This window comes from Siphateles boraxobius, unplaced genomic scaffold (assembly GCF_051911475.1).
Source record: "Siphateles boraxobius isolate OS27281-9 unplaced genomic scaffold, OSU_SipBor_1 8, whole genome shotgun sequence".
In the NCBI taxonomy this organism is placed as follows: Eukaryota; Metazoa; Chordata; class Actinopteri; order Cypriniformes; family Leuciscidae; genus Siphateles; species Siphateles boraxobius.
The window spans coordinates 40,405,950-40,478,038 of record NW_027509208.1 but is presented as its reverse complement, the minus strand read 5'-3'; positions in this window follow the sequence as shown (position 1 = coordinate 40,478,038).

Sequence of the window (72,089 nt, the reverse complement as noted above, 5' to 3'; positions counted from 1 at the left end):
CAAACACACAAACACACACACACATACATTTTAAATGTAAAACATTTATCATTATTTATCATTCTATGGTCAAACATGACAGGATCAGATGTCTCTCCATTCATGTGTGGACTTAAATGAATCCAGCTTGACATTTCTCTCTCCGTACTTCAGCCGAAAAATAAATGAAAAAGATTGGAGATGACAGATGTTATATGAGGTAAAAGGTATTCGAGAGAAGTGTGGATTAGATACAGAACTAACTATCATGCTTTGCTTATACACCACAACATTGTTCACTGTAAAAATATTCCTGTGAAATTTATGGTACAAAAAAAACTATCAGAAATTTACGGTAAAAAATACGGTAGCAACATTTTAGGTTTTACAGATTTAATTTAAATTTACGGTAAAAAAGTATATCATTAACTGATATCTTGATATACCAACTTATACTAATATCTGTTTTGTACCTTTGTAATACACTTACAACCTCCAAAAACACTTAACACCATCACATGACACTAAAGAAATGCAGTAAACGTTAATAGAACATAAAACCCTAATGTACATAACCAATGAGAAAAAACTAAGAAGAAACCGTTATTTCAACGAAAATACATCAAATGTGAAGTGTCATGCAGGGAATTCTGGCAATGTCAATTTATGTATTTTCACTGTATAAATAATACAATTAATATTAAGACTTCCAAAAACAGTAAATTTTAAAGTATTTTACTGTAAAACTACATTAAATGTAAGGTTAGATCTATTACAGTGTTTAACCATTTACAGTAGTATGGTTTAATAATGAACCAATTAACACTTTTTTACTCTTGCATTTTTACAGTCTTTTACTGTTAAAATCATGATCATTTTTTACACTGTAGAGATGCAGCAAGTTTGATTCATTAGTAATTTTTGCTAAAACAAACATCACTATTATAATCAGTGTCTGGAATAACGCCGTTTAAAAGAACGTCGTTAGGTAACGACGTTATTTTTTCATGAACGGGCTAATCTAACTAATTATTTTTCCCCTCGTTACAACGCCGTTAACGCTACTGGACGTTAAATGCGGTGCATCAGCTTGGTTTGAAATGTGCTGGGGACAGAGACGCATTCGGAAGTGCATTTTCAGAAGTGCTGCGTACAAACTTGTCAAACTGTGCAGCCTCTCTGCTCAACCCGTAAATAAATCCATCGATCAGCAAATATTGTTTTAGTTCTTAAATGGTCTAGTGGTAGATCTTTTGCCCAGCGTGTCAGAGGTTACGGGTTCTAATCCGCCCTCGTATAGTTTTTTTCTCTCATCAAAACTCAATATGTTCATCAGTGGTTATAGTCTATGTATCAAACAGGGACACGTTTGTGTGCATTTTATTTAGTGATTTCACTGGAAAGGTAGAGAGAGTCTCCACAACGGCGATAGATTGAAGCACGCGTCCAAGTGAAGACCGCGAGCTACAAGAGAACACTGTATCCATGACAACTGATCGCCGTGGCAACGAGCGCTCAGCTTGAGTTCAAAAACAACACATTTTAGCGCTAGATCTCTTATACATGGGTTTCTTGTATACAAACAATACCGTATCTGTTATGCCGAGTTCTGTAAAAGAACATTGTAATTAACGTAGATATCGCATTGTTTGTAATTTCTTGTTGACTCAATAATAAACTGCAATTTCAGAGTTGGATCTGTTTGTTTGTGTTTCATATTAATATAACATTATTTAAAACGTCCAACTGTTTACGAATCAAAATCCGGACATACTGTGATGCATGTATGAATTATCATGTTAGTCTAAGTTGGTAATGTAATAGCCTCTATAGAGCCCGAATTTACTTTTAAGTTAACCTTGTTTACGTTAGGCCTACTTTACGACCTGCAACATATTATGACTGCACACATATAACCAGTGTTGGGAGTAACGCATTACAAAAGTAATGCATTACAGTAACATATTACGTTTTGCTGTAACGCAGTAGTGTAAGGCATTACTAATCAATTTTCAGTAATATTTTACTCGGTACATGTTCGGTAAGGCTTGCGTTACAACAGACTTTTAGTTTTAATTGTAAAACAAACAAACAAAACAAAAACAGCAAGACCGCCAGGCATTAACGAATTAATGATGCAAGTAGGCTAAATTACCTGTTCGTGGTCAGTCAATAGCCGCGTGTGGTGTCCAAGTCTGTAATTAAAGACTAAATGGCAGCGTCTTATATATTTGTATAGCGATTTATTTTTTACAGGAGTGCCGTGAGGTATGATTTCGGTCTCTGTGCTCGCGCTGGCCAGTGGAAAAGCAGCTAATGGTGAAGATGGCATGAAGAAGATTATACATTCGCGAGATGGACGTATGAGCATTAGGCTATTCGTTCTGTGTTTTCTTTCTAAACAGTTAGGCTATGTTTATGTGGTATTTTTCATGTTTTCATCACGCAATCATGTTTTTGATGCCGTGGTGACGCGTTCATGTAAGGGCGGCGGCGCTGCCGATAAAGCACCTAAAAGCTGTCACAAAGAACCGGCAAAAGCAATGATTATGAATATGTCAAATATAGCAAGGAGACATGTTGATTGTTTATTAATAAAGTCAAGATGAAGTTGACGATGCTGACTCGCGATCTTCGCAGTAGGCTAGTGAATGCACCAGAGAGAAATGCACATTTCAAAGCAGAGAGCAGTCTGTTTTCTTTCGTTTTGAATTGTTCTGTTTACAAGTAGACATTTCAATATAGATATATTTTTCAGGTCCGTAAAATTAATACAAAACGAAATTCACTTTAAAGAAAGGCTTCGTGTCTTCTGTGTAAGGTGTCTGTGAAAGTTTTAAAGCAGTATTTTAGTGCCTTCAGAGCGGTCGCGTCCGTAACGGAGGACTGTCACGTCTGTAACATTGTTTTTTCCTCATAAATGCGAACACGAAAAATAAAATAAAATAAAATCAATATTTTATGTTCTGTGGAGAGCCAACCCTTAATCTTCATTAGATTTGAGCTGTGTAATTCACAGAATTACAACAACAAAAATCGTTGCCTCCTAAAAGTTAAAGATTTTTTTTTGTCACACATGACTGTCGATTTCCCTAATATTAAATATAAAACGCATGTGTAGACTGATATTTTTCTAATGTCTGGACTCCTTTCTGGGAGGAGCCTATGGATAAACAGACGTTTCAATATTTTGGTATTAATGCATTTTCTGAGAATTTATATAATTATATAAGTTTTGACTGCAAGTCTGCAAATGTCATGTCCATAACCCTGGAATTCCCAAATTTTAAATAATTTATCCTCAACTAGTTTTGTGGTGTAGGTCTACATATTTTATAATGTTAAGTAACTTCAAATAATACTAATAGTATACTTATACTTACTTATAATATTTTAGATACATTCCAGTCAGGCTTTAGGACCTGTCATAGTACAGAATCGGCACTGCTCAAGGTCACTAATGATGTATTATTATCGTTGGACTCTGGATCACATGTTGCTCTGGTTTTATTGGATCTGAGCGCTGCCTTCGATACAATAGATCATGAAATTCTTCTCAATCGCCTGGAGTGTTGGGTTGGTGTGCAGGGTATAGCTCTTCAGTGGTTTGCTTCGTATTTAAAAGGCAGGACAGTTGCTGTGAATCTGGGAGACTTTTCTTCCACATTGGCCCCTTTAGTTTGTGGTGTCCCTCAGGGGTCGATTTTGGGACCGTTGCGGTTTTCGCTCTACATGCTTCCTTTAAGCAGTGTTTTTCGAAAGTATAGCATTTCATATCATTGCTATGCAGACGATCTCCAATTTTACTTTCCTGTGAGCTTAGATAAAACCTGTTCGTTGGACAAAGCACAGGAATGTTACAGTGACATTAAACTCTGGCTATCTAGCAACTTTCTCCAATTAAATGAGAGTAAAACTGAGGTTTTGATTTTAGGCTCTCCCATCTCTTCTTGCTTTCCTGATCATTTGGGTTCTTTATCCCTAAAGACTAGGAATCATGTAAAGAGTTTAGGGGTGATTATGGACTCATCACTTAACTTTAAGAAACAGATTGGTGCTGTTGTCAAAGGAAGCTTTTTTAACCTGAGATCAATTGCTAAAGTAAAGCATTTTTTATCTAGTGAGGATTTAGAAATTGTAGTTCATTCTTTTATTACATCTAAGCTTGACTACTGCAATTCTTTATATATCGGTCTCCCCCAGACTCTTCTTGTCCGCCTACAGTTAGTGCAGAATGCAGCGGCAAGGCTTTTAATGGGGGTGCGAAAGAGAGAACATATTACTCCGGTACTGCAATCCCTACATTGGCTACCGGTCAAATTTAGGATTGATTTTAAAATTCTCTTGTTTGTTTACAAGGCATTGTCAGGCCTTGCCCCCCAGTACATCAGTGATCTTATAGTTCCTTACTCTCCTTTTAGAGTTCTCAGGTCCTCCGATCAACGACTTTTAAAGGTACCTCGTTGTAATTTAAAATCAAAAGGAGATCGTGCTTTTTCCGTGGTAGGTCCCAAACTTTGGAATAGTCTCCCATTCCATGTGAGGTCAGCTCCATCGATTACAACTTTTAAGTCTTATTTAAAAACGTATTTATTTTCTTTAGCTTTTGAATAAAGTATGTCTGTTTTGTTGTATGACTTCCATGTTATTATTCTGTAAAGCACTTTGGGGCAACGTCTGTTGTTTAAAAAATGTGCTATATAAATAAAGTTGCTTGCTTGCTTGCTTGCTAGTAACTTAAAGATGTGGTAGCATTGGATCTGGACGGTATGGATAACGCTGGGAGTTGGAAGGGGTGTGTCGCCATTCTGCAGGTTTGTGGATCTGAGTGTCGCGATTTCGGTTTCATATCGCATATCGTTACAGCCCTAGTCATTTTAGAATGTTAAGTTCTACTTCTGTATAGTTATTTTGGTGAAAGTAACTCAAAAGTAATACAGGAGTAATGTAACGCATTACAATTCTGAGACAGTAATATTGTAATGTAATGAATTACTTTTAAATAACAGTAACAAGTAATATATAATGTATTACAGTTTGGAAGTAACTTGCACAACACTGCATATAACGTTACTTTACTGTAAATCAAAGATTTGACGATGGATTATGTGGGAAGTAGTAGCCTACCTCCGACCATGGCGATTATATTAAAAAACTTACCCTCAGCAATGGTGAGATCTTGCCGGATCCCTACGCAATACCTGACGATCTTTGGATTGTGGATGACAAGAAGTGGCCAGCAATTGTATGGCCTGATATATATAATTATCTAATTCAGACACCAAGTGTGTATACGTTTTACGCACCAAGAGAATTTCCATCAGTTTTACTCACTGCAGTATATATATGTGGCGAACAGGACGGCCGAGGGACGTGAGAGAACGGCGCGAGGCCGGTGGTGCAATTGCTAATGAGCAACACCTGTGAAGCACACCGGTCTCGCATCTCTCACGGAGGAGCGGAAGCATAAAGGGGGAGCGACGACGTTGATGATCGAGAGAGGAACAGGCCTGTATTTTAGTTGTGTTTTTGTATTTGTATTTTACTTTAGCCAGCAGTCGTCCACGAGGGGCTGCTGGCGGTATTTTGGTTTGTTTGTTTTATTTTAAATAAAGTTTATTTAATTGTTCGCCGGTTCCCGCCTCCTTCTTCCCTGAACATTGCTACAATATACCTCCCCAAGCCAACGCCAAGGAAGCCCTGGATGAGCTCTGTGACGCTGTCAACAGGTGTGAGAGGCTGCACCCGCAAGCTCTCTCCATAGTAGTCGGCGACTTCAATCATTGTAATTTGAAGTAAGTGCTACCGAAATATTATCAACACGTCAGTTGTGTAACCAGAGGCAACAAAACTCTCGACCACTGTTATTCAACCATCAAGGGAGCCTATATAAATCTGTCCCCCGGCCGCACTTTGGGAAATCAGATCATTTATCTGTACTGCTTCTCCCCGTGTATAAGCAGGAGATAAAGAGAAAGAAACACATTGTGAGGACAGTACAGCGCTGGACTGCAGAAGGTGAGCTTATGTTGCAAGATTGTTTCGATTCTACTGACTGGTCAGTTTTTAGTGATTCTGCTACCTTGCATGAGTACACTGAAGCAGTTACGGATTATGTAAAATTCTGTATGGACTGCTGTATTCCCACACGTACTTTTTGTGTTTACCCTAATGAAAAACCGTGGGTAAACAAAAATGTACGTCCAAAACTGCGTGAGAGGACAGTGGCTTTTAAATCTGGGGATGATGCTCGTTACAAGAGCGCGAGAAACGAGCTTAGGAATGCAATCAAGTCGGCTAAAAAACATCATCGGGACAAGATAGAGCGATATTGTTCAGAAGGGGACTCTAGGTGTGTTTGGCAAGGCCTGCAAGCGGTCACTAGCTATGAGGCCAAACCTAGCCGCGTCATAACAAGCTCTGCTTCATTCCCAGACGACTTGAACAATTTTTATGCTCGTTTTGAATGCGCTGCTGAAGCACTGACGCAGGGAACATCTCCTACTGGGGATGTGTATGTTAAAGTACCTTCATATGGGAACGTACACACAGACATATCATCTCCCGATGGGGATGCATTCGGCAGTCAAGCATATCAGGTCTCAGTTACTGATATATGTTAAGTTTTTAAAGCTGTGAAAATAGGGAAGGCTGCTGGACCTGATGGCAGTACTCCACGAGTCTTAAGGACATGTTATAGACAACTTGCATCTGTTTTTACCAACATTTTAACTTGTCACTCTCTCTTATGGTTCCAAATTGTTTTAAAAAATCAATCATAATTCCTGTGCCTAAGAAAACGACTGCCACCTATGAATGATTTTAGACCTGTAGCCTTGACTTCGGTGGTTATGAAGGGCTTTGAACTGCTTGTGCAATCATATAATAACAACTGCATTCCTGTCTTCACTGATCCACTACATATGGATTTGCATATGGATCAAATAGAGCTGTGGACGATGCTGTATCTTTGGTCCTACATACTGCAATTCAACATCTAGAGGGTAGGGATACGTATGTCAGGATGCTGTTTGTTGACTATAGCAGTGCTGTCAATACCATCATACCTTCCTTTTTAAAGGAACACTCCACCATTTTTTTAAAATAGGGCTTATTCACCACCTCCCCTACATTAAGATAGGTGGGCAAAAGCATTTTTGTCTCAGTGCATGCATTGTCTTAGTTTGGGATTGCCGACGCTAGCTTAGCTTAGCATAATGAATGGAATCCTATGTTGTCAGGTAGCATCTCTTGAGTGATAACCCCCTATACCGGTGTGAATATTAGCTGACTATTTTACCGACAGTAGACATAGTGAATGGCGATGGACATTGGAGATTTTGTGTACGAGACAAAGAGGGTGACTTCTTAGACAGCCATGATACAGAACCATACCATACCGAGTTTTCAGAAGATGAGCTGCGTGCAATGGAAATAGACCGACAGAAGGAGGCTGTGATCGCTCAACAGCCTGAGGACGTGAGGATGAGAGCTAATTTTTTCACAGGTAACGATAACAGCGATTTTTTTTTTCAATCATGTTGTGTGTTTTTACTATTAGCTAGTAGAGATGATCGGTTCACGTGCGCTAGGGATCTGTCGTGTAACGTTAACATTTACAAGCGCCAAAACGGTATTTTTTGTTTGAATTGCGTAATATGGTGTGATGGCGCAATGGATAAGACACATGCCTTTGGTGTGAGAGACCCGGGTTCGAATCCACTGTGAGACACCAATGTGTCCCTGAGCAAGACACTTAACCCCTAGTTGCTCCAGAGGCGTGCGACCTCTTACATATATAGCAATTGTAAGTCGCTTTGGATAAAAGCGTCAGCTAAATTAATAAATGTAAATGGTAATGTAATGTAATAACATTGACAGAATCGGTGACTGTGAATTCGTGAGAGTTGGCAGCTCTGAATGGCGCTAGCTTGGTCAACAGCAGCGAATGCTGTCTGTCAAATTAATGTTATTCAAACTAACAATAAAAATGTAATATGAACAAAACGAATATGAACATTCACTGTTGAAGGGGAGTAGCTTGAAGATGTCATATAAAAATCACTTGACATCAACCAATGTTCCTCTGGAGTCAAAACGTCCTCTATTAGGAGTTGGCTCGGCTATGGCTCTAGGGTCGTTGTGAAGGTAGGGGCGGAGCATAGAGACTATGCTGTTTCTCGTTAGTTACTCTAGAGAAGATCAATTCACTTTCTGGAGGTAGACTGCCCCTATCTGGTATGGAATGTGGAGTATGAATTGATTTTTTTGTGGATATTACACAAGGACCCTTTAATGTCTAAGCTGTTAGACCTGGGCCTCTGTAATTCCATCTACAGGTAGATACAGGACTTTCTAACAGGCCGTCCCCAGACAGTTAGAGTAGGCAATACATACTCAGCCTCTATAGTGTTAAATATTGGAGCACCTCAAGGTTGCTGTCTTAGTCCTCTATTATATAGTCTGTATACCTATGACTCTATTGCAAAACATTCCACAAATAGTACTGTGAAATTTGCAGACGATACTACTGTGGTAGGACTCATTGACAGCAATAATGAAACTGCCTATAGGGATGAGGTGAGTAATTTGATCATGTGGTGCCAAAGAAATAATCTGTCCCTTAATGTGGGGAAAACTAAGGAGGTCATCATAGATTTTAGAAGAAATAAACCCACACATGCACCTGTCTACATTAACAACTCTGCAGTTGAAATTGTTAATATCTTTAAGTTTTTAGGCATCCACATTTCAGACTCCCTTTTATTGTCTCCTCATATCACTTATACCATTAAGAAGGCACATCAGAGGCTTTATTTCTTGAGGTGTCTCAAGAAATATGGTATGTCACTTAACATTTTACAAATTTTTTACCGCTGTACTATTGAGAGTATATTGACAGCTACTATTACAGTGTGGTTTGCCAGGGCTACTTCACGTGAATTGAATCTACTGACAAAGGTGGTTAAAAGTGCATCTAAAATTATTGGGGTTCCACTAGAATCGCTCCAAAACATTTATTGGAAACGCAGCACTAAGAAGGCACTCGGTATTATACAGGATGTTAGTCATCCGGCACATAATCTCTTCTCCCAACTTCCATCAGGGAGACGTTTGCAGAGCATATACACGAGTATATCACGTTTTAGGGACAGTCGTTACCCACAGGTTGTAAGGCTATTGAACGATAGTACAAGAGGAAGGATGGTTGAGGTTTGAGCAAGGATGCTTGAGGTTTGAGCAGATGTTAAATTTTAATTTTATTTTACTTGTTTATTGATTGGTGCTGAGAGAGTGCTAAGGCACTTTGTATTTCATTGCTGTGGTACTCTGTACTAATATGCATATGACAATAAACTTGTACTAACTAAACTAACTAACTAACATAAAGCAACTTTTTTTTAACAGTAACGCAAATAGTTACTTTCCCTGGTAACAAGTTACTTTTAATATAGAGTAATTCAGTTACTAACTCAGTTACTTTTTGGAAAAAGTAGTGAGTAACTATAACTAATTACTTTTTTTAAAGTAACGTTCCCAACACTGATTACAATAGTCCGTATGTAAGGTTTGAACAAACCAATAAGCTAATCAAGAAATCAATTTTGACTTAATTTTTTGTTAACACTTTACAATAATGTACAATTAGTTGCACTGTAAAATATATATTCCCCTAATTTAGCTTAAAACCTACCTGCAGTTGCTGCCTTAAATTAAGTTAAAGTAATGGAAAAACATATGTTGTCATTGTTACATGTCAGTTAGTTTTTGTACTTCTGTGTTCATTGTGGCTGTTTCCCGCCATTCCTTTGTTTCCATGGTCAAAATCATCATCAGTTCTATTGGTTCAGTTATGTGTCTTCAATTATGTTGTTAATCAGTTTAATCACTTCCTCCCTGTCACCCGTGTATATCCCCTGTGATCTCCCTCTGTCTTGGTCGTTCTCGTTTGTATTTGGTCTGAGTTGTGTTGTTCTCTGTGATTTCTCCAAGTGATCATTAAATATTTGTTCCAAGACATTCTCCTTCATCATGCGCTCTCCTTATCACACCAGACCATGACAGTCATGACTTATTGATCGTATCTTTTTTTGCAGTTTAACTAAAATTAACATATTGAGCAATACATTTGAATTTATTAATCTTTGTTTATAGTAGTTAATAAAAACTGGTTAATGCTTCCTTTTACAGTCCTGTTCCCCATGGACATACTATGTATTATAGTAATCAAAGTAACAGGGTATAACTGAACCTAAACTAACCCCTAAACCTTGCCTTAACCCATGTACTTACCTTATATAACCCAGTACTTTCTTAGGTAAGTACACTGTAAGTACACGTAAGTTAACATACTGTAAAAGAAGCGTTACTAAAAACTGTTCAATTTTAGGTCATGTCAGCTCAGGTTCATTAAAATAATATTAAAAGATACAACTTTAGATTTTAATACTGTATTAGTAAACGTTGAAATTAACATGAACTAAGAATAATAAATGCGTTAGAGGTATTTTTCCATTGCTACTCCATTTTAATTAATGTTAACAAACGAAACTTTACTGTAAAGTGTTCGGGGTTTTTTTTCCTGGTCTTATTGTAAATGATTTATCTGTGAATATTTTTAATTATTAGAAATAATTAATATATTTAATATTAGAAAATATTAATATATTATAGAAATTAATATATTTAATTATTAGAAATTTGTATTAATACTAACATTTTCATATAAATATATTCATTAAATATTTTTGTATTTGCAATCAAAATGCAAATTGTTCTTATATAAGAACAGATTATATTACAATCTATATAATGACAATGTATATAGAATTTTAAGCTTTCAGCAGTAGCCGTCTGCAAAGCCCCATAATACAGATTTCAGCTTCCCTTGAGATGTCAACACACATGTAACGGGTTTGGCTTGATTTATTAAGCTTGTCCGGCTCGATAGTTGAGCTAGCAGTTAGTGAGCCATCAATAAAAGTCTGGACAGGCTAGGGACATGCGTAATGTAGCTGCATTGCTTTGGCTCAATGCCTTTTTTGAAGGTTTTCTTAACAAAGTTGCACCCCGATGTGCTGTAAAACGTGCCTGCGATTTTGGGATTGCAGGTGATTAAATTTAAAACACTGATACCGCTTAAACAGTACCAAAGTGTGTGTGAAACACAAAACCTTGTGATTCTGAAACATCTTCCCCCCTCCGATGGCCTATTCTCCTCATCTAAACCTCAACAACTTCTGCCCCAGACGCTCTCGTCTTTCATCCAGCGCAGGCTGGTGACTCCACGAGAGCTTTAAAATAACAGAATGTCGTGTTTGTCTCGGTTTGAAGTATTCCCATCTTCCCCAACACTTCAGGTTAGTGCAAGTCTCACTCAATCCTTTCTCAGGGAATCGCCGTCTGCTTCAAACACATCCAAAGCAAAAAACAAAGATCAGCGTCTGGGTGAGTGAGATCTGCTCTGAATAAGTTCAAAAGTTTTTTTTTTTTTGGTTTTTTTTGCCTTCTTTCATTTACAGCAGCTTTGCTCCGGCGTTGTATGTTTCTCACCGATATTTTGATAAGCATTATGGCCTGAGGAAAGTCAGCCTTTACACAAATTAATTAAACATGCGAAATGTTTTTGAACGAACCAAGGCTGTATTTATTTGAAAAAATAAAAAAATATCTGTTTTGTATGTGAATATATGTTCAAACTTAGGCCTAATTTATTTCAGTGATCAAAACTGTATTTTCAGCATCATTCCTCCAGACTTCAGTGTCACATGATCCTTCAGAAATCATTCTTATATGATGATTTGATGCTCATTTGTGATTATTATCAATTTTGAAAACAGTTGTGCTGCTTCATTTTTTTGTGGAAACAGTAATACAACATTTTTCAGGATTCTTTGATAAATAGAAAGTTCAAAAGAACAGCATTTATTACCTAGTTCTGGCATGAAACTCTAGATGGCGCAGGCTGATAGGTCTAACTCTACATGTACATCGCACAGATGATTGGTTGTTGTTGCGTCAGTGGCCAATGAGCTGCGGCTCAACATTCAAACACTCCCCGGTAGTGTTGCTGTTAGCAGTCTTCAGAAACCCTCCACCTTCCCCAGCTCCACCTGTATAGATCTGCTACAGGGGTTATTTCATGTATGTTACATATGCAGCAGCAGCATGTCTTACAGGCCTTCTGAAGAAAATATCCATATTTATAACTTTATAAACTATAATCACTGGCTTCCAGTAACTGCTGTATGCGAGTCTAGTTTCGACAGAAGAGTGACCTCTGACCCGATGCATTTATATGACACTGTGGGAACGTCTACACCTACGCCACCATAGCGAGAAGTGTCTGTCCTGTGTGAAATCGAGAAGAGTAGCACTAGGACGAGAGCGGTGTAGAGTCCAGTTTCAAGAGTAGAACCTTACAAATGTGTGCGGTGAGGACCACCCTGCAGCATCACAGACATATGCATAGAAAAATAAAATTCACTCATTTCAACTCCACTAGCGTCCATTTTTACAGCACTAATAACTCAAGAACTACTTCTGATTTTTAAAGCTCTTTTAATGACATGTTCTTGCCACACACAAACATCTATTAAAATGTCCAGAATGTGACGCATTTATGGAACATTAGCATTGCCGTATTACTCCTCTCTAAGGTAAGCTGCATGTTTTTATTCCACATCTGAACTACACTAACAGAAAATGTGCCCGTGGTAATACCACTGGCTTGCTTGACATTATTTTATGGATATGATGGTACCATGGTGTAGAGAGACATGCACTGCTCCATTTACTTTAAAATACTTGGAGAACCATGTAAGAACATGTTAATCATTCAGTATCATGGTTTATGTCAAAGTATTATGGTATTGCCATCTGATACCATGGCAATTTTCTATAAGGGCAATACTACTTTTCTAAGTGACCTAAAAAGATCCCAGGACATCAGTGTTATATACCACAGACAACCAGTCAGAAAGCTTTATCAAACACATTTTAAACAGAAAACATTACAATCTGATCATAATGAACTTTTGAGGCTCAAATGCCAATGCTCATCATCTCCATCTGTTTGCAGTGTTTTAGTTTGGGTTTGTTCCCTATACATGAGGCACCACTTAAGTTTTCAAATGTTAAATTTTACCTTTTGAAGTCCCAATAACTTCCGCAGCCATGTGGAGAGTGTGAGCTTATTCAGAGAGTTGAAAGGTCTCACCATGAAGCATCTTATGAAGACCTCAGCAGAGAGAATCAAACGCTGCCATCACGTTCCTCCTGGGAAGGTCGTAAAGGCTACGTATGAGTTTGGACATCACTGGGTGATTTCATATTCTTTTTATTTCATATTCTTTTCTTTCTTTCACTTCAAAGACAGCCTTTTAGCACTGGTACAACAAAAGTAAGAGAAAAGGATGAACATCAGATGGTTTATAGAAGAAAACTGAATATTTAAGACTTCCTCTGAAATACACAAATGTGAATTTGAATTGAATTGGACACACCCCCACAGGAAGTTTAAATGCATGACAGGAAGACGAATTTTCTGAATTGAAATGCAACAGAACAATTTCATGAGTCCAGCACAACAAAATGAGCAGAAACAGAAACGTCTTGGCTGTTTGTTGAATGTTTCCAAGCATTCTGGGAAATTAATTGCTCTTCCTTTAGGGTCCATAAAATGGCAGTGACTAAAGCTGTTCACTTTGTAGTTCTAAAATCTGAAAGATAATTATGTTTGTCAGTATTAATGTGAATTCTAAACAATCGTAGAAAGAGTGTGCATCCAAAAACAAACTTAAATCAGGAGTACAACCAAATAGAGAGAAAACTTTACTGCAACTTTAGTGCACCTTTCAAGACTTTATTTCATGTTCCAGTTTTACCTTATGGTTTTACTGTCTTCTCCATCACCAGTTAAAGGGATAGTTCACACAAAAATGAAAATTCTGTCATTAATTCCTCACCCTCATGTCGTTCCAAACCCGTACGACTTTCGTTCATCTTCAGAGCACCTTTTTTTCTGTCCCTCCATTGACAGCTACACAACTACCACTTTAACGCTTCAAAAAGTTCATAAACAGATTGTAAATCTAATCCAAATGAATCGAGCGATTTAGTCCAAAAAGGGACATGATCGCTTTATATCATGAACAGATTTAATTTAGGCTTTTATTCACATATTAAAAATGTCCTCTGTTAGGACCCCAAGCGAATCCATTGGCTAAAATGACTCTACAAATAGGTACCCTCTTTAGTGCCTGCTTACAATTCCTACAAAATCTTGTTATGATAAATGCAGTTTGAATACTTTAAAATGACCATTAATATCAGTATTAGTTAGCTTATCTATTGGCATAGCATACAGATACCTGATTAGCCTAATAGTTTAGTTTATACATGCATTTGCACTTGTAAGTAACTGTCATTTACAGTTAATCGCTGAAGAAATGTATGTTGAGGTCGATTTATTTGCAAAAGAGGCTGAACTGTAATTTCTTAAGCAATTAAAGCAAAAATAACAGTTACTTACAGTTGAGCATGAAACCAAACGTTTTCCAACAATGACTTTTGTAAGACACAGCCAGCAAGACATGTTGATAGTGGCCGTTTCTCAATATGTGTTCTTGTCTGTACTTGTGTTCTTGTGGACTTGTGAAACGTCATCAGTCGCTGCCCAAGTACTGTCTCAATACACAAGTTTGCATTTTGGCAAGAACGGTTAAAAATCCCGGAAGTGTTCTTGACACGCCCATTTTACCGAGGATGAATCGGTTGGTAACTTGTGTGAACATGACGGCAGAAATATCCCAGCATTCATTTCGGCATTCAAGGAAGGAGCGGGGAGCAGAAAGGCAGAACAACAGTAAGTCGTTTTTCTACAATTTCGATGCTATTTCATCACTAAATTCACTTCTGAGAGCATTTGATGCGAGAAATCTACTGTGTAGATTTCAAATATTGCCATTTTTACAAAAAAAATTTATGGCGAATCGAAAATATGCTCAAACATTTTCGGTAGTGAAGAATCTCCATACGCGCACGCGGGTGTAGCTAGCAAGCCAACCGGCCAGTCATGCTAAAAACCTGGCTGTTATCATCAATAATTCTGTGCGGGCGCTGTGCGGGGGTATTGTGCAATACTAGCAAGAACACATCGCCTCAAACTGTCTGCAGCCTTCTGTGTGCTCGTCACCTTGTAAGTTCATTCTTCCAAGAACAACTAGCAAGAGCGTTCTCCCCAAGAACACAAGTCCGTTCTTTGCATTCTTGGTTTTGAGAAACGACCTATATGTTACCTGAGCAGTATCCATACTCTCTTCCTCTACTCGTCAACTAACTTTAACTAAACCCAGCATCATTCAACCGCCCCCTAATGGTGAGGAATGAAATTGTAGCCCATCAGAGATATAACAGGCTGAAAGTCGGTTGCAAGTGGACAACGCTGAATAGATGTGTAAACAGGGTTGGGGTTGTAACACACATGGACTAAAAGTCACAAAACTCCAGTTCTGATTTCACGGGCTTTTTTAAAGAACACAGCAGTGAAGTGGAGTGGAGTAATAGCTCTCAAAGGACCAACACTCTTCAGCAGGACCAAAACTGACCCTGAGGATTTATAAGTGAACGAGTGGGTCAGAAAGGCAGGATGGAAATCGATGGATCTCGGGGTGTGAAGCTGAAGGGCAGAACAGCACAGACAGGATTGAATCAGAGAACCGCTGCTCAACACCACACTTTAAAAAGATAACACAACTGCATTTGGCTTTTATAATGTGACATTCTTCAAAGTCTGGGGGGTTCATGAGTTGATGAAAAGCTAGTACACTCAAAATAATAATTCATTGGATGAACTCAATTAAGTTGTGGGCAGGATTTCCATCCAATAAATATATGTAGCCCCAACTCAAACTGAGTAAATCCTTTCAACAGAATGTAAATTAGTTAACCTAACTCATTTGTATCAAATAGATGCAAAAGGATATAAATGAGTGACTTGATTAACTTATTTCTATCAAATACTTATTACTAACCAGACTGACTTTATTTGTGTCAGATGTCTACAAAAGTTTTATTGAAAATTAACAGGGATTTATAACTATGTTTTCCATTTAAAGTTACCATAACAGTGATTAGTGTTTCCATTAGTTGGGCTCTTAACTCTTATTATATCTGTTGTCTTTTTAGGCTGCTGTGACAGTGTGTTTGTTAAACACATTTGGAGCAGCAAAGTAAGCTAAAGTGAAATGAGATCAGCTGATGATGGTTACCTGTTGATGGTTTTATAATCATTATGAAACAGAATGATTTACTGAGGTTTTTATAATCTAACCATTATGTTTTCAAGTTTTTTTCACAAACATACCTTGTGTTACTGCAGCATGAGATCAAGGAATATTATAACACTAAGTTTGAAGACTTTAACGAACATGAGCACAAAAAAGTCTGTTTCTGATGACACACACAGACATCAACAATCAGCGTATGAATCTCAACAATGGTGATAATCAAAACTACTTTGCTGCAATGCATGCTGGGTACCACCATAGTACAAAACTCCCGGCATGCATTGCAACATGAATAAATTATGCAGCTGAACTGTCCTATAATTTTGTTTGATTCTAAATATTTGCTTTTATTTTTTGCTGTTGTGTTTGTTGTGAATTAGTAGCTTTTCCGTGATGTTCTGATTTAATCTGTTTATCTAAATATTTGTGATTGTCACCATTGTTGAGATTCATACGTTGATTGTTGATGTCTGTGTGTGTCATCAGAAACTGATTTTTTGTGCTCATGTTCGTTAAAGTTTTCAAACTTATTGATATAATAATTCTTGATGTCATGCTGCAGTAACATGGTTTGTTGTGAAAAAAACAATTGTTAGATTAAAATTCCTTAGTGAATCAGTCTGGTTCATGATGATTATAAAACCATTAACCAATAACCATCATCAGCTGATCTCATTTCACTTTAGCTTTCTTTGCTGCTCCAAATGTGTTTAACAAACACACTGTCACAGCAGCAAAAAAGACAATAGATATAATAAGAGTTAAGAGCCCAACTAATGGAATCATTGATCACTGTTATGGTGACTTCAAATGGAAAACATAGAGTTAAACCCCTGTTAATTCTCAATAAAACTTTTGTAGACGTCTGACAGAAATAAAGTCATTCTGCTTAGTGATAAGTATTTGTTAAAAATAAGCTAGCCTCTCTCGTTTATATTCTTTTGCATCTATTTATTACAAATGAGTTAGGCTAACTGATTTACATTCTGTTGAATGGATGTACTCAGATTGAGTTGGGGCTACATATATTTATTGGATGGAAATCCTGCCCACAACTTAATTGAGTTCATCCAATGATTTTTTTTTTTTGAGTGGAGCTATTAATAATTTTTTAGTTAAACCATTAAATATATTTACACATATGATCTTAAATAGATATATTTAAATAAAGCAAATTAGATTTAAATGTGTCACCTCTAAGAAGGGCTTGAATCATTTTTAAAAAATCTCTACGATTAATAAGGCCGCATTTACACTGCAGGTCTTGATGCCCAATTCCGTTTTGCTGACTACGTACAGTATATCCATTTTTTTAGGCGACCAGCTAACATCTTTTTTAAAAAGACCCATATCCTATATTTGCGGTATATCTGCATTTACACCATACATTTGGCGAAACATCCCGAGGTAGACGTACTGACCTGAAAAAACTTTTTAAATACGGCATGATTTGCAATGATAATACAAGCTTTTGCTTTTCGCACCATCTTTAAAGATCAGCAAAACATTGCGTTGAGCCTTCGTTCTCCATTGCGCCATTGAAAAGAGCCATGTGATCACAATTGGTGTCCACCTGAGTTGACGTCATTCGCCACGATCCCTTTTTCAATGACGTACAACTCGCATTGACTGGGTAATATCCGATAGGCGCAAATGCACGTATCCGTTTCATATCAGATTTATTTACACAAGGCCTGAAACCCATCGGAGACTATCGGAATCCATGTTCTTTTTTTCCTGCTTACATATTTGTAGGTCTTTTCCCCGCTTTGCCACATGGGAGGAAAAAATCGGAATTGGGTCACTTGAACCATGTAATGTAAATTCAGGCTAAATGTATATGGGTTTTTTTTTTCATAGTGTGAAGAGTGTGTGATACATGTGTGTTTTCAGCATCAGAGCACCTTGGTTCACAGTAAATGTTGCTTCTCACCAACTCCATCTCTGTATGTGCAGCATTATAGAAGGGCTGACGGTGGATGAACACTCTGCAGGATTACCCAAGATGCTGAGCTCAACAGAGCCGAAAGAAAGAGACTAATGCCTTGTACACATTGTACAAATTTGGGCTGTCCCAGATGAAAGATGACCATTCGTGGTGATTTCTGTGGTCGTGGCTCCTGAACGTCGTACAGTGAGAGAGGTTCTCTTGCGACCAAAGATAGCTGGCAAAGAACATCAGTATTACAGCAATAATATCAAATAATGCTAGTTGTGATAAAGAAGTGTCAGGATTCTTAAAAAGTCCAAGTTTGCTCTCCATTTATTCTCATTGCTATCTATGCGCAAGTGTTTTTACAGATCTCACGGGTGACTTTTCTTCCTCCGTTCCCTCGACTGAGACACAAACAGGCTCATTTCACATTTCACTGGTTTAGTTGTTAAGTTGTGTCATGGGTTACAGAGTCACAAACATCAAAAACGTTGCCGTATCCTGTGCTCCTCGGAGCTAGTCGAGTGTGTATGTGACATTTGCAGCAGTCACAGATGGTTCAAATTCCCTTCAGAAGCCAGTGGAAAGGTGTAGTACATCATTTATTTACTCATGGACACAATACTTGCACAGTATGCGTCGTACTGTTATTAATATTTCAGTCCACAGCACTGATTCCTTCATTTGCATTACATTAAAGATTCAATATGGATTAAAACACATATTAGACATGCCAATCATGGTGCTATTACTGCAGACATGATATATGATTAATAGATGCTTGTCAAAATGGTTTTGCATTACATTAATATGCGGCATGATTCTTTAAGTCCAAAATATGCGCTAATGGACTCCATGTCTACTTATGATAAATAACATTTAATTGCTATTGTAAAGAAGGGTCCACATTATGGAGCAATCATACACCTTCACTGAAAATATTCAAAGCTGAAAGTGAGCTATAATTATTAATGATACATGGATTGTTTACTGTGGAAGCTATCTTATGACCTATGGTTTATAGCACATGATATGTTTTTTTTAAATGAATATATTTATTCAGTGAGGATGCATGAAATTGATCAAAAGTGACCGTAAAGACATTTTAAATGTTAGAAAATATTTCTATTTCACATGCTGTTCTTTTGAACTTTCTATCTTACAACGGTTTCCACAAAAATATGAAGCATTTCCACATTAATAATAATAAGAAGAAATGTTTCCTGAGCAACAAATCATCATATTAGAATGATTTCTGAAGGATCATGTGACACTGAAGACTGGACCAATGATGCTGAAAATTCAGCTTTGATCACAGGAATAAAATACACTTTACAATATACTCACAAAGAAAACAGTTCTTTTAAATGGGACACTCAGTCCATGTCAGATTAGCTGCACTGATTTAGTTTTTTCCCCACAGATTGTTCCCTGTGTTTTCTGTTTAAAATGCACATATAAACCTACTCCCAAGCTATAATCATCACTGTCAAACTGTCATGGCGGGGAACAGAACACAGGAAGCAATAGCAAGTTACTCAATTTATTAATGACAAAAACAATGACACGGGCGTGGAATGATGGCGCAGGGACTTCGATGGCCAGAAGTGATGACAGGAACCGTGAAGTGGTGAAACACAGAAGACGGAATCCACACAACCCAAACGATAATCCACAACGAAACGACAATCCACGAAGAACACGAACACCGGACGAGCGGGATGACAGGACTGGAACACCGACACAGGAGACATCAAACAACGATCTGACAAAGAGGACAAAAACCGGTGAGTATAAATAGGGTGAGGAAATGGACTGCAGCTGGTGGTGATATGATGATCAGCTGGAGCGGATCAGGTAATGACATCACACTCACGCCCACTACGCATGTGCATTCATACAACAACATAAACACGAGACGAGAAGGAACCAGAGAATAGTATACCGTGACAGTACCCCTCCTCCTAAGAACGCCTCCTGGACTCCCTTACCTGTCGATTGTAATCATCGATAAGGGAGTGATCCAGGATGTCTCTAGCAGGTACCCAACTTCTCTCCTCCGGACCGTAACCTCCCCAGTCCACCAAGTACTGGAATCCGCGTCCCCTCCGCCTAGAGTCCAGAATACGGTTGACCGAATAAGTGGTTTCCCCATCTACGAGTCGCGGCGGGGGGGGGAACCGGGACTGGCGGATTAATGTGCGAATGAAACACGGGCTTAATTTTGGATACGTGGAAGACGGGATGAATCCTTCTGTACGCCGGAGGTAAATTGAGGCGGACTGCCACCGGACTAATGATCTTGGTGACCGTGAACGGGCCAATGAATTTGGGAGCAAGCTTATTGGAGACGGAGCGGAGAGGAATGTTTCTGGTAGAAAGCCACACTTTTTGACCGACGATGTATACGGGAGGCCTTGACCGGTGGCGATCGGCCTTGGCCTTGGTGCGCGCCCCCACCTGGAGTAGAGTCTCACGGGCTCTAGTCCAGGTACGGTGACACCTCTGGACGAAGGCGTGAGCAGAGGGGACCGCGACCTCGGGTTCCAGACTAGGAAAAATAGGTGGCTGGTAACCTAAACTACACTCAAACGGAGAAAGGCCCGTGGACGACACCGGTAACGTGTTGTGGGTGTACTCCACCATGGATAGTTGTTGGCTCCATGAGGAAGGATTCTTGGAGACCAAGCACCGTAACACCCTTTCCAGATCTTGGTTGGCTCTCTCAGTTTGGCCATTGCTCTGGGGATGGAACCCTGAGGACAGACTAACCGTCGCACCCAGTAATCTACAAAATTCTCGCCAAAATTTGGACACAAACTGGGGTCCCCTGTCGGAGACCACGTCCATCGGGAGGCCATGTAAACGAAAGACGTGATCTACGACAGTCAACGCTGTCTCCTTAGCTGAGGGTAATTTGGATAAGGGGATAAAGTGAGCCGCCTTCGAGAACCGGTCCACCACGGTCAAAACGACTGTGTTACCCTGGGAGGGCGGGAGGGCGTTAATAAAATCTAGCACGATGTGGGACCAGGGTCTCGAAGGGACTGGCAGCGGTTGGAGTAACCCATCTGGAGGTCGATTAGAAGTCTTACCAGTGGCACAAACTGAGCAAGCCAAGACAAAGCTGTGAATGTCACGAGCCATAAGTGGCCACCAAAATCGTTGCTTAACCAAGAAACTGGTTCGGTTGACTCCTGGATGACAAGCCACGTTGGAGCAATGACCCCACTTAATGACGTCGGACCGTAATTCCTCCGGCACAAATAAACGATTCGGTGGGCAACCGGGCGGAGGCGTTACCCCTTCTAAGGCCGACTTGACCTTCGATTCGACCTCCCATGTGAGTGTGGAAACAAATAGGGTTTCGGGTAAAATGCACTCGGGAGTAGACGGGCGTTCGGAAGGCTCAAAAATACGAGATAATGAATCGGGTTTGATGTTTTTAGAACCCGGGCGGTACGAGAGAGTAAAATCAAAACGGCCGAAAAAAAGTGCCCACCGAGCCTGCCTGGAGTTTAATCTTTTAGCCGTTCTAATGTATTCTAGATTCTTATGATCAGTCCGGACGATAAAAGGTACCCCTGACCCTTCTAACCAGTGACGCCACTCCTCCAACGCTACTTTGACTGCCAACAACTCCCTGTTACCGATGTCGTAATTACGTTCGGCTGGGGACAAGCGATGAGATAAAAACGCGCAGGGATGCATCTTGTCGTCTGTAGAAGAGCGTTGGGATAGCACTGCACCTACCCCCACCTCTGACGCATCAACCTCCACCACGAACTGACGTGAAGAATCAGGGGCAATAAGGATGGGGGCTGAAACAAAGCGGCCTTTCAGTTTGGCAAACACAGCTTCCGCTGTGTCTGTCCACCTGAACGCCGTTCTGGGGGAGGTCAAGGCAGTCAGAGGTGCGGCTAGTTGGCTGAAGTTGCGAATAAAACGCCGGTAGAAATTGGCGAAGCCCAGAAACCTCTGTAGGGCCTTACGGGAATCTGGGCTTGGCCACTCGACCACAGCCTTAACCTTTTCAGGATCCATACGCACTCCTTCAGACGAAATGATGTGCCCTAGGAAAGGAACAGACTGTGCATGAAATTCGCATTTCTCCGCCTTGACAAAAAGCCCATTCTCTAGCAACCTCTGAAGCACTCGTCGGACGTGCTGCACATGTTCCTGGAGAGAAGATGAAAAAATCAATATGTCATCCAGGTAGACATAAATGAACTGATCTATCATATCTCGCAACACATCATTGACGAGTGCCTGGAAGACCGCAGGGGAGTTGGACAGCCCGAACGGCATGACCAAGTATTCAAAGTGCCCCCTGGGGGTGTTAAACGCAGTCTTCCACTCATCCCCCTTCCTAATGCGAACCAAATGATATGCGTTACGTAAGTCCAATTTCGTGAAGACGGAAGCTCCCTGTAACCTCTCGAAAGCTGAAGACATCAACGGCAAAGGATAAGTATTCTTTACCGTGATGTTGTTCAACCCCCGGTAATCGATACAAGGTCGCAGAGAACCATCCTTCTTCCCCACAAAAAAGAACCCCGCCCCCGCTGGAGAAGAGGAAGGGCGAATGAACTTGGTTGCTAGAGAATCAGAAATATATTTCTCCATGGCCTCCCTCTCAGGAACAGACAGTGAGTATAACTTGCCCTTGGGCGGAGACTTACCTGGCAGTAAATCTATGGCACAGTCATAGGGACGATGCGGAGGGAGAGAAGCAGCACGAGACTTACTAAACACTTCCTTCAGGTCCAGGTACTCCCTGGGCACGTTAGACAAATCCCCTGCTTCCTCCTGAAACATAAAAACAGGCACAGACGAACAAGCAGACACAAGACAGGACTTATGACATTCCTTGCTCCACTCCAGCACAGTTCTTTGCTGCCAGTCTATTCGGGGGTTGTGGTGGATGAGCCAGGGGTGTCCAAGAACGATGGGTGCGAGGGGTGAATCCAGTATGTAAAAAAAATAGTCTCAGTGTGGTTGCCAGATGTGATGAAGGTAATATCTTAAGTCGTGAGTGAAATAGTGGGAAGTTCTTGACCATTAAGTGCGTGTACTGCAATCCTGTGAGTGAGGGGCTTGAGGGGAATCTGAAACTTGAGTGCAAATGATTTGTCCATAAAATTACCTTCAGCCCCGGAGTCCAAAAGTGCTCTACAGTCGTGCTGGTGGACTGACCATCTTAGTCTTACCGGGAGGAGGGTAGATGTGGATGAGGTCTTCTTGGCGGAGATCCCACCCGATAGTAGCCTCATACTTACTATCGGGCTTGACCTTTTACCGGACAGTTGTATGCGAAATGTCCCGTACCACCGCAGTAGAGGCAAAGGCCCTGGGACCTCCGCCTTTCCCTCTCCTCCCGGGAAAGCCGAGCTCGCCCCACCTGCATGGGTTCGTGATCGTAGACGGGACTGACCGCGTCCCTGCCGCTGGACCTTGGACCCTCGGCTCCTTCCGCAGTGCCAGCTCGATTAGTCCTTTTAAAGATGTGGGGAGGTCCAGGGCGTAGATCTCCCTCTGGACGCGGTCAGCCAACCCATGCAGGAACATGTCCCACTGCGCCTCCTCGTTCCATCGACATTCGGCCGCCAGGGTCCGGAACTCGATGGAAAAGTCCGCAACCGACCTCTCTCCCTGATGCAGGTCGGCCAACACCCTGGCGGCCTCTCTCCCCGCGACGGCGCGGTCGAAAACTCGTCTGATTTCGGAGGAGAGTGTCTGGAACGAGGCGCAGCATGGGTCTTGGTTCTCCCACACCGCCGTTCCCCATAGCGCCGCCTTTCCCGTCAGAAGAGTCAGGACGAACGCTACCTTGGCCTGTTCGGTCTGAAAAGTTCTTGGTTGTAACGCAAAATGCATCGAGCATCGTGTCAAAAAGGCTCTACAGTACCTGGACTCCCCGGAATAAGCCTCCGGAACCGGTAGGCGGGGCTCAGACTGGTGGTGGAACTCTGGTGGTGTGGGGGGAACGGCTGGTGCGGGTGGCGCAGTGGGAGCTCGCATTTGTTGGATCTGCTGGGTAAGCTCGGACACCTGCGCCACCAAAGATTGTACCGCACGACCCGTGTCATTCAAATTTCTCTCTTGGGAATCCATCCTTCGTATGCTGTGCCGAATGAAGTCATCCAACGAAGTCGATGGCGCACTCGCTGCTTCCATGGTTTGGTCAGATCGTTCTGTCATGGCGGGGAACAGAACACAGGAAGCAATAGCAAGTTACTCAATTTATTAATGACAAAAACAATGACACGGGCGTGGAATGATGGCGCAGGGACTTCGATGGCCAGAAGTGATGACAGGAACCGTGAAGTGGTGAAACACAGAAGACGGAATCCACACAACCCAAACGATAATCCACAACGAAACGACAATCCACGAAGAACACGAACACCGGACGAGCGGGATGACAGGACTGGAACACCGACACAGGAGACATCAAACAACGATCTGACAAAGAGGACAAAAACCGGTGAGTATAAATAGGGTGAGGAAATGGACTGCAGCTGGTGGTGATATGATGATCAGCTGGAGCGGATCAGGTAATGACATCACACTCACGCCCACTACGCACGTGCATTCATACAACAACATAAACACGAGACGAGAAGGAACCAGAGAATAGTATACCGTGACACAAACGAGTGCCTCAAAACGGGTAAAATATTGCATCATATCTGACTAATATGTTAACACTTCATATTCTAAACATGACAGACAACTGACAGACTGACATAGTCAATTAAAGCCTATATGATTTAAAATCAAAACACATATTTCAGTATCCTTATGCCGATTTCAGACTGCATGATTTTCAAAATAATTGTGTCACTGTTGTTTTCACACTGCGTGACTATCTGGGGTAACATTCAGTTGCTGGTGTGTTCACACTGCACGATGGATCGGCGACAGGAGGTTTCACACTGCATGACTTTACAAAAGAAAGAATCGCCGACAACTTCTCCCTGGTCCGCAAACTACGTTTCACAACCAAACAAACGCGAGAAGTTATAAGGAAATAACGGAAGATCACGCGTGCGTGAGACTGGAGTTCTCGCGCGACACTGAATTTGTAATTAAAAATGATAGCCTACAAGAAGATTGCGATCCAAATTGTCTGTGCGCTGATTTGCAGCTAAAATGAGAAAAATAAACAGTTTATGCCGGAGGAAATGGTTGGGAAGACGAGGGGAGCAAGGACTGTGTTTTGCAAAGAGAGTTGAGGGTAAATAAATAATTTTACAAATGTCCTGCTGTTGCTGCTGGTCATGCAAATGTTTGTGCTTTGTTTCTGTTTGATATAATTGTAAATCATATCTATTAAAATACTGATATTCTGGTCTATAACTCCTCCATGAACATCCTGCTGTCCTGTATCTTGCAATCTCATTGGCTGTCGGTCATCGCCGATGTAGTTTTCAGTCAGAACACTTTTCACACAGCAGGATTGTGAACCGCCGACAGGTCCAGATATTTAGCATGCCAAATATCTCACAGGCGTCGGTGACTCGTCGGCGATTCTCTCAGATCGCGTCTTTGCTCATTCACACTGCGTGATTGTCACTCGCGTGAACGAGCACCGATTTGCCCTTTGATTTCGGGCATTTGTCTGCGATTTCTCAAAACCTGTCGGCGAGCCAAAATCGGGGCTAAAATCGTGCAGTCTGAACTCGGCATAAGTCTTTTTATGGCCATGATTAAAGTCCCAATATCGACCTCTAGAAATGTTTCACTTTATTCCATCTTTAGAGGCAATATCTGAAAATATTGGTAACCTGAGGAGAATCTGAACCATTTGGACTTGAAGTGAACCTGTTTGTCTATGCATCTATACCAATTCTTACAAGGCCAGCGATCATAATTCTCAAGATATCATGTTCTAAACATGAGTTTCTATATGCTTTTTTAGGCCTGGAAATATCAGAAGGCTGAAGAATATGATAATGTTAGAAAATGCAAAAATATTTTACAGACCTTACTGAACAGAACTAATTTTGAAAGATTGCAAGATGCACATAAATGACAAGAAATAAATGCAACTCTAGCGAGACATAATTTCCGCTGTACCTCCAGATCATGCTTTCATACCCAGTAATTAAAGCTTCTATTAGAAACACAATGACATTACACAGCTATGATAATGGAGCATTAGAGAATCAATAAGCCAGAGTGTCTATTCTTCCCTTTCTCCAGGTCAGATTTACAACTGCTGCACGGGTGTAAAAAAGTGAGAGTTCTCACCTTAAGTGAGTGATGAAATACGACTAATGGAAAGGACATCGTGACAAGAGATTTATGGCATCTGCGAGCTTCGTTCGGCGGGACGGGTGCGATAATCCCGGTGACATTAACTGTGTCCGGCCTGGTGTTTTAGCAGCCGTTAATCACTGGAGGAAGTCTGAGCGTATCTGTGGACGAGGCCTGTGCTGCGTCAGCCAGTGACCTTTACTTTTATCAGAGCAGAAGTCAAAACACATTGCCGTACGTCAGCGTCTCAACAGTCAGCTAAAGCAAGAGCTAAATGCAACAGAGTCGCATGAGTGTTTCAACTAATTGTGATTATTTTTAGTGTAAACGAGCCTCCTTTCATGGCAAATGAGACTAATTATAGCATGCAAAGAATTAACAAAAGTCATTTGCCTGGTGCTGGAAACATTCCTCAGAGATTTTGCTCCATATTGTCATGATAGTTTCTGCTGCATTGTCGGATCTGAACATCCATGATGTGTATCTCCCGTTCCTCCACATCTCAAAGCTGATCTCTTAGATTGAGATCTGGAGACTGTGGAGCCGTTTGAGTTTAGAGACTCACTGTCATGATCGAGAAACCAGTTTGAGATGATTCGAGCTTTGTGACATGGAGCGTTATCATGCTGGAAGTAGCCATCAGAAACAGAAACATCAAGAAACACTCAAGCATCGGAACTCAAGCATCAAATGCACTGGTTTCGCAGCAAATGTTCTGGCAAGCAAACCTCCTAAAACACAAGGACATTATATCAGAAGTCACAGCAGACAGTGACATTATACAGCTTGACTCTTTTTCACATGATAACTTAAGATGCTGCTGCTCTGTGGAAAGAGGACACAGCTGTATCTCTTCTCTCATCCGCCCACCCGCTGTGTTGTTTTCAGGATCTTCTTTCCTCTCCGCACCGCAGGATGAATGAATGCACCTGTTAAAAACACACTTCTCACCCCTGATGAGATACTGTCACTCAACATTGACACTGGAAGGTAGGGAGTGTTATTGTGCAGTGCATGCTGGGAAATGTCCACCTGCTGCTGTCCTGATAGTAGACCTCAGGGATTTCAGCTCTTTAAATTGTACCTTGAAACAAGGAGGAATTCTGCCGGATATGGAAACAGCTCCATGTTTCAACTAAACCACCGGCTCTCCAAGGCCTGTCATCTAAAGTTTGCAGAAAGAAAAATATTTGGGATATAAGAATGGAATATGCTGGCATGGATTTTTTTTGCACTTAGTTTCTTTTATGGCACAAAGGAAAGAAACAGCTCTTTCCCTGCATTTAGTCATGAAGTTCATTGAGGACACCACACAAACTTTTCTGTCTTGCTGTTTTTACTTTCTTTAAGTATAAATGTCCTTAGAGAAACCTGTACTCACAGAAACACTTGCAAAGTTTCTGACTTAAGTGAGCTGCCTTGGTTTAAATTATTTAAAATAAAACAATATAAAATAATTCAAATGCACAGAGCACATGCACTTCTAATATGCCCACATACAGTAAAAGTCACTTTCACCTAAGTATATAAACTATATAAGTATATTAGCCAGCAGCCATATCACCCTGTAGCCCAAGACTGGTACCCACTGAAGCTGAGGAGGGTCGAGCCTGGTTAGCTGGATGGGAGACGTCCTGAGAAAACCAGGTTGGTACTGGAAGAGGTGTTAGTGAGGCCAGTAGGGGGCGCTCACCCTGTGCTCTGTGTGGGTCCCAACCAAGTGCTGCACAACCCCTGCAAAGTGAAGCCAAAGCGTCTCGATCACCCCCGGTGACCGTTCCTAGTATAGCTCATAAACCCCGCCTCCCCGTGTTATTCAACAGGACGTGAGACCAATTCAATTACACTTCACATATCTTTTTTTCCAAAGATAGTTTCTGTCATTTCCTGTAGTTATAATGTAATTTCAAGTGTTTGTTCTTAAAATAAGTTTGTTTTTAGTTAGTTATTTGATGCTATAAATACGGTGCTGTGACGTCATGATTGACAGCTGTGATTGACAGGTTCTCTGAGCGAAGTAGCCACTGAAGCACCAACGGACTTTTTTAACGGGATCTTTGGAGGACTGAGGAGATTGGAGCTTTAAATTTAATATCTAAATTTCTATAATTAATTATTTCACACCGACATAATGGGTTGTTCTGCAATAGAAAGTGCAGGGGAGTGTGCTTGCGATTGATTCAGCGAGAGTGAGGGAGGGATGTTGATATCGCGGCTTTACTTCCTGGTCACATACTCCGCAGGTCTGGTCCCGAGATTCAAGTACCAAGATGTCAGCGCCATATCGGGACAATGGCGGCTTCAAATCTCCCCAATGGAAGAGAGCGAAGGGGCGTTGTCCATCTTTTTTTACAGTCTATAGTCCTGACGCCCCAGTATAGTGACAGGGTCACTATACTGTCAAAGAGCACCATCCTTCAGATGAGACGTTAAACCGAGGTCCTGACTCTCTGTGGTCATTAAAAATCCCAGGATGTTCTTCGAAAGAGAGTAGGGGTTTAACCCCGGCATCCTGGCCATATTTTCCCCTTGGCCTCTGTCCATCATGGCCTCCTCATCATCCCCATATACTGATTGGCTTCATCACACTCTCCTCTCCACCAGTTATCTGGTGTGTGGTGTGTGTGTGTGTGTGTGGTGGGCGTTCTGGCGCAATATGTCTGCCGTCGCATCATCCAGGTGGTGCTGCACATTGGTGGTGGTTGAGGAGATTCCCCTTCCTTGTAAAGCGCTTTGAGTACCCAGAAAAGCGCTATATAAATGTAACAAATTATTATTATAAAAACACACCCCAACCTGTTTGAAAGCAGTCATTATTTTTGATATTCCTTTTGGTGATACTAGTGGCCCCAAAATGACACACTCCCCCTCAATATCATTATTTCTCATTAGTTCTTGTTGACAGGAAACAGCCAGTATGAGAGAAAAGAAGTGCTCAAAAAGATGCATGTGGCTTTTATAGGTGATATGAGAAGAGTAAAATAGCAGATCCTTCTCCTTCTGTACATCAGCTCCATACTGAAGCTTTTGGGCGATTCGCAATTCTCTTAAACGGAGGGAGTATTTATCACAGTACTGTTCCACCCGAGTCATTTCGTACATGAACCTTTGAGACCGTTTGCAATGGGAAAAAGAAACGTGTTTGTTTCCTGCGCTGGCGATCAGCAGCCATCACTGTGTGCCAATTTATCAATGAGTCACCGAGACCATTTCAGCCACAGTCATCCTGGATATAAATGACTGTGCAGCAACATCATCCTCTGCGTGTGTGAGTTTGTGTGTGTGTGTGTTTCTTACATCCAGGTCACATTTCACCTCGAAATACAGACTATTTTAATGCCATCGGGATTTTTACACTGTTACATTATTTTCCACAAAAACAAGGCACATTTCCTCCCAAATTCTTATTATTGTAATGAAAAAAGTGTCATTCTCATTACCAGTGTTATTATTATTTTCATTCTAATTGGTGATTCTCATTAGGCCTTGTCCAAAACACAATATGCACTGCCCGGCAAAAAAAGAAAGAGAAGAAAAAAGACACTGTTTGGATTTAAATAGGCAAATGCTTAAGAGTCTATGACTGGATCATTATTGCAGTGATTATTATGTTTCTATCATGTAATATTTTGAGCAACAATTCTTCTAACCCTAACTGAGGTAGTGTGTAACTTTTCATTCTTAAGACCTATTCGCTCGGGATAAGTATTACCTGGTGACCTCTAGTCATTTGTAATAATTACGGAGGTTGTCTGTGATCTTAATCCCGTGCGAATCGGCCATGTCTGTAATTTGTAAAGTAAAAATTCCCCCGCAAATGACCTACCATATTTCTCCAAACACCGAGGTCCTGTGATAATATCACTCCCGTGTGAATCGGCATCGCTGTGTTTTGGCCGGGTCGTATATAATTTGTTCAAGGTTTTTGTTTCCTATGCGCTTTTTTATCCATCTTTCGCAAAGAATGGAGGCTGCGTGAGAGTGTTTTGATAGTATTTTGGTTGCTGGGTCATATCGCTATATACCATAGCCTACAACTATACAATTTGCATAAAAGAGAAAGCTGGAAACCATCAGAAGTGTCACGGTAGACACATTCACTGTCCCTTCTAGTCTCGTGTTTATGTTGTTGTATGAGTGCACGTGTGTAGTGGGCGTGAATGTATGTCATTACCTAATCCGCTCCAGCTGATCATCATCACATCACCAGCTGCAGACTATCTCACCACTCTTTATATGCTCACCGCTGTTTTCTCATCCTTGTCAGATCGTTGTTTGATGTTGTCGGTGTTGGTGATCCAGTCTTCGTGTTCCTGCCTCGTGTTCCTGCCTCGTGTTCCTGTTGCCCGTTGTTCTGTGGATTACTCATCGTCTTGTGGATTATTGTCGTCTCACTGTCTTCTCGTCTCTGCACTTCTTCACGGACCTGACCATTGAAGTCCCTGCGTCACCCACCACCATCGGCTTGTACTGTTTCCACCATTTGTCCCGTTACTGTGCACTTATATTTAGAATAAAAGTTGTTACTCGCATTTGCTTCCTGTTCTCTATTTGGGTATCCATGACAGAACGATCTGACCGTGGAATGGAAGCAGCGAGCGCGTCTTCATCGACCCTGGAGGAGTTCATTCACCACAGCATTCGGAGAATGGACTCACAAGAAAGAGAGATCGGCGACACGGGTCGCGCAGTACAAGCCCTGGTGACGCAGGTGTCCGAGCTCACCCAGCAGATCCAACGCCTACGTGGTCCCGCTGCGCCACCCACACCAGCCGTTCCCCCCACACCACCAGAGAACCCCTCCCAGTCAGAACCTCGCCTACCCATCCCAGAAGCCTACTCTGGGGAGCCGGCTCACTGCAGAGCGTTTTTGGCCCGCTGCGACATGCACTTCGCACTGCAACCGCGCACGTTCAACACAGAACCAGCCAAGGTAGCCTTCGTGTTGACTTTGCTGACTGGGAAGGCGGCACTATGGGGAACGGCGGTGTGGGAGAGCCAGCACGCGTGCTGTAACTCGTTCCGGACACTCTCCGCCGAGATGAAACAGGTCTTCGACCGGGCCGTATCAGGACGAGAAGCTGCCAGGGCGTTGGCGGAGTTACGCCAAGGTGAGAAATCCGTTTCCGATTTCTCAATTGAGTTCCGGACCCTGGCGGCGGAGTGTGGATGGAACGAGGAGGCGCAGTGGGACATGTTCCTGCATGGGCTGGCTGACCGCGTCCAAAAGGAGATCTACGCCCTGGATCTTCCCACCACACTGAATGGACTTATCGATCTCGCGCTGCGGGTAGACGCTCGGTTGTCAAGGATCGAGCGTCGAGCTCCGTCCACCCGCACGCTCACAGGATTCAACGATCCACGATCCAGCGGCAGGGACGTGGTCAGCCCAGTTTTCGATCATGAACCCATGCAGGTTGGTCGAGCTCGGCTTTCCCGGGAGGAGAGGGAGAGGCGGAGATCCCAGGGCCTTTGCCTGTACTGCGGAGGAGCTGGACACTATGCATATAACTGCCCAGTAAAAGGCCAAGCCCGATAGTAAATCTGAGGCTACTATCGGGTGGGATCTCCGCCAGGAAGCCCTCACCTACGTCTACATCTACCTCCACCCTCCTTCCGGTAAGACTAAGATGGTCAGTCCACCAGCACGACTGTCAAGCACTTCTGGACTCGGGGGCGGAAGGTAATTTTATGGACCACACGTTTGCACAGAAATTCATGATTCCCCTCAAACCCCTCACACACAGAATCGCTGTTCACGCACTAAATGGCCAAGAACTCCCCACCATTTCCTTTTCCACTGAAGATATCACCCTCATCACATCCGGCAATCACTCAGAAACTATTTCATTCTATATACTGGACTCACCCCTGGCACCCGTCGTCCTTGGTCACCCTTGGCTCATCCAACACAACCCCCGAGTGGACTGGCATCATAGAGCTGTGCTGGAGTGGAGCAAGGAATGTCATAAGTCTTGTCTTGTTTCTGCTTGTTCGTCCATGCCTGTTTCTGTGTTTCAGGAGGAGACGGGGGATTTGTCTAACGTGCCTGCGGAGTATCTGGACCTGAAGGAGGTGTTCAGTAAGTCTCGGGCTGCTTCTCTCCCTCCGCATCGTCCCTATGACTGTGCGATAGATTTACTGCCAGGTAAGTCTCCGCCCAAAGGCAAGTTATATTCACTCTCTATTCCTGAGAGGGAGGCTATGGAGAAATATATTTCTGATTCTCTAGCAACCAAGTTCATTCGCCCTTCCTCTTCTCCGGCGGGGGCGGGGTTCTTTTTTGTGGGGAAGAAGGATGGTTCTCTGCGACCTTGCATTGATTACCGAGGGCTGAATAACATCACGGTAAAGAATACTTATCCTTTGCCATTGATGTCTTCAGCTTTCGAGAGGTTACAGGGAGCATCCATCTTCACAAAACTGGATTTGCGTAATGCTTATCATTTGGTCCGCATCAGGGAGGGGGATGAGTGGAAAACTGCGTTTAACACCCCTAGGGGGCACTTTGAATACTTGGTCATGCCGTTTGGGCTGTCCAACTCCCCAGCAGTTTTCCAGGCACTGGTCAATGACGTGTTGCGAGATATGATCGATCAGTTCATATATGTCTACCTGGATGACATATTGATTTTTTCCTCTTCTCTCCAGGAACATGTGCAACACGTCCGACGAGTGCTTCAGAGGTTGCTAGAGAATGGGCTTTTTGTCAAGGCGGAGAAATGCGATTTTCAAGCACAGTCTGTTCCTTTCCTAGGGTACATCGTCTCGTCTGAGGGAATGCGGATGGATCCTGAGAAGATTAAGGCTGTGGTGGATTGGCCAAGCCCAGACTCCCGCAAGGCCCTGCAGAGGTTTCTGGGGTTCGCCAATTTCTACCGGCGTTTTATTCGCAACTTCAGCCAACTAGTCGCACCTCTGACTGCCTTGACCTCCCCCAGAACTACGTTCAGGTGGTCAGACACAGCCGAGGCTGTGTTTGCCAAACTTAAAGGCCGCTTCGTTTCGGCCCCCATCCTTGTCGCCCCTGACTCTTCACGTCAGTTCGTGGTGGAGGTCGATGCGTCAGAGGTGGGAGTAGGTGCAGTGTTATCCCAACGCTCTTCCACAGACGACAAGATGCATCCCTGCGCGTTTTTGTCCCATCGTCTATCCCCAGCTGAACGTAATTACGACATTGGTAACAGGGAGTTGTTGGCAGTCAAGTTAGCGTTGGAGGAATGGCGCCACTGGTTAGAAGGGTCGGGGGTACCTTTTATCGTCTGGACCGATCACAAGAACCTAGAATACATTAGGACCGCCAAAAGATTGAACTCCAGGCAGGCTCGGTGGGCACTTTTTTTCATTCGTTTTGATTTTTCCCTCTCATACCGTCCGGGTTCCAAGAACATCAAGCCCGACGCTTTATCTCGTATATTTGATTTTTCCGAACGCCCGTCCACTCCCGAGTGCATTTTACCCGAAACCCTATTTGTTTCCACACTCACATGGGAGGTCGAATCGAGAGTCGAGAAGGCCTTAGAAGGGGTAACGCCTCCGCCCGGTTGCCCACCGAATCGTTTATTTGTGCCGGAGGGATTACGGTCGGACGTCATCCAGTGGGGTCATAGCTCCAACGTGGCTTGCCATCCAGGAGTCAATCGCACTAGCTTTTTAGTCAAGCAACGGTTCTGGTGGCCACTTATGGCTCGCGACATTCACGATTTTGTTTTGGCTTGTTCGGTCTGTGCCACTGGTAAGACTTCCAATCGACCTCCAGACGGGTTACTTCAGCCGCTGCCGGTTCCTTCGAGACCCTGGTCCCATATCGCTCTAGATTTTATCACCGCCCTCCCACCCTCCCAGGGTAACACAGTAGTTTTGACTGTGGTGGACCGATTCTCGAAGGCGGCCCATTTTATTCCCTTGCCCAAATTACCCTCAGCCAAGGAGACAGCGGTGACGATCGTGGACCACGTCTTTCGGTTACATGGCCTCCCTAGAGACGTGGTCTCCGACAGGGGACCCCAGTTTGTGTCCAAATTTTGGCGAGAGTTTTGTAGGTTACTGGGGGCGACGGTTAGTCTGTCCTCAGGGTTCCATCCCCAGAGCAATGGCCAGACCGAAAGAGCCAACCAAGATTTGGAGAGGATGTTACGATGTTTGGTCTCCAAGAACCCTTCCTCTTGGAGCCAACAACTGTCTATGGTGGAGTACGCACACAACACGTTACCGGTGTCGGCCATGGGCCTATCCCCGTTTGAATGTAGTGTAGGTTACCAGCCACCTATTTTTCCCAGTCTGGAATCCGAGGTTGCGGTCCCCTCCGCTCACGCCTTCGTCCAGAGGTGTCACCGCACTTGGACTAGAGCCCGTGAGACTCTACTCCAGGTGGGGGCGCGCACCAAGGCCAAGGCAGATCGCCACAGGTCAAGGCCTCCCGTATACGTCGTTGGTCAAAAAGTGTGGCTTTCAACCAGGAACATTCCTCTTCGCACCGTCTCTAATAAACTTGCACCCAAATTTATCGGCCCATTTCCTGTCACCAAGATCATTAGTCCGGTGGCAGTCCGCCTCAAGTTACCCCCTGCGTACAGGAGGGTCCATTCCGTTTTTCATGTTTCAAAGATCAAACCCGTGTTTCATTCTCACATTAATCCGCCTACCCCGGTTCCTCCCCCGCCGCGACTCGTAGATGGGGAGACCACATATTCGGTTAACCGCATTCTGGACTCTAGGCGGAGGGGACGCGGATTTCAGTACTTGGTGGACTGGGAAGGTTACGGTCCGGAGGAGAGAAGTTGGGTGCCTGCCAGAGACATCCTGGATCACTCCCTTATCGATGATTACAATCGACAGGTAGGGGAGCCTGGGAACGCCAGGAGGCGTTCTTAGGAGGAGGGGTACTGTCACGGTAGACACATTCACTGTCCCTTCTAGTCTCGTGTTTATGTTGTTGTATGAGTGCACGTGTGTAGTGGGCGTGAATGTATGTCATTACCTAATCCGCTCCAGCTGATCATCATCACATCACCAGCTGCAGACTATCTCACCACTCTTTATATGCTCACCGCTGTTTTCTCATCCTTGTCAGATCGTTGTTTGATGTTGTCGGTGTTGGTGATCCAGTCTTCGTGTTCCTGCCTCGTGTTCCTGCCTCGTGTTCCTGTTGCCCGTTGTTCTGTGGATTACTCATCGTCTTGTGGATTATTGTCGTCTCACTGTCTTCTCGTCTCTGCACTTCTTCACGGACCTGACCATTGAAGTCCCTGCGTCACCCACCACCATCGGCTTGTACTGTTTCCACCATTTGTCCCGTTACTGTGCACTTATATTTAGAATAAAAGTTGTTACTCGCATTTGCTTCCTGTTCTCTATTTGGGTATCCATGACAAGAAGAGCAAAAACAAAAAGAATGGTTAGATGGAAATGAATGACATGTATAGCAGCATGCGGTAAGGCACATTCTTATCATAGAGCTAGACCTATAATAACGACAAGACATTTTCAAGCAATAGCCTATTGACATCATATCCGGGAGAGAAGTCAGTAATTCGAGTAAAATCACAGGCTTCGCTTATCCCGTGATGTGGGTGGGTAATTTCTAATTCACACGAGGTCCCAGATAATACTAATCATGTGTGAAAAGGGCTTTAAACAACCATGTAGGAAGACACAATGATTCATTGAATGGAAATAAATATTGTGATGTTTTTTCCATCAAGAGGTTCATCAGTTTTTGGTCCAGATCTTGTATTGTCAATGCAAGAGTCCAGCACTCTGTAAAGTCTCCTCCAGAACATCACAAAGACTTTCAATGAATTTCAGCTCAGGGGCCGTATTCACAAAGAATTTTAAGGCTAAAAGTAGCTCCTAACTGGCGAATTTAGGAGCAACTCCTAAAAATAATGGGCATGTCACTACTAACTTTAGGACCCCTTATTTTTTTTACTAAGAGTAATTCACGAAGCATTTTAGCCCTAAAAGTAGCACCTAAGTCTGGGACAGCTTAAAAGAAGTCGAGAGGACTCAACTCACTAAGACCTATTCACAAAGGATTGTAGCGCATATACCACCGCCTCTCGCAGTCGTCCGGGGTCCGCGACACAAGCGGGAATGCTGCATTGATCTGCAAACAAATCCTCTCCCATGTCTCACGCTTAGTTTTACTTGATATCCCAGTGTCGAATTTCCATTTTACCACTAGGAGTACTCCTAAATCACACTAAAATATTTTAGCTAGGAGTTTTCTCTTAAAAGTTATTCACAACGCCTTTCAGACCTACTCCTAGTAAGGAAAAATGACAACTCCTAAACTAAGAGTGAGTCTTCGTTGCTATGGATGACGTCAATTCTCATGCACGAGTTTCCTCGCAATGATTACGGTGATTGGTTGTTAGATGACAGGGCCATCATGCGGAACATAACACAGACACAGCAAATCATGGAATTACGACATCTAAATATGTCTGTGTCCTACACAAAATAATAACAGTAATGTCATCGAAATACATATATAATGACATGTTTGTGCAGGCCCCAGTGAAGTGTAATTCTAAAAAGGCAGAGAGAGAGAAAAAATGGTGAATTCAATTCAATTCAATTAAAGTCCCTGTAAAGGCAATTAAAAAAAAAAAATCTAAACACATTATAAATGTTAGAAATGTATTGCTAAAACACATTACAAAGACTGTGAACTGTGAAGTACTGAATTGTGGAGTTAGACCGTTAAACAGTTTTTCACCATTGATTTTTGAGTTTGCCGCTCAATCGTGAGTTACTGTCAGTATTATTAGTTACTACAGCTTACAGTTTGCTAGTTAGCTATGTCTTCGTCACGGAAATGCGTACTACCTGGATGCGATCACGTACAAAACAGATCGGTGTCCTTATTTAAATTTACTAAATACAATCACATCAAGAAGTGGTGGATTAATTTTGTGAAAAGCCACCTTGATGGAGAGCTGAGGATCACCACCAAAACCCGCCTCTGTAGTGATCATTTTACACGGGATAGTTTTATAAACTTTCGTCGGAGACAACTGGGATTCACTGATAATCCGCTGTTACTGGTGAATGGGGCCGAACGACTATCTCCCGCCTCGGCCTTCATCCTCCCGTCGCGCCGACAACTGGTGACATCATCCGCAGTGCGTGCCCACCAATGAGTGTAAGTTGCCTTGTGCGCTTATGTTATAATTAACCTAATAAGCTGCTAGGAGCATCCATTCCGGCTGTAGCGGGTGACAGTTGAGTGTGGCAACGGCAGCTTTACCACGAGTGGGCGTGGTTTCAGCGCAGCCAGCGGACACGCCCCCAGCGTTTGAGAGCAGAGACTACTGCTCATTTTTTCAAGATTTTGATAGCTTATTTTATGTACTTGCCGGCTTTTTTATCATTCAAATTGGGCTGGGTGTCTAATAACACATTTTTCTGTGATATGACAAACTCAGAACACATACTTCATTTTGACTTTACAGGGACTTTACTTTAAGGTAGCCTAATACCCTAATGAAACCGCCACTTGCCTAATAATGAAAAACGACACTTGCATTAACACTTGCTTGGTTAATTGACATCCTATTAGTATGGAAGCTTGTTTGCGCCACTGAAAAAATAAATAAAAAAATAACTGCGACTTTTTATCTCACAATTGCGAGATATGAAGTCAGAATTGTGAGAAATAAAGTCGCAATTGTGAGATAAAAAGTCGCAATAACCTTTTTTATTTTTCATTCTGTGGCGGAAACAAGCTTCCATAGCCTAAATAGACTACTTAAAGCAAGGAAATGTTGCTCCTATTGAAGTAATGTAATAGTTGAATGACGGTGGATTATGAACTCGCCAAAACGGAAAAGAAAGCCCAACTGTACGCAGGATCAGTTACTGCTGCTGGCCCAGTTGGTGCTGAGAAAATAAAATAAAATAAAATAAAAGGGAAATTCGACACTGGGATATCAAGTAAAACTAAGCGTGAGACATAGGAGAGAATTTGTTTGCAGATCAATGCAGCATTCCCGCTTGTGTCGCGGACCCCGGACGACTGCGAGAGGCGGTGGTATGCGCTACAATCCTTTGTGAATAGGTCTTAGTGAGTTAGGAGTCCTCTCGACTTCTTTTAAGCTGTCCCAGACTTAGGTGCTACTTTTAGGGCTAAAATGCTTCGTGAATTACTCTTAGTAAAAAAAATTAGGAGTCCTAAAGTTAGTAGTGACATGCCCATTATTTTTAGGAGTTGCTCCTAAATTCGCCAGTTAGGAGCTACTTTTAGCCTTAAAATTCTTTGTGAATACGGCCCCTGGTGTATAAGAACTTTCATAAATACATAAAAATTGTCATGAAAATAATTCTACAATACAAAAAATGCTCCTCAAAATAGGCTGTGTTTTCTTTAGGAAAAATCTTTTTCCTTATTTTGTGGGTGAAATATGATATGCAGATATTCTTGACAGGTTCCATGAGATTCAACATTATATATGACTGATTATCAATAAAAGACGGCCAAACAATCAAACAAACACTACTCATCTGATGAAAGCTCACTGGTGTGTGTTATGTCCCGGCCTCATGTTTTGGGATTCGTCCTGCGGGAGAATGACGTGCTTAGTTTGATATGATAAATGGTTTTCTAATTTTATCCTTCTGCCACCTGTCTAGCACTTCTGCAGCTCAGAAAATGACAAATCTGCCATCTAGAGAATGAGAATGAGACAAAGAGAAGAGTCACATTAATGAGGACACTTGAACGGACTGATTTTCCCAGCAGCCCCTCTGATGAGTTCAATAAGTGTTTGTGTGTCTCCATCTGTCTCTGTCTCTCTCTCTCTCTCTCTCTCTCTCTCTCTCTCTCTCTCTCTCTCTCTCTCTCTCGAACAAACACACAGAAACACATCAAAAGATTCAGAGCATTAAAGGATAGTTCATTGAAAATTTTACTTCTGTCATTGTTTACTAGCCTTAATTTCGCTCTAAACCAGACGTCCAGAGTAACAGATGGTTTTCAGAGCAATGGACTCTTTTATCTCAAAAGATCAATGAAAGCTTGATTTATGTGACCTCTTTTAATCATTTCTAAAAGTTCAACAAAGCCACATGAACATTTTCATCTGCTTTTCAGGAAACATCCATTTGAAGGATGAGTGTGCATCAACGATTTGTGATGCTGCATTAGTAAACCGCATCATAAAGGGAGAAAAGGAAGAAGAAATGATTCTCTGGCTTCCCCTTCAGCTCTCCCAAAGACTCATTTCATTTAGTTAGTCATTTTGTCACATTTAATCACTGCATATGCAAATACAAAAAAAGCAAAATATCAGTCTGAAGGAAGTCACCACAGAACAGATGTTAGGTGTTTCAATGCATTAGCTTCACAAACACCATCAGACAAATATAATGTTTGTGTGCATGTAAGCACTATATAAGGCTTGGGAAAAATATATTTTCTCAGTCAAGGAAAAAAGTTTCAATGGGGTTCTAAATAGAACTCTAGGGTTATTGACTAAATTTAAAAAAAAAACTTTTTTGTCAAAGACAATAGACATTTCTCCTTATATAGTGATTGCATAATACTTTTTAAGTTTAATAAAATTATTCCAGTTATAAAGTATGTTTACAAGCTGTATAATTCATAAAAAAATCTATTTAAAATTTAACTAAATTAATTAAAGCTAAATCCACAAAATTTGATGGCAACCACTAAAAGGTTCTAAATATGAAGTGGCTGACAGAACCCTTTAATTCTATAAGAACCCTTTCTTCAAAAGTCTACAGGTTTAGGGGGTAAATGTTTCTGGGAGAACAATTCCTTCAATAATAATAATAATATTACTAATAATATGACAACTAACAATTAGCAAAACACAATGCATGAATGAAAAGTTGACCAAATCCATTTCCATTCACTTTTTGGTCTCTCCTACCTCCTCAAAACTCATGCTTACAGTATGCATTTCCATAATTTTCACATAATGTTACTAAAGCACACATTAAGAGACTGAGGCACTGTTTACACCTGTTATTAAGATGCGTTTTGGTCAATCGGATCACAAGTGGACAACGCTAAATACAGGTGTAAACGGGGTCTAAAACGTTTTGAGCTTGTCCACTTTCGACCACTTCCAGAGGTAGATGAAAACACATTCGACCGGATTGCTTTCGAAGTGTAAACACTCATGAGGTCGAATGTGTTCAAACAGCCACAAAAGACTGTCTACTCTCCGTCTTCTGATCTAATGCGTGAACATTATGGGAAGAGCGCTACACAGACTTCAGATCTGTCGACTGAAGACCCAAGTTTGGTTTGAAGATGAAAAACAAACACAATGTTCTCTCACCATTCCTGATGTCTAACACACACTCACAGCGTTTGGCTGGTCTTGCGGCTGTCAGAGAAACTCTCTGTGTGTTTTTCCGTCGTCTCAGGTCGTGTTCATGTAAATTTGCGTGAGCTTATTTTGTCCATTAGATTGAAAGATCTGAAAAAATCCATACATTTATAAACACCCCCCCCCCCCCCCCTTGAAGAAATCAGGACAGAAGTGGATGAAAGTGGACAAAAGAGACTTTTGTTATGTAACGGTTATGTGTCTCCCTCGTCTTGTAATCCGATCTACCAAAACGCATCTTAATACCAGGAGTAAACAGGGCCTGAGTCTCCCTGGTGTTCAGTTCAAGGAACAATGACAGTACCCACAATCCTCTGCTCCACGAGCTGCTGCTTTATTTATTAGGCCACAATATCACAGAAGTCGTCTTCATGCATACATCACTGCTGTCTGAGACTGGAGATTATTAAAAATAGAGTCGTATTCATCCGAGATTTCCTGAGGTCGCATGTGGAATCAGGAGTCATTACTAAAGGTTTGTATTTCTGCCATGTAATTGGTCAAACTCGTCTCCGGATCCATCCACATTTGCATTTCTGTTCCTGGCAGACGGTTTCTTGTTGACCAAAGCGCTTCACGCTAAAAGCACTAAATTACAGAGCTCTGAGATTACGGATGTTAGATGTTCATCTGAGGGGTGTTTCAGTATCTCACACTTCACAACAAACAGGGAACATAATAGAGCTTTATACTGTTTCAACAAAACATCAGTAATTTGTGCCGAAAACCGCTGGATTTCCCCTAAACCTTTTCAGTTAAACTTGAAAACAGGTTGAACGTAAAATAAATACTTTAGACGTATTGTTCATGTTAACTAATGTAGGTAACTAATATTATCTAATGAAACCTTATTGTAAAGTACCAATAACATAATAGAATTTACAGTAAAATTACAGTATTTACAAGGAATCAAGCTCTTGACCTCAGCATTGTTTCCTTTTTTTTTTTTAAAGAAACAAAATGAAATTAAGTGGAATTAGAATCAAGTTATATTCATCATTAAATTCTACTTGATTCTTAGCTGACACTTGAGCTAGAAACATTGATATCAACATGTAATATGAGATTTTTATGTAAGATTTAATGTAAAAGACTGCATAAAATAAGATTAAAATGGTTTCGGTTTGGATTGAGCAAAGCTGAACTTGTTTCTGTCTAGTTTTTAAATTCATTAATATTTTAGCAGCAAGATATTTATGCTAGAGTTGCATATATGGAGGTGGCAGGAATTAGTTTGCTTGATTTTGAAAAATTGCTACATTTAAATGTTTTGCTGGTTTCAACATATTTTTCAGAAGGTTGAGTGTTGTGCGAGAGAGGCGAAAGTGACTTCTCAACATCCTCCTGCGTGTCTGTTATCTGTCATCCTCCTTTTCCTTCTATCGTATCATCCGTAGAGAACGGCACAATCGCTTCTGTTGCTTTGTTGAGGAATGCCTCTAAAAGCAAAACAGAGTCGTGTCAGGAAAAATCCTGCTCGGCGTGAGAGAATGCCAAGTCTCGCAGGTAACAGTCGTGACAGTGTGTTTGCTTTCAGCACAATGTCAGCCCCAGATGTGTGTCCCCAAGGTGTTCTCAGCTCTTATATGAGCATGTGCTTTATTGCTCTGTCATTTCCATCCGGGACTAGATATCTGCATTTGGAATCCAGTAAGGTCGAAAAACTTTAGTGCAGTCATAAAAACAAGCTCATTTTGATGAGGAAAAAGTCGCCTCATGCACTAATTCTAGAGGAATATGATGCAGAAACTGTAAATTGAGAAGGTTAACTGTATACTTTCAATTTATGGATGGATTTTTGCAGCCCATGAGTGCAAAATTCATGCACTGTCGCTTGAATTCATAATGTGAGAAATGCATGAGATGGTTGCTAGGGAATTATAGGGTTTTGTTACCTATATTATGGTGAAGTTTAATTCTTAGTGATACAGGTTTGATTGGTAACACTTATGTTAAGGTCCCATTAGTTAATGCATTAACTAACCATAAGCATAATAATAAAAATACAACTGTTCATTATTAGTTCACGTTGAGCTCAGGTACATTTAATAATAATAATAATAATAATAATAATAATAATAATAAAAACATTTTAAAGACACTCTAATAATAGCCTATTAACTTCTTTCACTCAGAATTTGTTACAAATTAATTACAAAGAAACAAGAAATGAGTACAAAGTACATAGACAATTTATCACAACTTTGAACTTACAGTCCATTAGTAAATGTTGAAATTAATATTTAAGTCAGGAATAAATTGACTTTTGATCGCTCAAATTTATTTGAAATTGACTTTTGATCGCTCAAAACCTGCCTGGAACTACTTCAGCTGTTCATTTACCGGGAAATTATTGCACACCTTAGAATGTTCGTCAACCAATCAGAATCAAGCATTCAACATAACTAAAGCTGTGTCCCAGTTCGCCTACTTATAGTATGCCCTAAAAGTATGTACTGTTTTTGTGAAGATAAAGTATATACTTTTGAGTGTGTATAGCAGAATAGTAGGCAAGCTTTACTGCTTCATTATAATTGTGTCTTTAACAGGGCGCTCTGACCGTTAGATACGGTCATCCTCTCACCGTTTAAACTGCCCTGTCAATCATCATGTCACAAAATCATCTATATTCAATTTCATTTAATTTCCAAATTTATTGGAGAGAAATGTAGTAGCGTGTGGGATTTTCATACAGATAACTCTCTTCGTGTTTGCATAATCATGCATTTAAGAGTTAATGACCAAATGTGTCTTTATAAAAGTTAACAATGTTACTGCAGATGAAATATAATGTGGATAACATTAAATATATATATTTTTTTAATTGATTATCTACTGATTATTAATCACGAGTCAAACCCCTCTCTACTAAGCCATTGGTCTCACACATCCGCCATGTTTGTAGTTTTAATTCCTATTTGTAGTTCTACAGTAGTTGTGCACGGATCTGCATTTCTGATTTTAACGGAAATAGTTGATGATCCGGGTATCTTTGGAATACTCATTTCAACATACTACGAGCATAAGATTACGCTTATACATCTTAACTACTGTGTTAACTAATGCTAATAATGGAACCTTATTGTAAACTGTTACCATTTGAGTAATGATAATAGATGCTTGACTTGGCAAACACCACTAATAACATTAAAAGCAATGGCTGTAAATGTGAAATCAGCACATGGATATGGATGCAAGCTTGTGTACGTGTGTTTCTAGTAAGACATACCCCGTAAAGTCTTAGTTTGTTTCATTGATTTCTGTTGTAATTCTCCCTCGGGCTGCAGGAACGAGCTGACCTCGACAGGAGGAGGAACAAACTCTGATGATGGATTTACACCCCCTCCAAACGCTGACCTTTTAATCTCACTGTTGTTCTGTTGCCAAGGCGACATGCCGGCGACCCACTCCGATCCGATCGGAGCCTTCCAGAAAATCCCAGAGCGTCCCGCCCACCCTTTAGCCGCTTTTGTGATGATTATGTGTCCGTTTGATGGTGTTTACCTGCCAAGACCTCACTGGAGGAGGAGAATTGAAGCTTGAAATGGATTTTATACAGTTTTGGCCTGCAGCAGCGACCGTTGATTGACAGCTGTTCAGTGGCATTAATGGTTCCATGAAGTCGTTATTTTTGGGGGTTTTTGCACACAAAAAGTATCCTCGTCGCTTGATAAACTTAAGATTGAGCCACTGTAATCTCTAAGACTATTTTTACGATGTCTTAAATAACTTTTTGGGGCTGGCAAGTTTCAATCCATTTGAAGCCTATGGAGGAGTGATCCAGCTCTCAGATTTAATCAAAAATATCTTAATTCGTGTTCCGAAGATGAACGAAAGTCTTACGGGGTTGGAACAACATGAGGGAGAGTAATTACTGACAGAATTTAAATTTTTGGGTGAACTATCCCTTTAAGAGTGGAAATGTCATTGGTGTTGTTATGAAATCAGTTTCTGGTTTTGTTTAAATTCTGCATTGAGGTTCAGCATATGTCCTGAGATGAGCCTTGTTATCCTGAAGGTGTATCATGTGTATTTAGAGCAGTTCTGTGTTTTCATGAGCGTCGTCACACTTGTTCTTCTGCTATTTTTGTCTCTGTGTTTTATTTCTAAGCTGTTGTGCTTGTGAAGTTGAGAAAGCGTAGACACCGACAGTGACCCAATTACCCTGAATTCTTCAACCTCGCTGAAGGCCTTATTACTACACCCTGAGACTAAACCTCTGAAGGAAACACATTCATCATGACTGGCACGATTTAGCCCACAGTAAATCACTCAAGCTCTGGGAGATGAGTTAGGAAGTCACTGATTACTATCATAGTAACATAAGTGTGCTTCTAATGTGAGGGTGTTTCCCAAATGAAGAGACCAGCACAACATCAAATTACCAGAATGCATTGTTTCGAATTCCATGAAAAATAATCAATGCAAGATGGCAGGGTCAGTTTTAAATTGTAAAAGTATTTCACAATAATACTGTTTTTACTGTATATTAGATTTAAAAAAACACAGTCATGGTGAGCAAGGGTCTTCTTTCTCGAAAAAAATCAAATAAATTAAATCATTTAATCCAGTAAATAATTTACTGTATAGTAAAATACACTCATTATTAATTCAGTCTATTGCATTAGATAAATTATTTAGCTGATGCATTAAATTATCAATTTAATTTGATTTGCATTTCATATTTCAGAAATCTGCTCACATTCAAATCACTTATTTCTATGTAGGCAGTAAAACAGAGCTGCTGTTTTACTAAGATAAACTTGTGTGTGGTCGTTTTCTGAGGAGGTGTTTTACCTGAGAGTTGATTTGCAGAGTAAACAATGAGAGGTGGAAAATAAAAGTGGGTGAAGTTGCCCAGAGCTCAGTGAACACAAGTATGTTATTTGTGTGTGCTGCGTTAGTGTGTTTGTCGGTTTGTGTGTGTGTGTGTGTGTGTGTTTGTGCGTGCGTGCGTGCGTGCCTGTGTGTGTGTGTGTGTGTGTGTGTGTGCGTGCGTGTGCGTGTAGCTGTGGGCAGTTCTTCCTGCACCTGTGAACCCACAATCCGACTCCATCAGATCAGCCTGAGGGAGACTGAGAAGAGAAGGGAAAATATGAAGAGGAGCAGGAGGAGAGATTTAGCTACTGTGTGTGTGTGTGTGTGTGTGTGTGTGTGCGAGTGTGCATGTGTGCGTGTGTGTGTGTGTGTGTGTGTGTGTGTGTGTGTGTGTGTGTGTGTGTGTGTGTGTGTACTGTGTTCTATAGATTATTATAATTTTTCCTGTTATATACAGAACACTAGCGTTTAAAAGTGTTTTGAAAAGAAGTCTCTTCTGCTCACCAAAACTGCATTTGGTCCAAAATACAGTAAAACAGTAATATTGTGAAATAGTATTACAGTTTAAAATAACTGTTTTCTATGTGAATATATTGTAAACTGTAATTTATTCCTGTGATCAAAGCTGAATTTTCAGCATAATTACTCCAGTCTTCAGTGTCACATGATCCTTCAGAAATCATTCTAATATGATGATTTGCTGCTCAAGAATCATTTATGATTATCAATGTTGTGTACAATTTTTTCCAGTATTCTTTGATGAATAGAAAGTTTAGCAGTATTTATCTTAAATAGAAAGCTTTTGCAACATTATACACTACCGTTCAAATTCAAAAGTTTGAGGTCAGTAAGATTTCTTTGGAAAGAAATTAATACTTCTATTCAGCAAGGATGCATTAAATTGATCAAAAGTGATGGTAAAGACATTTAAAATGTGTTGTAGAAATTTTAAGTCATTGATCCCTAACAGGTATCATAAGAGAGAGAACCTATTCAATGTATAAAAATATATGTGTGTACGTGCTTGTGCGTGACGTTTCAGGAACATATGGGACAGGACCTCTGACCTTAGGGACGGTCAGTTTTGGCCAGTTTATTTCAGTACCAGTTTGTGTCTTTAAGTAGAAACTGAACAGCAGTAAGGACCTTATCTGGGTGGGTGAAAGGTACAGCGGGTGAGGAGGAACCTTGAAAAGAGTATAAAGGCTGTCTCATATCTTCCTGTTGTGTGTCACTCTCTTGCACAGCGTAACTTCTGTGTACTAGACTGAACGTATTCTTGCAAGAATAAATACTTCTCTTTTTACTAATTTGACTCTGAGTGTCTCTTACGCAGAGATGATGTTTAACAGGATTTTTGCCACAGCAAATGTTTCAAAAGATTTCACCCCCCTCCTTTCATTGCTCCGCCCCCAAAATAACAAACATAGGCAACAGCTGGTGCAAGTATGGATGAATCAGCTGTGAATAAAAACATCTTGATTCTGTGAAACAGGAAAAACTCGTTCGGTGTTTCGGTAAAAAAAATGTTTTTCGGTGTAAAACATTTGGACTCTTGGAAACACATGATGAAGAAAATCACTGAAATAAGTTAGTGGGGATGTTTAAGTATAAACTTGAGAACAAGTTTCTTGGGCAGCTAATACTGTATATTCACTTACGTCACTGTCAGTGGAGTTTTAAACTTTAATTCAGTGCATGCAACAGGAACGTCTGTCAGAACACATGAAGGCTTGAGCGTCAAAACTGCTGTTTCTGATCAGTTGCATCATGAATCTGAAGAAACTGAGCGGATAATAAAGCTGCTGTCCGTCTGTGGCTGTTCTCCAGACTGATGGATCATCATCACATGTTTCCACTCGCTGTGACTCGTCATCATTCATCATGGAGACGCTGTTACACTCGCCACCTTTCAAATCACACGCTTTCTTGGAATCACGGTGATGAGGATTCAGTGTCGTAAAACAGTTTCCTTTGAACGCCACGTCAAATGAGATGTGATTGTAACACCATTTAACTCTCTAAGCACATGCAGAAGCTTTTATGGATTGTTACATCAGTTCCCTTAACAGTTTCCCATAATGCATCCTAGAGCGAGAAATAATTCCCTAGAAAGCGAGTACACGGGATGTCCGTCATTCACAAAGTTTGTTGATTATTAAATATTTTAGCTTATTTGATGATGCTTTCATCAGTCAGTAACAGTGAAGTACATTGTATAACTCCACTAAACACTTAACGTTTTACCATGTTTTTACCATGTTAGCATTCATTCTGCAGATCTCCTCCCTCAATAAGTGGTACTGGTGGTCTTGTTTGGTCGACCGGGTATGTCTCTTTTCATTTTATTTAATTTCATTTTATTATTAATTTCTTTTTATATTTTGTTTTTTAATTTTATATTATATTTTAATTTAATCAACCTATTTGATCTTATTCACCTCCACAGGGTTTAAAAAAAAAAGAAAATTTCACTTAGTAAATCAATGGCATACAGTGCATCCAGAAAGTATTCACAGCGCTTCACTATTTCCACATTTTGTTACGTTACAGCCTTATTCCAAAATGGATTAAATTAATTATTTTCCCCAAAATTCTACAAGCAATACCCCATAATGACAATGTGAAAGAAGTTTGTTTTAAATCTTTGCAAATGTATTATATATAAAAAATGAAATCTGTATCTTTCCACAACTACATTCATAATTTGAGTAACATGTATGGTTCATTTTATTAGTACAAGCAGTGTATGATGCCACTGATGTCCTTCTGAAGATCAGACGAACACCCAAAACTTTGGGTTATGGGTTTGATCAAGTCCTTCACCACGAGTATGGGTAGTGATAGCGACGCGATAACACACTAATGCAATTAGTTTGCAGGCGTTTTCATCAGTCTGACCGGCATGAAGTCATGCCATCCAATGTCTGACTGATTCAGTGATGAATCATAGAGCGACAGATTGAGTGTGTGAGACAGGAGCTGCTGTAATGTTCATTTACTTTAGATTGAAGATGAATGGTGTCATCAGGCGGATCTTCCTCTTCTGCATCTCTAATATTCCTCTCATCAATCTCTCTGCGTCTCATCCTTTCTTCCTGTTTTTCATCCTAAAACACACACACACACACACACACACACACACACACACACACACACACACACACACACACACACACACACACACACACACACACACACACACACACACACACACACACACACACACACACACACACACACACACACACACACACCCTAATGATAGTATCAACATTATAACAAATATTATATATTTATATATAAAACTTTATACAAGGTTTGAAGTCAGTAAGTTTAATATTTTTCTAAGAAAATAATATTTCTTTTATTCAGCAAGGCTCAAAATTGATCAAAAGTGACAGTAAAGACATTTATTTTGTTAAAAGATTTCTATTTCAAATAAATGCTGCTCTTTTGAACATTCTATTCATCAAAGAATCCTGAAAAGAAATGTCACGGTTTCCGCAAAAATAGTTCAATTTTATATAACTAGATACTAATTTATATTCTTTAAAATACCTTGGAGTAAATCATGATATAGGAGTTATAGGTTAAAACTTTGTGAGATGGGAACAATGTTTTTTAAACAATGTTGTGAATAATTCATATAATTCGCTTTTTTATATATATATATATTTTTTTTTTTATAAAACTATATTGGCAATTATGTTCCTATCTGATGCAACCTTAATAACCTAATTGTGCAGTGATAAACCGCAACTAGACTTCCAAAATGAAATCTGATTTTAAATATTGTTTTTAATAATTTCACCGAGAGAAACCATCGAAATGAAGGGATTTGTTGAAACTCACGGCAGTGCTGGTGTTTATTTGAATCATATTCCGAGCAGGTAGCAGCTGATTTTCCACGAGCTGATTCCTGATTCCTGAAGTGTGTCTCCAGATTTCCTGCTCGAGTCGCTGCGCTCTGTTCTCTGGGGATTAATGCAAAAACTGATTATGAATCAGCACCTCTCATCTCAAGAACATCATGAAAACATTCTGCTCATATTGATTTAAGCTTCAGCACCTTCAGGCTTCACCTTGAAACCGGTGTCTTATGCTTCTGACAAAAATGTGTCAATAACTTCTCTGATGTTTCTCATGCGAGGATGCATTTATTAATGCTACTAAGGAAAGCATTACTGCTTCTACTCAAGTTAGCGATTGGAACAAATGACCTTGCATATGATTCCTCATGTGTCCTGTGTCCAAGGAAGAGAGATGTCTAATATTAATTTTGTCAGCATATTCTAATCATTTCACATGCTGGATCTCTTTTACTTGAGTAACCACCAAACCAAGAGACATGTTAAAAAAGAAAAACGTTGAATCTTTTTAAGGCAAGTCACTACAGGCAAAACCTTAGATTTGTATTCCTATATATATATATATTCTGAAGGTTTTCACAGAGGATTTTGTTCATATATCATTCAGCTGATTTTAATAACATTTTATACCTAAAAACACATGGTGAAAATTGTTTTGTTTTTGTTTGTTTTTCTGGCCGTTGACAGTATTTTCTGATTTATGGAGTGATAAAAAGAGATTAAAAACCTTTGACTCTTATACGGCTTCATCCAATGTTCATATTTCTGTTCTGGAAATGTATGAGAATTAGCGCAAATTTAATTGGATAATGTATAATTTGAATATTTAGTAAACTAAATACAATGCACAGGGGAAGTATATCTACTAGGTTATCTGGTAGATGAAAATGTTCATTATTCCATTTTCTTCATAAATAATAATTTTCTGTAACACTTTATTTTACAGTGTCCTTTTTACGTATGTGACATGTACTTGCCATAGTAATAACAGTAAATTATGCATAATTACATGCAACTGACCCTCAACCAATCCCTAATCCTACCCTAACCCTATAGTAAGTACATGTACTTGCTTTATGTTACTCGGTACTTAAATATATAATTACACCGTAACAATGACACCTTAAAATAAAGTGTAGCCTAATTTTCTCCTAATGGTATTAAAGCTGTATTAATATGTCATTTAACTATGATATGACATATTGATGTCTTTCTGTCTGACCATTGATGTGTTTGTGGTTCATGATTGAATCCCCTATTAAAATGCATTGGGTCTAGACGTCTGCGTATTAAACCTCAGACGTCTGTCAGTCAATCAGGTTTTCTCCTTCTCCTGGTCAGAGGTGAGACGCTTCTGTGTTCGTGTCGTGTGTGTTATTAAAGAGAAGCTGAACCACAGATCCTCACAACTTCTCAGACGCGTTTGCATACAGGCGTATTTCGAGTAAATGGCGTGTTTTTGGTCTTTGCCACCATATGCCACTATCCTGATATTCCTCTGATTTCTGTATCTGAGTCTACTTTTTGCTCAAGTATGCATGAATGAGATTCACACTAGTCTTATCTGATTCATACTGAGATCTGCTATTAAAATATAAATCAGGAGGAATATGTCAGTATCAGTCAGACATGGGTTAACAGAGGACATGATAATATTACAGTAACATGGACACTTTTTCTTTTTTACTCTTTGTTTTGTTGTTGCTATAGTTCATTGTGGAAATTCTGTTTAGTTATGCTACAACAAAAATGTAGTAGTATGGATAATTCTATAATTCTATAGCGGACAACTATGCTCACTTATACTCTCTCTCTCTCTCTCTCTCTCTCCTTTTTTCAAGTTTGCATAATTTGCATAAGCAATTCTGCATAATTGGCCATTTAACAGCAAAATAATCACAAAAAGCGCAGTGCTACTTAAAGTTATTGACACATTAATGTGACAAAGAAACATACTTGAATGAGAGAATTACATAAAAAAGAATACAATTATAAACATACAAAATTGGAAGTGTATCTTTAGGATTTGTGCATTAGGTCAGCATTTGTGCATTAAAGTGACAGCAGCATAATTTACCTGTTGACATCTGTCAATTAATGTTTAAATCAAAAGAAAAAGTGAAAAATCACACTGCTCTTGACTGAATAACTTTAGCTTTAATAAGAATCGCTGTATTTATTTCAGTGAGGACTGTGCAGTGTTTTATTTTTGATCCTTTCTGCAGTCTTTACTGAATACTAATCCCACCTGAAACAAATTAAAGCACAGTTTATTTAAATTTGTATCTGCTTCCTACTGTTTGTAATATGTTTGCTCTTGTTTATAATAACAATATTGTTGTGTGTGAGAATTTGGTAAGTTTTTGAAATGTCATGTACATCCAGTGTCATAAATATTATAGTAAATATCGTATTCTAATAAAATAATCAAAAATTTTGGAAATAACCGGCACAAAATCATGAAAATATAGTGAAATCCTGGTGGGACTTGTATAAGACTGAAATGGGTCAGAGCAGGCATAATTTAGTCTGGATTTTATGTAGCATTATGTCTTCACACTGAATTTTGAGCAGGCACAGAGCAGCCTTAACTCTGCCGTGTAAAGATGCATTTAGTGTATATCAAACTCTGATAGAGGTTGTAAAGAAAATAGTATCTGGATTAAAAATGCCTATTAGATTGTTAGGTGCTCATCTTTAGTAATATTCAGCATCAGACAAAGAGCTAAATGCCTCAGAGAAAGAGCAGGATACTCTTAAGGTTTGTGTGAGTCAGACAGAGAGAGAGAGAGAGAGCAAGTGTGTGTGTTTGTGCTGCGACACAAAGAGTGAATTCATCCATTCAGACCTTCAAGTGTGTGACTCATCCATTACATCCACTGTGTTCCAAAACCTAGTGAGCTGCCTATCTAGACAGCATTTCAAGACTTCAGAGACCCCCAACACAAAAGCACTTTGGCGGGTTGAATTTCATATACAATATATACATTTTTGTCAAGATTGTGGTCAAGAATATAGATTTTTCGATACATATTGATCTTGAAAAACCTGAAACACTTGCAATAATCATTTCCCACAGAATAGATACATGATAAAAGCTGCTCTCTCTCTCTCTCTCTCTCTCTCTCTCTCTCTCTCTCTCTCTCTCTCTCTCTTTCTCTCTCTCACTCATATCTCCGACAGTGAGTGACACACAAACCTGCCTCTCTTCACTCACTCGTTTCAGTTGATGTGGATGAATATTGTTGCTGTTTCAGGGCTTGAATTTCGACGTGGGATTGCTCATATTGTGTATAATTTTACTCCTTCCCGCAGATTTTGTGCTCACACCTAAAGTGCGCGCACATAAAGCCTCCTCTCAGTACTAAACTGAGTTCTTTTCCACTGTGTAGCGACTGACCGAATCCTGTTTTCCTTTCACTACTGAACAAATATGAACACATATATGTTTAATTCACAAAACCTTGAATCATGTGAAATGGTGCCCCAATGTCTGCCAGCAGGTCATTGATTAACTCCATTTATGACGCATTGCGCAATCAAGAAACAGGTCCCCGTTGTTCTCGAAACCCTCACGTGGTGCACACCACGGATGGACAATATGCCCTAAGGATACACACACACACACCACACATACCCGCACACAAACGTCCTTTGTGTGCAACTTAGGATAGGAATGTCCTTAATGTATATAACACAGAATTGTATCTAACCTTCCTGTATGCATGCATATCTAATTAGTTTTGTCTTATTCTATAGATGTAATTGGAGACTGGTCTGTAACTTCAAATCTTAAGTGTATTTCTAAAGAAAGATTACAGTATCATCTTATGTAACTCTCCCTCTTGCTAGATCATAAAACTTTATGACCCCCAAAAGGAATTCCAAGGGAATCACAGCTCCCACTTGAATTCTGATAAAGAAAGAGGAATAGACTCTGCAATCTTATATTTTCTATAAGTATAACCACTTAAGAAATGTATAAACATGAATTTGATCTTTCCTAGGTCATGGTAGCCGGTATTATGGCTTTATAGTCGTGTGAGTGAACATTAAATGTGTGTAATTCTGCATATGAATGTAACTCTATGTTTCTTCTACTCGTTCCGGCCATTCTTGGTACCTGTTTGACCGTCTTGTTTTGACTAAACCAGTCATACATAGGATATTACAGTAAAATGTATTGTTCTGTGTGTACAATCTTTCTGGCTAGAAATGACAAAATGTTATACCATCGTAAATTATCCTGACAAGACAAAGAAGAACTTTTCCCGCTCAAGATGCTCTAAGATGATTGGTTCACATACGCGAAGCATTAGTGAACCCCTCCTCTCCATAAGAGACGGACACAGGAGTTTATAAAAGAAAGCACTTTCCCTGTGAGAGGTTTCCGGTCCCATGGCTCCTTAGGGAGCTTTACACCGGGTTTCTTTTCTTTTCCTTTCTTTACTAAGTTTTATTTTCATTTTCGCCTCTCCCTCCCTCCCGACTCTGAACTATTTCCTTGGTAACTTCACGTTCGGTGAACCTTTAAAACTTCCCGCGAGTCTGCTCACCCCGGAAGACACGAAAGAACCAGCCTATAGCGCAGAAGGACAAACACGCATACGACTCTGTGTTCTTCAGCTCACACAAAGAGAACCATATACGCAAGTATAGGTTATTGATTTGATTTGATTGATGTGATTTCTTGTTGCCTCTCTAAGGGTTATTGTCTGTGATTTTTGCCATGCTGCGATCACCCCGGTGATCTCTCTCATCCTGACCGTTAGTTTCACTTTCTCATCCTCTATCTCTCTCTCTCTCTATATATATATATATATTTCACTCTCTCTCTCTCTCTCTCACTCAATCTCTCTCTCTCTCACTCCCGTTGTTATTCGTTTGTCTCGTTAGTTTTACTGTTTATTGTACATACATGTATCCCGGGTTTAAATGTAGAATACTGTATCCGTAGTTTCATTTTATTAAAACCATTATATTCTTGATTGCTAATTGTCTAAAGTGTCACGTGTCTGTCCTGTCTCGTATTGCACATGGGTGTCTTTGTTATGTTGGGCCATGTGCTTTTGTCATTGTTTGATCCCTCCCCCTCGTTACCTGATTAGTGTTTGAGTTCTTTCACCTTTTCCCTCTTGATTTGTTCCCTATTTAAGTCTCTTCTTGTTTGCTGTCTTGGTCGGATCTTTGTCTTATGTTACCCCTGTTCCTTGTGATGGTGTTCGTGTTCTTGGTCAGTGTTTGTCATTCTAGTTCAGTTCTGTTTTATGTTTGATTGATTATGTTTTCCCCCTTGTGGGTTTTTGCTTTGTGTTTTTGTTTTCATTTGTTAATAAATATCCTTTTACTGCACTTGAGTCCTCTTCTCCACTTTTTGTAAATTGTATCGTGACATAAAGTGCTCATTTTTACAAAGTCAATGAAGTGTTCGACCCTTTAGCTACAAAGCTTTACAATTCGTTACTATTTCAGTAACCTAAATTTTATAATAACAAGAAGGTGATTTTTCATGGCCAGAAAATAGCTTTTTTGGAATTATAAGAAAGAGATAATTTTTGTTGAAAATTGATAATCTTACGGCCGTTTGCTGGACAAACAGATTGTTCGATAACTAAATTAATTCCATTTAAGGTTATCTCATATAATCGATCTGTAATAAGACTATTGATATATTAATGACGAACCATAACCCATTATGGTGAACATTCATATATACAATCGATCTATTTTCAGCTTCGATAATTTAACTGTAATGTGCAATATATTAATCATTCATGATTAATTATTAAATTCCCTATATATAATTTGAGCTAATTTAATGTAAGACTCATTGTCGCTACAACTGCTTATTGCACTTAAACAGTCAAATACACACAAACTAATGTCAAAATGCTGGTCTTGGCGAGTATTCATGTACAGTAAACAGTCAGTTATGTTTAAGTGAATGCAAACAGTAGAGAAAGAAAACGCCGTATAATGAATCCACGTGTCAGGTTTAAAGTGACAGCAGCCTAATATACCTGCTGCCAAATTATGAGATCATATTAAAAATATAAATATAGCAGTTTTTCCCCATGATATCAATGTCAAAATTGTGTTTAATTTGCTAGCATCGGCACATGCAATGCCTGTGCATAAATCCGGCTCAGGCCAGAGGTCACTCTTCCGCCGGAACTAGACTTGCGCACAGCCATTGCTGGAAGCCAGTCAATAGCTTATAAAGTTATAAATATGGATATTTTTCTTACACAAACGCATCACAAAATCGCTTCAGAAAGCCATTACTAACCCCCTGGAGTCATATCGATTATACTTTTTATGATGGATGGATGGATGCTCTTTTTTAGGCTTCAAAATCTAAGGTACCATTTACTCCCATTATTAAGCTTGGAAGAGGCAAAATATGTTTTAATATAACTCTGATTGTGTTCGGCTGAAAGAAGAAGGTCATTAACACCTGGGATGGCTTGAGGGTGAGTAAATTATGGGAGAATTTTCATTTTAGGGTGAACTATCCCTTTAACTAATAATCAGAGGGTGGAAAATTGGTCTTAAAAACTCTGTGGTACAAGGAACTTTGACTAACATAATAATAAAATGAATTATTTATTTGTTCATCTTGTTTGCATCGCCCTGGTTTAATCTGCAGTTTTGTTTTCCAGCAGGAGATTCTCCAGTGTGTCTGACAGTGAGTAACATGCATTTCTGTAAAGCACAGAGGGGAACATCTCTGCACGAGCAAGAAGTCAGAATACAACTGTGTCATCTCAACACGGATATTTTGTGAGAATATGCCAAAAATAAAACATCCTCTCTTGTTGCCATTCTTGGAAAAAACCAAGCTGAGCTGACAAAGACTGTAGCCTCACAGGGTGTTTGACAGCTGCGTTTGAGTCTTTAGAAGAAAGTTTTATACCACGAGTACACACTTTTTAGGCAGCATTATCTTCAACGGTAGCTGGAAACATGACTGAACATGCACTGTTTAAAAGTTTGGGGTCAGAAAGTTTGTTTTTTTAAAGAAATGACTTTTATTCAGGAAGGATTCACCAAATTGGTCATAAGTGAAAGTACAGACATTACAAAAGTACAGACGTTATTTCAGATAAATGCTGTTCTTTTGGGCTTACTTTTCATCAAATAATCTTGAAAAAAATATTATTTTTCAACATTGGTAATCAGAAATGTTTCTTGATCAGCAAATCATCATATTAGAATGATTTCTGAAGGATCATGTGACTCTTAAGACTGGAGTAATGATGTTGAAAATTCAGCTTTGATCACAGGAATAAATTGCATTTTATTATACATTAAAATAGAAAACCGTAGAAAAATAGAAATAGAAAAAAACGTAATAGAAAAAATTACTGTTTTTACTGTATCTTTGATCAAACAAATGTAGTCTTTGTAAGCAGAAGAGACTTAATGACCCCAATAGCTCAGTCAGGATTATTACCATTAACTAAAACTGGGAAGAAGAAAAAAACGTGTTATTCGAAATGAAATAGACACTGACTGAAAGAAAATAAAGTATAAAAAAAATGCATTTATTGTAATTCAGCTAGTTGCATAATTTCTTTTTTTGTTTGTTGAAGTTGGAATGCTAAAAATACCTTTTTACAAAAAATAAATTGAAATTTGAAATTATAAAAATGAAAATAATTCAAAATATGAACAAAAAACATAATAGTATATATCAATAATACGAAAATAACCTTGGGCGGCGTAAGTTATTAATACAATTCTGTGTCAGTAGAATAACATGCACAATAAGAGCAGAACATGAATGATATAGATGTGGTCTCGTTGGGAATGAAAGCAGAAGTTCAGATGTCAGTGTGATTCAGAGATGCTGTGTTTCCCTGCGGTGTCTAACGTCTGTCTGATCAATGATCTACAGATGACGCTGCGCTGACTCTAATCAGTCTTCTCTTGTGACACTAACGAGTTTAATTTTGACATATTCATAATGAGCACAATTCATCAGGATATGTATTCTTGAGAAATGTAACATGGCAAGAGTTTCAGCCAAACTACCACAGTTTACCACAGCTTTTGTTGCCATTATTTAAACCCCCAAAACCAAGAGTTTTGCACATGCAAACACTAATCTGCGCGATTGCTTATATTGTTGCAAAAATGTACAGTATATATACTGTATGTGTATATATGTGTGTATATATATAACAATTTTTTATAATTTTTAATATATATATATATATATAATTTTTAAATATAAAATAAATAAATATTAAAATAATATTTAATATAATGATTTTCTGTAAAGCTTTGAAACTATATATATATATATAATTTATTTATTTATTAAATTATTAAATTGTATTTGCTTGAAACGATGCGTATTGTGAAAAGCGCTATAATACATAACTGACTGACATGACTTATGATTTTACAGTAGTAAAAATATCTGTCGCAACTATGGCATTTTGGCTAGATAGGTAAATTGTTGTAAGGGTTTTAGCGGCAGAATATCTGGCCTTGTTTATATCGTTTTGCACTGCATCTGGTGGTAATGCCGAACTTTAACACCACACCAGACAGACACAGGGCAGGAAAAGGACTGAAAACAAATGAACAGTTGTTGCCATAGTAACAAGCGTTGACGGGTAGCTGCCAACTATTGTACCTGCTGCCAATGGGGAAGCTTCGGTGTGTTTGAAAAGCTCTTAATTAATTAGCACAGGTTTACAAAGTGACGATATTGGTGAGCATGTTTAAATCTGGACATGTTTCACACATTAAAGGTCATTAGCACATTACATCTCAAAAATCACCTAGGCTACTGTCAGATTATAATTAATTACTTCACACCTGATTAAATAAACAGGGTCCATTAGTATATAAATATTAAAGATATAGTTTGGCAAGACATTTTAAAATAAGGTATCATTTGTTAACGTCAGTTAATGCATTAACAAACATATACTATCAATGAGCAATATAGTGTGAGTGTTTGGCATGGTAATGTATATGACAATGTTGATATGTTTGGTCTTGGTGGAATAGATCTGCTACACTGCTGTTATTGCTGCTGCTGAAGTCAAGAACGGACTTGCTCCTGCCAAATCAATACATACGAATATAAAATGCTGCTGTGAGCAAGTAAGACATGCTGTTGCTGTACAATATAGCACACATGAATTACCCATAGCAGATCTATACAGGCGGAGCTGGGGAAGGTTTCTGAAAGTGCACAGTAAACTGCTACAGCAAATGCTGATCAAGTGTTTGAAGGTTGAGCGGCTCATTGGATACTGATACAGCAGGAAACCAATCAGCTGAGCCCTATAGAGAATGGTGTGATTGCAAGAGGAATTGAGTTAAGAACCAATCAGCCTGCGCCATCTAGAGTTTCATGACAGAACTTTATATATTTTACAGCATTTATTAACCTTTTTTGATAATGTTCATGTTTATTTTAGTTCACAGTTCATTTATGATAACAGATACAAATTTTGATCTTAAAAAAATGATTAAGATTATTAAATGCTATAGAAGTCATTTTTCATTGTTGTTTCATGTTAACTGATGTAGTTATCTAATGTTAACAAATTAAAATATGTTTCTTGCACATGTGTTTATGTGTAAAGCTTCATTAAACATGAACATAAAAATTAAAATATCCCAGGACACAAACTCAGATGATGCTTTACAGCACAATTGGAATTTGTCTCATATTTGAAGTTTGCATCATTGATTCTGTTAATAATCTGCATTAAAGTGCTTGACTTGAGGTGACTTGACTTGATCTTTAAAATAATTCAGTAATGTTTATGCCAAAATACCACAGGAGACGAGCAGGACTGAATTAACTCAACTGAATCAGGTGTGGAGGAATAAATAAATCACTGTGTGATGTGTCTCCTCTCAAACCTCTATATCCAGACAGAGATGTAGTAACAGGTGATGGTTTTTCCATTCTCGAGGAATGACATTCTCAGTCATCTTTCCTTAGCACTCGTTAATCTATAAAAACACAGTTTTTGTTTGTCTTTCCATCCACACTCTTTCTGTAGCCTTGTGTGAAGTGCAACCGTAAGTGTGTCTTTCTGTTTGGATATTGATGTAGATTGCAGTACGTACTTGAGGCAATATATCATTTCTGTCAAACGCATTTTGTGAACCTGCATGAAAACGCATTTGCGTAGCTAGAAGTACACATCGCATTGGTTGCTTTGCATATTGTGTGGAGCAAGTTTTGGGCCTTATACTAAACAGCTAACAAAAACAACAACTATGCTCAGTTTGTACTTAGGCGCCCTCAAAGTGAAAAAAATCCTACCAACCCCAAATCAAATGGCTCACTTCAGGCGACGTGTGCAGTCAGTGAACTAGATTTACAAATGGATGGGTAATGTCAATAGACAATTAGGAGTTCACTGGCTCTCTCCACCGAAAGCTCATCAGAGAGCTGGTAATTAGAACAAACTGAGCTTAAATGCTCACAAATGAAAGAGCCGATCGCTGCAAACAGCAGGTCAAGGGCTTTAGTCAGCGACACGCAGCCCAAATGAAGCTTCACACTCCCAGAGACTCAGCAGTGAGCCAGAGAATAAGGGCACGTCTGGAGCTGACGCACATCCCGTGTGTGTTAGGACACCTTTTACTGGGAAATAATTTCATTTACAAATCACAGAGTAATAATAATATAATAATAATGTATTTTAAATAGCGCCTTTAAAAGTTGCTTTCTCAAAGCGCTTTACAGGCAAACATAACAACAGTGTAATTTGAAAGATGTAGTAATTTGAAAGATGTATTCATTGAATGCATTTTGTGCCAAAGCAATAAGAAATGATCCACAGTTTAGCCCACATATACTTCTGTTGTGCTCACTGTGTGAAGAGTTTTGAAAAAGTGACCTAAGTATTGAGAAATGTGTCCTAGCGACTGTAAAAAACTGTAAATGAAAGCCTACTGAATGTGTTTGTGTGTGTGTGTGTGTGTGTGTGTGTGTGTGTGTGTGTGTGTGTGTGTGTGTGTGTGTGTGTGTGTGTGTGTGTGTGTGTGTGTGTCATTGCAACTTGTTTTTGCAGTAGAGGGTTTGTCAGATTGATGCTCATTGAGACGGGCAGAAATAGAGGGATAGAAAAACAGGAACAAGAAGAGTTTAGCTGTCAGTGTCATTTAGAGACTCTCTCTCTCTCTCTCTCTCTCTCTGTGTGTGTGTGTGTGTGTGTGTGTGTGTGTGTGTGTGTGTGTGTGTGTGTGTGTGTGTGTGTGTGTGTGTGTGTGTGTGTGTGTGTGTGTGTGTGTGTGTGTGTGTGTGTGTGTGTGTGTGTGTGTGTGTACAAGTATCAGTCTGTCACTTTCTCAGACACAGACGGATGATAGTGGAGGAGACCCGCTGTGAATGTCATCTCTAATGTTATTTGTCCTGTAGGACGGGTGCTCGGGTCAAACACACACACACACACACACACACACACACACACACACACACACACACACACACACACACACACACACACACACACACACACACACACACACACACACACACACACACACACACCTTCTGTCTCTCCAGAAACTTCATTCTAACATTCAGCTCTCAAAACCAGATTATACACATACAGTCAGATTAATGGAGGCTGACGTGTAGAACTGACTGTTCAAAACAATTTCCAAGACACATTTTGCTTATTTTTCACAAACAAGCACACATATAATCAGTGAAATAAAGATGATTGTGGTGAGTGAATCCTTTAAAGAGTTTCATTACAGAAATATTGATATTTATTTCATTATATATTTTATGTAATAAAATTTCGAATCACATGGCAGTTGCTTCAATGCAATTAGGGGTGTGGTCCTGGTCAAGACAATCTCCTTAACTCCAAAACTGGATGTCAGAATGGGAAAGAAAGGTGATTTAAACAGTTTTGAGCGTGGCATGATTGTTGGTGCCAGATGGGCCGGTCTGAGTATTTCACAATCTGCTCAGTTACTGGGATTTTCACACACAACCATTTCTTGGGTTTACAAAGAATGGTGTGAAAAGGGAAAAACATCCAGTATGCGGCAGTCCTGTGGGTGAAAATGCCTTGTTGATGCTAGAGGTCAGAGGAGAATGGGCCGACTGATTCAAGCTGATAGAAGAGCAACTTTGACTGAAATAACCACTCGTTACAACCGAGGTATGCAGCAAAGCATTTGTGAAGCCACAACACGTACAACCTTGAGGCGGATGGGCTACAACAGCAGAAGACCCCACCGGGTACCACTCATCTCCACTACAAATAGGAAAAAGAGGCTACAATTTGCAATAGCTCACCAAATTGAACAGTTGAAGACTGGAAAAATGTTGCCTGGTCTGATGAGTCTCGATTTCTGTTGAGACATTCAGATGGTAGAGTCAGAATTTGGCGTAAACAGAATGAGAACATGGATCCATCATGCCTGGTTACCGCTGTGCAGGCTGGCGGTGGTGGTGTAAAAAGGTGTGGGGGATGTTTTCTTGGCACACTTTAGGCCCCTTAGTGCCACTTGGACATCGTTTAAATGCCAAGGCCTACCTGAGCATTGTTTTTGACCATTTCCATCCCTTTATGGCCACCATGTACCCATCCTCTGATGGCTACTTCCAGCAGGATAATGCACCATGTCACAAAGCTCGAATCATTTCAAATTGGTTTCTTGAACATGACAATGAGTTCACTGTACTAAAATGGCCCCCACAATCACCAGATCTCAACCCAATAGAGCATCTTTGGGATGTGGTGGAACGGGAACTTCGTGCCCTGGATGTGCATCCCACAAATCTCCATCAAGTGCAAGATACTATCCTATCAATATGGGCCAACATTTCTAAAGAATGCCTTCAGCGCCTTCTTGAATCAATGGCACGTAGAGTTAAGGCAGTTCTGAAGGCGAAAGGGGTTCAAACACAGAATTAGTATGGTGTCCTAATAATCCTTTAGGTGAGTGTATGTCAGTGCCATTGTTTTGTCTCAAGATGTACACCAGTAATGTTTTTTTTAAAGGCACGTTTAGAAAACGTACTTAAATGTCCTAATTGAACTAAGGCCTAATCCTGGCTTAATCTAAGACCTGTCAGTAAAACCAGGCCTTAATGTGCATGACATATTTCTTATTTTGTTCTTATGTTTCCTTTTATTGCTGTGGTCTTTTATTGATTTTATTTAATTATTTAATTATAAAAACATTAAAATAATTGCATTATTTAATTAATACATTAAAAATACATCAAAATAATTTACATATAATGTATGAGGCCATATTAAAACGGCATCATAAAATGTATATTTTACCATAATAACATTCTTTAACAAATTAGTGTGTCACGTTCCCTTTCAAGGGAACTCAAGCTGCGTTTGAGACGCGGTGGGAATGCTCTGCATGATTACGTCATGAAGCACGGGTAAAATCAGTCCAATGGAAGCCCGCTACGACATAGGTGACGTCATAGACCAGGAAACTATAAAGCAACCCTGAAATCAGACCGCGACAGCTCCTGCACCTTCAGCAAGCGTCCTCTGTGATATCTGTCCTTGTCTATTTATTGTTGTCTGTCAACCCCAATATATATACATATATCTATCATTATTATGGCGAGCAAGCAAGATTATAGACGGTGTGTTGTTCCCTGCCCTCGTTATATTACGGGTGGGGACACACATCAGCTTTGTGTTGCTTGTTTGGGAGTGGAGCATGCCCAGTCAGTCCTCGAGGGAGCTGATTGTGTGCATTGTATGAGTCTATCTATAAAGACGCTCCGTTCTCGCCAATCGTTCTTCGAGGAGGACGGTTCGGTTCGCGTTCCCCGGGGTGCGGGTCCCGCAGTTCCTGAGGCACAGCGTCGACTTTCATCTTGGGGTTCGCAGACGTGCCCAGCCCTTTCTCAGACCTTACCTGCTGGATTCGGTGTCTCTGCCCAGGAAGGAGCCCGCCCTGCGGTTTCTTTACTGTTGGGTAAAGCGTATTCGCCAGCAGGTCAGGCCGCGGCATGCTTACACACTATGTCAATTCTCCAAGCATACCAGGCTGACCTGCTGAGGGACATGGACGATTGTGAGGAAGTTAGTGCTGATGCAATTCGAGAATTGCGTCACACGACAGATCTATCTCTACGGGCCACCAAGGAGACGGCCAAGTCTGTGGGCCACGGAGCATCATTTATGGTTGAATTTATCAGAAATAAAGGATAAAGATATGTCTGTTCTTCTGGACGCACCGCTGTCACCTAAAAGTTTGTTCGGTGACACTATAAACTATGTCGTTGATAGGTTTCAAGAAAATAGGAAACAAGCGGCTGAGTTTCAGAGGTTTCTTCCTCGCCGGTCCAGTGTCCCCGAGGCTGCTCGTATTATAAAGCCTGAGCAGCCTCGTCCGTCTACGAGCTCCGCACACCGATCCCAGCACCTCCTCAGTCTGGGGTTCCTGAGTGGCGGTCCAAGCCTGTCAGAGGTAGAGAAGATCTGAGGACTGTTATCTCTAAGAGAGCTTGGTCTAAGAAGAAGTCCTGACGCCGAGGCTATCAGGCTTCTAAGGGTGGTCCCCTCCAGGGAGGAACGATTCCGAGGAACCGTCCCCCCTTGCACCCTCCGTGGGGCGACTCTCCGAGGAGAGCCACAGCGTTGCCACTTAGGTTGTTCCCTGCAGGTTCGCCGCTTCAGGGCGCCGAGGTGTCAGCGTCCCCGTGCAATCCTCTGAGGAGGGTTGTAGAACGGTCAGTTCGGTTGTTCCCTGCCGGTTCGCCGCTTCAGGGCGCCGAAATGATTGTTCGATCAAATCCAGAGGCCAGTCTCGAGTGACTGGTTCCCTTATCGGAATTTCTGGCAGCGTGGAAACTTCTGCCAAATATTTCTCTATGGGTCCTGCACATAATAGAAAAGGGTTACAGAATTCAGTTCGGTTCTCGTCCGCCCAGATTTCAAGGGGTCCTCCCTACCATAGTGGACTCACAGCAGGCTCTGGTTATGGAGCAGGAAGTACTGACACTTCTTCAAAAGGGAGCTATAGAAAGGGTTTCTCCTCCCAGCAGAGAGTCAGGGTTTTAGAGCCGTTATTTCATTGTTCCAAAGAAGGATGGAGGGTTGTGTCCTATTCTAGATCTGTGCCAGTTAAACAGCAGAGTTCAGAAACTCAAGTTCAGAATGCTTACACTCAAACAGATTGTATCACAGATTCAGTCCGAGGACTGGTTTGTCACAATAGACTTGAAGGACGCGTACTTCCATGTCTCTATCCATCCTCATCAAAGGAGGTTCCTGAGGTTCGCTTTCGGGGGCAAAGCATACCAATATCAGGTTCTTCCATTTGGCCTAGGTTTATCACCCCGTACCTTTACAAAATGGGTGGATGCAGCTCTGGCTCCGTTGAGACTCCAGGGTTATCCGCGTGTTAAATTACATCGACGATTGGTTGATTTTAGCTCAGTCAGAGCAGTTGGCAGTTCAGCATCGAGATGTTGTTCTGTCCCACATAAAGAGGTTGGGGTTGCGGCTCAACGCCAAAAAGAGGCTGCTCCTCCCTGCTCAGAGGACCACTTTTCTAGGTGTAATTTGGGATTCGACCACAATGCAGGCACGTTTGTCTCCTGCTCGTATTTCTGCGATTCTCACAACCACAAAGAATGTGAAACTAGGCCAGTCACTCACTGTAAAACAGTTTCAGAGACTGTTAGATCTCATGGCAGCTGCGTTCAACGTAATTACTTTTGGCCTTCTGTACGAGAGACCCCTGCAGTGGTGGCTCAGGACCAAGGGGTTTTCACCGAGGGGAAATCCGTTCCGCAAGATCAAGGTCACGCGGCTATGCCTTCGTGCCTTCCTCGCCCAGGGCCCAGTGCAGGGGGCTTCCTGTCGACTCGTCTCGCTTTCGACGGATGCTTCCCTCACGGGATGGGGGGCGGTCATGAGTGGCCGCTCGGCGCAAGGTCTTTGGCAGGACCATCAATGTTCCTGGCACATAAATCGTCTGGAGATGATGGCGGTATTTCGAGCTCTCAAATATTCCCTGCCAGACCTGAGAGGCCATCATGTGTTGGTCCGTACAGACAACACTTCGGTGGTCTCCTATATCAACCATCAGGGGGGTCTGAGGTCACGTCACCTTTGCTAATTGGCCTATCAGATCCTCCTATGGGCCCAGGGGAAGTTATTGTCGCTCAAGGCGGTATATATTCCGGGGCGTCAGAATGTGGAAGCAGATATTCTGTCGAGACAGGGGCTGAGGCCCGGGGAGTGGAGACTTCACCCCGAAGTGGTGGAGCTCCTGTGGGGAGAGTTCGGTTGTGCTCAGGTAGACCTTTTCGCATCATCAGATTCAACCCATTGTCCCATGTGGTTCTCTCTAACGCACCCGGATCCTCTCGGTCTGGATGCAATGGTGCAGGTGTGGCCGAGGCTGCACCTGTACGCCTTTCCCCCGATATCTATGCTTCCGGGGGTTCTGGAGAGGGTTCGCCGAGAAGGGGCTCGTCTGCTACTAGTAGCCCCTTATTGGCCGACCCGAGTTTGGTTCTCGGACCTGGTGTCTCTTCTGGACGGCTCCCCCATGGAGATTCCACTCAGGGGGGACCTCCTGTCTCAGGCCGGGGGCACGATATTTCACCCTTGGCCGGAGTTATGGAAACTGTGGGCCTGGCCTCTGAGGGGGCCCGGCTCAGGGAAACCGGTCTCTCGATCGATGTTGTAGAAACCGTTCTTCAATCCAGAGCTCCTTCCACGAGAAGGCTGTATGCATTAAAATGGAAACTTTTCACCACTTGGTGTGGTGAACGTCAGTTCGATCCTGTTAACTGCCCTGTTGGTTCAGTTCTTGATTTTCTGCAGGACCGTTTCTCTGCCGGGTTATCTCCTTCTACCTTAAAGGTTTACGTGGCGGCTATATCGGCCTACCACACCCCTCTGGGGGGTACTTCTATCGGGAGAGATCCTTTAATTACTCTCTTTCTCCGTGGTACACTGAGGTTGAGACCTGCACTGCACTCTAGAGCACCGGCTTGGGACTTGGCCATTGTACTTGAGGGTCTGGCTTTGGCTCCCTTCGAGCCCTTCGAGGAGGTTTCAGAAAAATTCCTCACTCTAAAATACTTTATTTCTCCATGCTATTTCATCTATCAAGAGAATTGGTGATTTACATGCTCTGTCGGTTGCTCCTTCATGTCTGGAATTTGCACCGGGTATGGTCAAGGCATTTCTCTACCCCAGACCGGGTTATATTTCTAAGGTCCCACTAAATGTTGGGGGCCCAATAGTGCTGCAGGCCTTTTATCCTCCACCCTTTAATACCCCAGATCAGGAACTGCTTAACCTGTTATGTCCAGTCCGGGCTTTAGATGCCTACGTTCACAGAGCTGCCCTGTGGCGTAAATCTGAGCAACTATTTGTTTGTTTTGGGTCACTCAAGAGAGGATGCCCTGCATCTAAACAGGTGATGAGTAAATGGATAGTCGGGGCTATTGCATTGGCTTATGAAGCGGCCGGACAGCTTTCACCTATGGCTGTGCGGGCCCATTCTACTCGGAGTATGGCGGCCTCTACGGCCTTAATTTCGGGTGTTTCCCTTCTTGACATTTGGAATGCGGCTGGATGGTACTCTCCGCATACATTTGTTAGGTTTTATGACCTTGACCTCTCCACTCCTGGGACGAGTTTGCTTGCTTCTTAGTGTGCGCAGAACTTTCACACAGAACGGGCATTTGTCACTATGGCGTAGTGGGTATGGGGTTCCCACCGCGTCTCAAACGCAGCTCGAGTTCCCTTGAGAGGGAATGTCTCAGGTTACGTATGTAACCCTGGTTACCTGATAGGGAACGAGACGCTGCGTTTGCCTGCCATACTTCCTGCATGCCCTGATCGACTTGCTTCAGGCCTTTCAGAAGCTGTCGCGGTCTGATTTCAGGGTTGCTTTATAGTTTCCTGGTCTATGACGTCACCTATGTCGTAGCGGGCTTCCATTGGACTGATTTTACACGTGCTTCACGACGTAATCACGCAGAGCGTTCCCATTGCGTCTTAAACGCAGCGTCTCGTTCCCTATCAGGGAACCAGGGTTACATACGTAACCTGAGACGTTTTTCTTGCATTATTGTATATTACAAATTCTGAAATATTTTTCTATCAAACACTCAGAGACATATATAATTTTTATGTTACAAATTATTTCTGAATAATGAATTATAATTTATAATATTGAATTACAATATTATCACAAATGTTTTAAATGAATTTCATATTTTATTATATTATATTATATTATCTATATATATATATATAATATTTCATGCACATGTATACAATATAATATGTATGTGTATATATAATGTATGTGTGTGTGAATTATGTTTAAAACATTTTTTTATTTTCTAATGAATCTGAAACTGAATCTGAATTTGTAATGACTAAGAAAAATTTGAAAAACATCACACAATATATAATGTTAAGGTGATATAGAAATGTTGTGGTGGTGATAAGTTTTTATTAACTGTTCCCCGTGTACGTCTCAAAATGAAAGGTGAACGTGCTTTCTCTGTCGCGGGTCCTAGATTGTGGAATAAGTAACCGTTGGATGTTAGATCCTCCATAAATTTAAATGTTTTTAAGGGCCGCCTAAAATCGCATCTGTATTCTTTGGCTTTTTAGTACAGTGTATTTGGATGTTCCCTTTCAAGGGAACTCGAGCTGCGTTTGAGACGCGACGGGAACGCTCTGCGTGATTACGTCGTGAAGCACGTGTAAAATCAGTCGAATGGAAGCCCATTACGACATAGGTGACGTCATAGACCAGGAAACTATAAAGCAGCCCTGAAATCAGACCGCGACAGCTTCTGTACCTTCAGCAAGCGCTCTCTGTATATCTGTCCTTGTCTATTTATTGTTGTCTGTCAAGCCCAATATATCTATCATTATTATGGCGAGCAAGCAAGATTATAGACGGTGTGTTGTTCCCTGCCCTCGTTATATACGGGTGGGGACACACACATCAGCTTTTTGTTGCTTGTTTGGGAGTGGAGCATGCTCAGTCAGTCCTCGAGGGGGTTGATTGTGAGCATTGTATGAGTCTATCTATGAAGACGCTCCGCTCTCGCCGATCGTTCTTTGAGGAGGACGGTACGGTTCGCGCTCCCCGCGCGGGTCACGCTGTTGCCTAGACACGGCGGCGACTCGCATTTTGGGGGTTTGAAAACGGATCTGACAGCGTGGGTTGGAACGGGCCCCGCCCTTTCTCAGCTTTCACCTGCAGATCCAGTGTGCTGCGATTTCCAGTTTTGAGGAATTGGTATCGTTAGTGTTTTGTTAAGAAAAAGTGAACAAAACAAATAAAAATATTAAGAAAAAGGCAGATGTTTGATTTTTCTATAAATAGGCAGCTCATAACTCTGTTGAATAAAGAGGAGCTTTTAAAAGGAGTTTTTTCTAATGCTGTTGCTAGTTAAATATTTACTGGACAGCTGAACATTATGAGAGTGAAAATAAAAAGAGTGTATTAGATGAAATATATCAAAAAGAACAGGAAAACTCTGTATCTCAGCCTCCTCGTCGGGGACTACTGGTTTTTCCCTATCTCCACACTGAGGTGTCGAGATCGTGGAATAAACCGGTTTCTATTTTATGTGTTTAATACCCAAACGTCTAACTAGAGTAATGTTATGGGTATTAAGTATCATGGTATGACAGTACCTTGGATTATAGAGACGCTTGCGAGCTTTCTCTCTCCCGAGTCGGCGTCATCATTTTTAACCCCGACGTTACCCACCAGCCATCTTTATAAAAAAATACATTTTATTAGGCAGTACTGGTGGGTAAAGTATTTAAGGACATAGATGAATGTGAGGATGTCAGCATTGACTCTATTCGAGAATATATATATATATATATATATATATATATATATATATATGTGTGTTTATATGTATACGTTTTTCTAATATAAAAATAAAGAAAAGGAAAGATAAAAATGTCTGTTCTTCTGGACGCTCCGCTTTCAAGAAAACTAAACCTTTCAGCGGCGTTCCAGAGGTTTCTTCCTCACCAATCTATGTTCCTGAAACTGGCATAGAGTGCAAAGAAGAAGACCTGATGCCGAGGCTATCAGGCTTCTAAGGGTGGTCCCCTCCGGGGTAGGGACGGTTTTGAGAAATCGTTTCTCCTCGGCGCCCTCTGGGGTGCGACTCTCTGAGGAGGGTCGCAGCGCTGCCAGTTCGGTTGTTCCCTGCCGGTTCGCCGTTCAGGGCACCGAGGTGTCAGCGTCCCCATACGATCCTCCGAGGAGGGTCGTAGAGCAGTCAGTTCGGTCTCCCTGCCGGTTCGCCGTTTCAGGGTGCCGAGGTGCCTGCTTTTTCCTAGGATCCTCCGAGGAGGGTCGTAGGAACTAAGCTAGTTAGAGGTAGGCAAGATCTGAGGACTGTCGCCATCTCTAATAAAGCTTAGACAAGAAGTCCTGTCGAATGAAAAAAAAAAAAGAAAAAAAAGAGGGACGGTTTTGAGAAATCGTTTCTCCTAACAGCGCCCTCTGGGGCGCGACTCTCTGAGGAGGGTCGCAGCGCTGCCAGTTCGGTTGTTCCCTGCCGGTTCGCCGCTTCAGGGCGCCGAGGTGTCAGCGTCCCCGTGCAATCCTCTGAGGAGGGTTGTAGAATGGTCAGTTCGGTTGTTCCCTGCCGGTTCGCCGCTTCAGGGCACCGAAATGATTGTTCAATCAAATCCAGAGGCCAGTCTCGAGAGACTGGTTCCCTTATCGGAATTTCTGGCAGCGTGGAAACTTCTGCCAAATATTTCTCTATGGGTCCTGCACATAATAGAAAAGGGTTACAGAATTCAGCTCGGTTCTCGTCCGCCAAGATTACAGGGGGTCCTCCCTACGGTAGTGGACTCACAGCAGGCTCTGGTTATGGAGCATGAAGTACTGACACTTCTTCAAAGAGGAGCTATAGAAAGGGTTTCTCCTCTCAGCAGAGAGTCGGGGTTTACAGCCGTTACTTCATTGTTCCAAAGAAGGATGGAGGGTTGCGTCCTATTCTAGATCTGCGCCATTTAAACAGCAGAGTTCAGAAACTCAAGTTCAGAATACTTACACTCAACAGATTGTATCACAGATTCAGTCCAAGGACTGGTTTGTCACAATAGACTTACGCGTACTTCCAAGTATCTATCCATCCTCATCACAGGAAGTTCCTGAGGTTCGCTTTAAAAACGGGGGCGAAGCATACCAGTATCGGGTTCTTCCATTTGGCCTAGGTTTATCACTCCGCACGTTTACAAAATGCGTGGATGCAGCTCTGGCTCCTTTGAGACTCCAGGGCATTCGCGTATTATATTATATCGACGATTGGTTGATCCTAGCTCAATTTTAGCATATGGCAGTTCGGCATCGAGATGTAGTTCTGTCTCATTTAAAGATGTTGGGGTTGCCACTCAACGCCAAGAAGAGTGTGATCCTCCCAGCTCAGAGGACCACTTTTCAAGGTGTATTATGGGTTTATCTAGGCCAGTCACTCACTGTGAAACAGTTTCAGACTGTGGGTCTCATGGCAGCTGTGTCCAACGTAATTACTTTTGGCCTTCTGTACATGAGACCCCAGCAGTGGTGGCTCAGGACCAAGGGGTTTTCTCCGAGGGGAAATCAGTTTTCGCATGATCAAGGTCACGCGGCTATGCCTACGTGCCTCGGTCATGTGGAAGAACCTTGGCCCAGGCCCAGTTTTGGGGGTTTCTTGTCGACGCATAATGCTATCGACGGATGCTTCCCTCACAAGTCGGGAGTGACCATGAGTGGTCGCTCGACGGAGGGTCCGGACAACACACTGACGATCTCGTATATCAGAGCAGATATCCTGTTGAGGCAGGGGCTGAGGCCCGGGGAATGGAGACTTCACCCCGAGGTGGTGGAGCTCCTATGGGAGATCTTTGGTCAAGCTAAGGTCGATCTTTTCACATCATACGATACAACCCATTGTCCGCTATGGTTTTCCCTCACATATCCAGCTCCTCTCGGACTGGACGCTATGGTGCAGGTGTGGCCGAGGCTGCACCTGTACACATTCCCCCCGATATCAATGCTCCCGGGAGTTCTGCTGGGGTGCGACTCTCTGAGGAGGGTCGCAGCGCTGCCAGTTCGGTTGTTCCCTGCCGGTTCGCCGCTTCAGGGCGCCGAGGTGTCAGCGTCCCCGTGCAATCCTCTGAGGAGGGTTGTAGAACGGTCAGTTCGGTTGTTCCCTGCCGATTCGCCGCTTCAGGGCACCGAAATGATTGTTCAATCAAATCCAGAGGTCAGTCTCGAGAGACTGGTTCCCTTATCGGAATTTCTGGTAGCGTGGAAACTTCTGCCAAATATTTCTCTATGGGTCCTGCACATAATAGAAAAGGGTTAAACGGAGTTGTGGAAACGGTGGGCTTGGCCTCTGAGGGGGCCCAGCTCATAGAATCCGGTCTCTCGACTGAGGTCGTTGAGACCGTCCTTCAATCCAGAGCTCCTTCCACGAGAAAACTATGTACATTGAAATGGAAACTGTTCTCTACATGGCGTGGAGCACGTTTTTTAATCTTGTTAACTGCCCGGTTGGTACAGTTCTCGATTTCCTACAAGA